Raw genomic sequence first — 72089 nt, 5'->3', positions numbered from 1 at the left:
TCCAATAATTTTGGGTTTAGTTCCTTTATTTTGGACCTTGTTAGCTATCCAAGATCCGAACATCTCCTCTCAGTTACACCTTGCTGAAACTTCATGGTTTTCCTCTGCAGGGCAGACAAACAACATGAATTGTCTGACTACAAAGAAAAAAAAATTAAAAAAGAAAATAAATCCCTCCAAACAAAACGACAATATACTTGAATTCTAAGACAGCAGTGTTTCCAAAGTGGAAACTCATAATGAGCCAGTGTATTTATCATGGTTAATGTTACTGAAGATGGAAAACAATTTGTCATAATCATGTTAACACAGAGGTTTGTGCCTAGTATTTTTTACTTTTTGTTATTTGATCCTTATGCTTATATTAGAAGATAACATAAATATCTTTTGTTTAGCCTAGAATTCTTAAGGTGTTTGTTGCAAGGAGCAGTGGATTGGGATCTTTTTCTAAACTCTGGAACATTGCAAACACACTTGGAGCAAAGGGCTAAAAGTCTGCTGTAAAAATGTCTGGTTTAATTTTCAAAGTTCAAATATGAAAAAGGCAGGCAAACAGGATGAACAGTGAAAAATGCAGCTAACTAAATTGTTTCTTTGGTATTACTCTTAAAGAGTTATGAATGATTCAGACAAGCTAACCTTCTCTTCAACAATATAAATGTCTTATATACTGTCAGTTGCACAGAATGTGGAATTGCCCTGGATTTTTTGACATGACCTCTTTTAACGTCTCTGAATCCTTACTTGCCTTTCATATTTCTCGTGCTTAACCAACATAAAATAGGCAATTATGTGATGATGATACAGTTAATTCAGACCAGAATTCAAACACAGGATAGAAAATTCTCTTCATTTTTCCTGTAGTGTGTCTAAAGACAGTGCACTTCTCTAATATCTTCACTCATTTAAAGCACCAGATTACATAGTAGCTTTAATTCCACCTTGGAGTAATGTTGAATAGAGGATTTAAGTGGAGTTATAGTCAGTTTTATCTGATGCTTCTGTCTAACCTTGGTGTAATCCCCTTCTTCCCTAATCATTGCAAAAAGAGATAATTTATTGTAATCATAGGGAGGGGGAGACAGAAATAAAAATAAACAGCAACATCTGTTCCTAACTTCATTTTCTCAAAATTTCTTTATTACTCCACTTCCTTATGTGTTTCTCTTTCATCCTAAAGGAAATACGTGTCCTCTATCCATCTCTTTCTATATAATCTTATATTTTTGGGACCAAGAAAGAGAAATATATGTTGGCACAGTTTTTTAAAGGGAAAAAACCCAATAAGGCTGTGGGGTGCTATGACAGATTGACTGAAATATCACTTGTCATTTTTTGACTACATCACTGCAACCATCACAAGGGTAACACTGCTTTTTCTCATGTTTATCTAACATTTACCTAGAACACTGCAAAATCTCAATTTTGTGTCACTTCTTTGAATATCATGTCTCTTTAAGCTTCCTAGAAAAAATATATTCAATTTATCTTGCCAAACTCTGTGCTCACAGATACTTTGTGAGATCATTAGGATTATTCAGATTCAAATAGGGTACTTGAGTCAAAAACTAATATAGTCTACCTTTAAAACAACACTTGTTTCAAGTCAAGGGGTTTGTTTTGGTCATCTCAGGGGTTTTTTGTGTATCCCAATGGGACCACACTTAGTGATGCAAACTAAAATCTGAATATCCTCTGCTTCCATGTTCTTTGGCATTAGCTGATGGGACAACTTCTTTGTATGCAAAACCTGTACTTTGGAGACATATGGGGTCTCCCACCTGCCACTACACTTTGTCATTCTCTTGATCTAGACTATGACCCCATCAAAAAATGTCTTTTTGTCCTCTATAGATCAATAAGGGAAAATAATAGTGTTGGGAGTCAGACAAACTCCATGCTTTAGCCGAGTGGTCTCTGCCCTCAGTAGAGGGCAGCAGCAGCTGCCAGTAGAGTAGAGATTAACCATAAAGGACCTCTCTATAGATCTGCCAAATGTGCCAACCTGCCCTTGAGAAATCAGACACAATGCCCAGTTCTGCCTAGATAAGGACTTCTGGATGCATTCACACAGGGCACACCATATTGCAGAGACAGAATAAGAGCCCAGGTTCCACCTGAGAGCTGCTTTTGAGTGCTGGGCTTGTAGGCTCCCAGAGTGTTGGAGTTAGTAAAATAGGGTAACAAGATTTTAAAACTATATTTACGTTAAATAATGTCCTAGTCAAGGTGTTTGTAGTGCTGTGGTTGAACAATTCTGCGCAATGTCCAGTCAGCATTATCACACTGGGACAATAATTCCTACCAACGCTCTCAGGAACAGCAGGAGTCTTTCAGTATTGTCCTTCTTATGGCTTTACATGGGTAAATTTCTTGAGAAAGTTTGGTTTGCTTCAGAGTTTCCATCTTCTTTTATAATACTGATTAAACTCCACTGCAACCCCATATGTTTCAACACCACAGCTGTGAAATTAGAGAAGGATTTCCAGATGCAGGTTTAAATGGCTAGGAAACAAAAATGGGCTAAGTCAATTATACTTTCCCATCAGGCCATCTTGGAGGCCTGCTACTGTTATCCACACCAGTAACATTCAGCAAACTACCCACTTAAATGGCTATAATTTTAAAGTCTCCTTCCCTGTGAGACTAGCTGTAAAGTCAACATGTGCCAAAGCACTGGGATTGAGTTCCAAAAGTAAATGAGAACTTCTGTGGGAATACTACCTCTATGCTTGATTTTGAATATGAAGATCAAATATCTCTGCTTCATCATTATCGCAATGCCTTGGTGACAACTGATTTGGCAGTGCTTGCACAGTCTGGAGGCATGGCCCATCCAGTTACCACAGCCAGCAGCTGGAGACCAGGACTCCCCAGCTGGTACCTGCTCTGGGCATCCCTCCATGCCAGGCACTTGTAGCTATGGGAAATAGCTTTCCATTGCTCTCTTTTTTCCCTTGATATATTTTAAAGAAGAAACACTGCTTTAAGAAAGCAAAGTTGCCATTTTTCTGGACAATACTGGGTTCCTAATTGTTTAAACACATGCTGTCCTGCAGGTCTATGACCAATATAACTGACAGGCAAACTTACACATATATCCAGGTTTTAGGTTAAAGTAAAGTGAGAAAAACTAATTGGCTGAAGGGTAGGCATAATAAATTCAGAGGAAAAAGTGTAGCTGATCCCATCATAAAACAATCAGAATGAAAATGTACTACATAATAAACTAAGTGTTACTGTTTTCTACAATCACTCAGGCCCTGCATTTTGATTGATTGCAGATTCTGAATTACTGAGAAAATGCCAGTTAATTACCCCTAACACCTTTGCAGGAACAGCTTGGAGGGGTCTATGAAATTAGCACTCTGAAGTCTGACTTAAATATATCATTTTAGCTTAATGGAATTTAATAATATTGTAATTCAAATGTATGTCATGCAAAATTAATGGCTTTTAATACTGAAATACCTTTATTTGATCTGCCCCATATTTTATGCACACTGACATTTACTGATTTCTTCTGAAATAACCATCACTTCCAGAAACTGGAGGAGAAGCTTGGGAGTGTGTATTTCAGGTGAGGTATTCTTCCAGAACCAGTAGTGAGAACAGAGGTTTATCCTGATGGTTTGGCTGCCTTTCTCCATCCTGTCTTTAACCCTCTCAGGCTGGTTGGGTCTAGTTATGAGCCCAAAGGACTGAGCTGTGGTTTTCCATCAGAGCCCTTGGAGGAGGGAAAGTGGGGGGAGTCCAGCAGGAACCTCAGGCCTGCAGGTCACTCTGCCAGAGCCCCTGCAGCTCCCAGAGGCTCGGCTGGAAGAGCAGCCAGTGCAACCCTGCCATCTCACAGTTCTACTGAGCTGCTTTGTGATGAAACAGGGTGAGCTAGTCAGACTGTGAGCAGAAATCCCCTGGAGATTAAGAGAAGGATGCAGTGGTAAATCCCATTCATTCCACAGCTGTATCTGTGATGGGCTTGCAGTTACAGCTGGCTGTGGAAAGTTTTATGGAGATTTTTGGAAATGGAAGATATGCTGAAATGTCATCCTTTTGACAATCCTCCTGGGTGGCACTGGGCCTTGCTCATTGCAGCTGTAACACCCCATTCTTAGTTCTTCTTGGTCCAGTTAAAACCTGCAAATTACCAATTGAATTATAATATGTTTGGATATAGAGGATTAAAAAAATACATCTAATGTCTACTTACAATTTGATATATTCTATGAAAATTAGAAATTAATAACTAGACATACAGAACAGATACGTCCAAGAATTATAAAATATTTATGTTTAAATTAGAAAAAACTCAAGGCAGTCAAGTCAAACTTGACTAGTTCAATCATTGAACTTGATTTTACAGTTAGGAAATTCCATTTACACACTGAGGACAAAAATAAAAGTATGTTACAGTACATCCTCCAATCCAAATCAGAATTGCACTCACATGGTGCCAGATGCTTTTCAAATTCAGAACATAATGCTTGGACTTGACAATCTTTGAGGCTTTCTCAGCCTTCATGATGCTGTGATTCTATGCCTCCTGCTTACATTATTGCAGCAGAAGCTTCTCAGAGTCATCTCAAACCCAGATTCACGTTATTTTTGAGCCCTGTGTTGTCCTTACAATTCTAAATTCAAGAATGATTTGTGAATCTTTAAAGTGAAATCTATTCCATGTCTGAAACATATGACCATATAAAATATTGGCTGCAGCCTTGATTTAGATCACAAATAATATTTTTTGTATGTGATGCATTCAACGGAAGGATTATTAATTAATATAGAAATAAATAATGTGTTTATCCTGCAAAATCTGTATACAACTCCCAGTAGAGACAATGGGACAGTATATGCAAGCATGCAAGCATAAGGATTATTGCCAGATATATACCACAAAACCAGAAGTAGTAAAAAAAATCACTGAAGACTTTAGGAGCATTTAGGGATGTTTTATAAATGCAAACAAGCACACAGAAAAGTGACAAAGTTGAAGATTACTTGCCTGAAGTGAAAGTGTCTCAGAAAGGTGTTTTAAAAGGTATTTGCACAAAGGATATCAGATACAGAGGCTGTATTTTATAGGTGTTGGCGTTTGCAAAATATTGTGGGAAAAAACCATGGCGATGACCAAATATTAAATATAAATATATTTGATTTCATTGCAAGACTTATTTCTTCTTATGCAGCATTTTGTTAGTGGAAGAAAATTTAGCATCTGTGTGTCTAAACTCACAGAATCACATCAAATCCCTTGATTTCATAATCTCCTTAAGTTTTGCCAGCTCTAATAGTCATGTCTGTAAATAAGTAAATACTATTCAAGAGAAAACACTCCTTGAATAGAAGACTTAATACTTTCACCTTGCATTGACTCCTAGTTATACTATTGGGTTTTCTTCATATTTAACAGAATCGAATACACAGTATTATATGAAAGGCAGAAAAAATGTAAGACAGCAAAATTACTTAAATAGTGATACAAAATATAAAGGGTTGCTAGCTGGGAAATTGAAATATCTACTGTGGATGAAAATTGTGTTTCACTGGCATTTTCAATGTTGATTTAGAAATTGCATTGTTACAAAATTTGCACAGCTGGGAGCTGATCCTTCCCAGACACTCAGCACAAGAAATGGTATTGATTTGAATATAGAATGCATCACAACCCAAACCTGTCTGAAATGTTAGAGATCCACCTAACACTGCTCTACCTCTAATTCCCTGTGGGAACCACCCCAGCCCAGAGCAGAGGAGCTGTCCTAGCCAGGTCAGTGATGGACATCTGTCCTGAGGACGGATCCTCCCCTGAGCCCGTCTCCTCTCCCTTCTCCTGCTTTTCCCTTGCCATTGCCCGTTCAAGCCAATAACATTTTGTTCCACTCTTCATCCATCGCTTTGTTTTGCTGGGCTGCTCTCTCCACAGAAATTGTTCTTGAAGATCTTGTCCAAGTTTTTACTTTCCTCTCAAACAATATGTTTATACTGCTCCCTGTAAGAATGGGAATTGTGCCCAGATGGAATGGAAACCTTAAAAGCAAAACACCAAAGAATTACATGGTTTTCTACTACTTATGTTGTCTTTGCTGTATGCTTTCCTGGGCAAGTACTTTCCCTGAATTGTTTTTTGTTTCTTAAATTTAAGCATATTATATTCAAGTTAAAGGCTGCCTTGCATGTCAGGTGAGGATACAAATGAAAACCTTGGAGCAGGAAATGAAGTATTCCTTAGCAAGTAATGAAAACAACATCAATGAGCAGTTGATAAAGCTATCAGGGTCCCAAACTGAAACATACAGCAAACACAGAGACCTTAGACTTTCTCTTTTGATTTACAGCAGTGTTGGAAAGTAACTTAACTAGGTGCCATGGGCCTCCAAAAGCAGCTGAGTTAACCTATTGTTTAAATTGTCCTGGATGTTAATGAGATTAGCAAAATGATGTTGATACCTGCAGACAGAAGTGGGTGTGCTCTTTGAAACTCATTCTTCTGACCTTAAAATTCACTAGAGATTAAATCCTACACTAGAGAAATAGGTGAGATCCTCCTGAGTCCCAAAATCCTCATCAGAACATCTTGTGAAATAGCAAAGGATTTATCTTATCTGGTTTTGGCAGAAATTCTCCTGACTGACGAGTCCATGAACAGGCACAGAAAGCAGGGAATGAACGTCATTCATACTGGTATATTGCAATATCAGGCCTCTTATCAGGTGCTAATAATTTTTTATTGATGCAGTAGTGTCAAATCAGAAATGTCCATTAGAAAAATAGAGTTGCTCTTACCCTTTTAACCTACCTACTGCTCATTACCAAAATATCTGAGCATCTTTCATGTAAATTATGATAATTAGTAACATCTGTAGACAAGGAGTCCTTGCCACTCTGCCATCTGTCTAGGATGAAAAGCAAGATATATTTCAAATATATCTATAATCTTTGTCATTCAGTACCCACAGTTAGTTTGAAGTGCTCATATATACATTTATTTTGCAGAACTAAGGCTACAGAACGGACAGAGGTTTGCTGAATCTACACTTCTTATTGCCACGTGGGTCTGTCTACAGACCTGGCAGGCCTGAACTTATTTAATCTCTCAGAGGCTAAAAAAAGTTCTCCTACATGTCACTACTGCAATTATAAAGCAGTCTGTCAAATAAAGTAAAATCTTTCAACCAATCCAGCAGCTGGAACTTAGAACTTGATTTTTTTTTTTTTTTTGTGGATAAAAGGTGAAGGACCTTACAGAAACCTCCCAAGTGGTGCTGAGTTCACAGCAGACACAAGCAATGCAAACTCCCTGATGTCACTGCACCAGTGTCTTTTCATTCGAGCCAAGCACTGGCAGAAAATGTGTTGATACTAAAACATCCAAAGTTTGCAGAAAAGGAGATGATATGATAAATTGCCCCAGCTCCTAGAGAGAGGCTGTGGTTCCAGAAAATTGTCTATTTCTTGCCAAGGCAAGAGCCTTGATAATAAGCTGTTCCGGCACTGGCATTTCTTATGTATCCCAGGTGATCTCTTTCCCTGTCAGACTCATGGATATTTTGGAGGGAAAAGGTGCTTTGGGTTGTTTTTTTTACTTGGGGTGGGAACCAAAAAAACCCCACAACTGTTAAAAGCTTCTGTTCTTCAAATGCAATATGACAAGAAACATTTTTGCTGCATTTTTTGCTGCCATGTCCTCACAATGCACTATGGAGTCCCTGTGTTCTCATGGGCATTACAAAAGTTTGTAATTTTATCCCTGTGACATTCATCAAACAGATTAAAATGGTACAGTGAATCTCATTCCCACTTCTCATCCACAGGCTCTTTCATGCTTGTCTCTGACTCTCATTACTATCCTGAATTCCCTGACACATCTATATCTATAGAAGGCTCATTGATATTTTTTAACATGGGCCTGGTTTAAGAACCTGCAAAAAAAAAAAATCAGCAGCCCTATGCTGTCTTCTGAGAAGATTATCAAGTAAAAAATACTGAAATGAGAAACAGTCACATCAATGCCATCAGGATCAGTTCCAGCAGCAAGAAAATAATGTTACTGCACCTGTGCCAGGTTTAATTGCTATGAAGACTGGAGATGACTTAGCTTTGGCATTTTCTCATCAAACCAGAAGAGAGCAGACTATATCCTTGCTGTCTCAGTCTGTTTCTATATCGGTGGAAAGATATCACTGCCATGAAAAATGAACACATTTCAGGGAACTCATTTTAGTGGACTGAAAACACAAAGATCATTTACAGTTAGTGCTGCCAAAAGGTGTGGTGACCTATTGTAATTAAACCACTGTTTCTGCACAGCCTTCAGTGCAGTGGATATTATGCCAAATGTACACACATAGGGGAAAGGCAATTTTTGCTACTGCTTTGATACATTTTGGGACAAATTCTACCCTTTCTGCACCAAAATCCTATTGAAGTCCTTGCAGTTTTGGGCTATATCAGAGAAAAAGATTTCTAGAGATTATTCACACAAAATTTAAAATTTAGAAGATGCTCCATTTAGAAATATAACCTATAACATGAAGAATCAATGGGAAGCCAAGCAGGAATTCAGGAGCTGCAAATGCCACAGTGGCTTGTCCAGAGAATGGCAACAAGGCTGGTGAAAGGTCTGGAACACAAGTCCTATGAGGAGCAGCTGAGTGAGCTGAAGGTGTTCTGCCTGGAGAAGAGGAGGCTCAGGGGAGACCTTATTGTTCTGTACAAGTGCCTGAAAGGAAGTTGGAGCCAGGTGAGGGTTGGCCTCTTCAGGCAACCAGCAACAGGACTAGAGAACATGGTCTTAAGCTGCACCAGACAAGGGTTTGGTTGAACATTTGGGAGAATTTCGTCACAGAAAGGGTGACAAAACATTGGAATGGACTGCCCAGGGAGATAGTGGAGTCACTGTCCCTGGAGGTGTTTAAGGAAAGACTGGATGTGGCACTCACTGCTATAGTCCAGTTGACAAGGTGGTATTAGGTCATAGGTTGGACTTGATGACCTCAGAGGCCTTTTCCAAACTAGCTAATTCTATGATTCTCTGACTTACATACTCTTTTAACATTATTTCCTTTGAAACAATGGTTGGCTTCTTCCCCCACCTTCCCAACAGGCTTCTAGCCAATGGTTGCATCCCAAAATAATTGCCTCACACACATGCAGATGTATATCATCATCAATATCTCTAAGAGCTGCTACACCTGGTACAGCTAGAAATCGCTACAATTTTTTTTTACTCTTGCCATCTTTAAGGTAATTTAAAATTAGTTAACTGCTTGAACTCTGAATAAAGTTTGAAAAATCCTTATATCATATTGTACCATTACAGGCATCAGAAGAAAAATCATGGTTTATGAATGACATAAGGCACATCCAGGACCTTAATGTGGAGAGAAGTCATCTCCTGAGGTCTGTGGAGCATGACCCTGGCAGGAAGCTAAGGGTGAAACCTACTGCATGAAGCAGAAGTGGATTGAGAGTGTGGTGGATGGTTCCTGCCCCAGGGCTTTGGCTGGAGGAGATTAGGAGGGTGCATTGGCACCAATCAGCTGAGGACTTTTCCTTTTGTTTGCCTGGGTTCAGATTTAAAAATAATCTTTGGTTAGGATTTTCTCCTCACTTTCTGTGACTGCCCAGTGGAAGTAAAAGTGATTTAGTGAGAGGGAAAAGCACTCATTTCCTACCACAGGGCTTAAACCTCCTGCACATTATGCTGTGCATAAGGGACAGGCACAAGACTGTAATCCTGAAAGAGTGCCAAGTGTTAGGCATGTGGAAGACTGCTTGCCACAAAGAAAGTTGAAGCCTTAGCCAAGTGGGCAAAGAAGGTAAGTGTGGGTAGGGAGTTAAACATCTTTCACAGAGTTGTTTAACGTTTCAGAATACACTACTGGATTTGCAATCAGTTTGGCAATGGAATCTTAAAATCAGACATCTCTTTTAAGAAACCTTTTTATGTCTGAACAGAAGGAGGTTTGTCCTCAAGCAGGAAGCCTAATGCAGAACTTACACAGTGAGATATTTTCATCCATGTGACCAAGACAATAAACATGCATCTTTTGATCTGTGTGGCAACAATGCATATGTCACAGCTAATGCCAGTATAGAATGAGATGCAAATCTGCCAGGAGTGAGTCAGTACTCTGGGATGTTTCTGCACATCCTGAATTTCATCAGTTTAAGACATGGGGACCTGAAGTAAAACATTTCAAGAACCCATAAAACTATTCCAGCAAGCATGATGGCTTAAGCCCTTATGTCAAAACGCAGGAACAAGCAGTCTATTTTGTACAAAATATTTTTTGGTCATCTAACAATAAATTAAAATTCTTTAAAACGTGTGCTTCTTCAGGCATATGCTTCCCAGCAGCCCTTTCCTCTCTATGTGATTCAAAGAGGGGCAGTAATACCTCTCCCGGGACTAGAGAAAGCATGGGTAGAATTTTAAAATACCATTAAAAATTATCTCTTATTAATCGCTGTCACATTCAAATTTGAGCAATATCCTCTGGCCATTTAATACCAGTGCTGCCATTCTCCCTTGTTGTCTCACGACATTATCCAGCTAACCACACTGCTGCGCTATTTCCGAGACCGCCTCTGTTTACAAATCAAAGTGCCTCGCTTAAGCGCAGCCTGCTGAAATGCTGTGCTGTTATTAGGAAATGTGAGTGGGCTGAAGTGGGGATCCCTGTAGAGTTAACTTGGCAGCCTTCAAGGTCCTGGCTCAACCTGATATTAAAAGTGAGTCATCAGTTTACCCACACAGCAGGCCCTCACTTTGTACTTTTCACTGCGAGGAGCTCAGCAGAGGGCCAGGAGATTCAGCGTTTGCTTCTCTAATTAATATCCAGCTGAAAGGAGCTCCTTGTTCAGGAAGACTTGGTGGGGGTTTTGTTGCTAGTTACTTAGTTTAGGTTTGTGGTTGGTTTTGTCTTTAACTTTGGTTTCGTTTTTTTGTTCTTCAGTTTTCAAGTTTGGTAAAGAACAAAAGCACGAGCCAAGCCTTACCACCTGGAAGGGCAGAGTGCAATGTGTGTTAGGTGCCCAATACAGTCTGCTTCATTTCCACTCCAGGTCTGTGGCTCTGCAACTGCCACAGTTCCATCAATGTTATTTTTGTATCTCCTCAAATCTTTATTTCATGCTCATTTGAGGCTAGGCTTTTATCTCAAGAAGACCCATAAATAGCCCCTGAGGGCCTCTGGCAGAAGGTGTTGGCAGTGCTGGAACCTCTGTGAGGAGCTGAGAAGCCACAATGCAATAAATGCTGCAGGATAAACGTGCTTTCCAGGTTAATCAATCAAGGCCAAGTTTTCCTTCTGGCATACGTGTTAAATATCTATCTAATTGGTCTTTCATGGAGCACAGCAGCTTTGCAGCAGCACTGGGGGTGGCATGTAAACATGGTGACTGATGGACAGACTGTTTCCTGTACCCTGAAGCTGTCCTGATTCTGCTTTTCTCTTGCTTTTATTCCAGCCCATCAATCACATTTATATGCATCTCTGTAATTGAGATAATTTTTCTGTCCTTTTTACAGCCTAAAAAAAATTTCATTTTCTACATCCCTACTTCCCTATTTTAGAGGTACATTTTATTGAAAAGTATCTCCTTCACATCAAACTTTTTGATCTTTTTTTGTCCCTAACATGAGGTAGCAGCTGAATGAGCTAAAGCATGTGAATTTCAGTGGAACATGGCAGCTAAGTATAGATGCTTTCCTGAAGCAGAGCCTGCTTTATTGTTAATATGTTCTGGATATGAAGAGGACTCAAGTCAGTAGCAGTCCTAATATAGTTGCATATCCAGGTTGGTAAAAAAAGGATTCTGTGAGTACAAAAACAAGAGTCAATAGCACAGTAATTTTGACTGCAGAATTTGCATTTACAAAATTCCATGTTCATTTTTTCAAGTGCCTCCCTATTTTCTTCTGATTTGTTTGAAGATATGATAGTTTTATGCACCTTTCTCAGAATGTTGTCTTTCTATTTATGCCTGTAACAGTCAGAAGCATTGCTATTTATTTCACTATATGAAATTCATGACAGTGCTACAGTTGGTTTCATACAGCTGCAGAACCACTAAATGCAAAAGCATACTTTATTTTTGCTGCTATTCAGTTTTGCTGGAACTCACATCACAACAGTTTGGGGAGGATTTTTGTTTGTTTAGATCCTCCCAAAGGCAAGGAATAGGAGAAAAATAAAATTTACGTTACATATGAACTAGTAGAAAAAGGGAGGGAAAGAGGCATAGGAAAATATAAATCTTCTTAAACAACCAAATGATTTGAATTATGGAAACAAGAGTGTTTTATGTCAAGTGCCTCTTCACCCTCTAAGTGTGCTATGAAATATGATCACTTGTCTTGAATACACTCCGTCCTAACAGCAACATTCCTGAACTTATAAACACTATTAATTGTGTCAAACTTGGAATCTGAATCCTGCAAACCCTTCCTATGTTAAACTGAATGGGTCTCATTCATAGCTGGGCTAGGTTTGAATGAGCTCAGCACGGTTATGTTAGGCAGGACAAACTTTTCATTAATAATTCTGCATTCTTCTATCAACAAATCTTTGAGTAACCTATTTTGAAGTAGTCTGTATGGCAACAGGACCCCTTTTCTATACACCACAGAAAGGCTGAGAGAGTCATGTATCACAGACCACCAATGAAACTGGATTTTCGAAAAGGAAGAACAACAGGCATGTGAAGATAAAGTCCTTTTCAGACACCCTTCTCCATTTTTGCCACAGGAAGAGCCTCTGTTGGTAGGTGGGATACAGCTTTCTTTCCTGCCAATGAGATTGGTATCTCTTCTACCCCTTAAGTGTATTTAAAGTATTGTTGCTTTACATGAAATTATAATTATAGCAACAGAGAGGAATAAAATGAAAATGACCTTCCTCTAAGTTTGCTTTCAATGAACAAGTTAACAAACAAACAACAGACAAAATGCAGCAACAGATCTGTTCCACACTAGTACTGCTTCCCAAATTGGTCCCTCAGCTTTGCTGGTTCAGGTGTGGTACATGGCAGCTCTCCACAGCAGCACACTGACAGTGTGAGCTTGGTTTCTGCCTGAGACAGAGAGGGACAACCTGGGGAAAGATCAGTGTGAGCAGCTAGGAATGAAGCTAAAATTTTAGACAAAGTTTGAGGTTCCATTTTGTGCTTCTATTTTTGTTCCTGGTGTTGTAATAAATTATTTAACCATTTGATGCCAGTGTCTCCAAATTTGTCTGATTCTAGCAGCTAGTTTTAAGGTGTTTTGCTAAATTATGGATAGACTGTTCCAAAAGGCAGAAAATTGCTCCGTACAGGCACAAACTGGCATTCCTCAGAGATGCCACTATTTAGGACCTCTTTTGGGGTTTGGCTGGGTAACTCAGCTTAAAAGTTTGGTAAAACTCCATGTTATACAAGAAAAAGACATTTCCTTTATCTGGTGACCACCCAGGCTGAGTCATGCAGTACGTGATGCCAAAAAATCCTACTTAAGTAGTGATCTGAGTCTCTGTGTGATGTATGTGTGAGCGCAGTGAGGCTTGTAAGGAGGAGATGCCAAACCTGCTTTGCTGCTGCACTCGGGAGGAGAGAAAACGTGATGGCAAAGCATTTGCTGAGTTCCTGGATTGCCAAGCTCAGTCAGGGTGGGCTGAAGGTGTACCAGTGTCTCCCTAAGGAGTGTGGGAGGAGGGAAGGGCTGTCCTCTGCAGTAACACACTGCTTTCTTCATCCTCTGATCCTCTGAGTGACAAGGGCCACAGAGAATGCTGAGGTCTCTGTCCAAGAAGCAAAAGGTTTGTGCCATCATTACTCAGCTCTCCTCTGTTTCCTCTGGGCTATGAAGTCCCTGCCCATGGATTTGCCAAGAGCACAGTACATTCAGTACAATCTCCAGAAAGCTCTGCAACAAACCTCAACAGGATGATCAGTAACAGCACATTTCAGAAAAACAATAAATCAGCATTTATGTACTGCTTAACCATTCTAAAGCATTTCTCAAGCATGAATTAATGAATACACAGAAAGAGTTCTATCAGAGTAGATGGGTCACAGGCTGTAATGATGATGAACAGGCACCTTTAATCCCAACCACAGTCAGCACTAAACCAGCACGTGATGCAAGATTACTTGTAAAACTCAAAGGTAAATAGCTGATCAGTCAAAAGCAGATAGATAATGCTAAATGGTGAGTTAATGTGAATTTCTCAGACTCTGGGTGGCAAAGAGAAGGCTGCCACTGTAAGAAAACACACAGGTGAAGTCTGGCTCCCCAGTCTCTTTTAACAGTAACTTAATCCAGACATCTTTCTCAAAGTAGCATGGCTGACAGAGCAAGGTGTTACTTAGCAAATGTAGAACAATTTCCCCCTTTTGGTCTTAGTACATGGTATAGAAGATCCCATATATATAAGATAACAGGAGCCAAAAGTTCTCACAAGAAAGCAAAATGGAGAAAAACTCTTAAAAAGTAGGAAGAATGGGAACACGTGTGAACTGAACAAGAAAATGAACACTTCAGGCAACTGACTAACACGAGAAATGAGAAAAGGAAAATATGAAACTGTCAATGAAACTGTGTCACAGCCCCAGAGCAGTCAGAGGAAAAGTGATCCCTGGATTCATGGACTGGAGAGGCTTTGTCTAATTTTGGACCTGACTGTTTCCAAATTCAGTAAGTGCATTTTCTGCTGGACAGGACCATTAAAGCTTATTCCTAAAGTTTAAGTTTAATGCTAAGTGGATTGTTGAACTACAGATATCTAAGGAAATGGCAAGGAGTGTGAGTCAGGACTGCTGTATTCAAAACCTGGCTAAAGAATAGCAGATTTGAAGTAGGTGAAATAAAGTGCTGAAGTAGTTTAATAGACTAACCTGAACACCAGGCTGTGACAGAACAAAAACCAGATCACTCTGATATTTCTGAATTAGCAATTCTGTTTCACATAAGAAGGAATATTCAATCATAATTTTTCTTGAAAAGTATAACCAGATGGGCAGCCACCCTAACAGCCAAGAAACATGTCTTTTGAGAGTCATTCTGGGGCATTTCATAGAATAAAACACCCTCTTTTTTTTTTCTTTTCTTTTTTTTTAGCAGCTCTAGTTTCAGGTTCTGACAAAGGCAGACAGAACTGTTACACAAGGAAAATGGTGCAATGGGAACACTATCACAGTGAACCAGCTCCTGTGAACAGCTGAGTTACTCCATTCTTATTCAGGCAGACTCTGTTAACAAAGTCTCAACCCAAGCAAGAATTTTAGAAACAGGGAATTAATATCATTAGGAAGAACTGATACTTTCTGTACTATTTTCTTGGCTTTTTTCCTTGTGGTATAGTATGGGCAAGGAACAATTTTCCTTCAGCTGCAAAGTGAACATCCCTGGAAGGAAACAGAGAATTTAATTCTTTCTCTCTTCACTCACTCTTCCCCTCAGGCTAACCTCAACCTGTTTTTTAGGAGATATTGCTGTTTAAATGTCCAAGACTTGTTTTAGTGAGATGGAATAGATTCCTCTTCCCTCCCTACCCTCAGTCTTTGAGTCCTGTTCTGCTCATTGCCAGTGCATCTCTTGTGTTTCAAGTTCTCCAGGACTGGGGGACTGGCATGCAAATGTGCTTTGATATTTTGAAGAAACAAAGTGCTAATCTCTCGTAATGCACAATATTGTCAAGGCAGGTGCAAGCTTGAAGTTTAAGAACCAAGTCATTATTCCAGACATATATAGAGTTACTGGAGGGGTAAATCACTTCTAAAGAGAGCATTTCAAGGTTATAGAACATTGAAAAAAAACACAACAGAAAGTTTTTATAAAATTAAAGTCAATTCTCACATAAACCCATAGAAGGGCAGGACCTTGGGTAGCAGAAGTTTCTTTGAGAAGTTTGGAAGTCTGTATAGTTGGGGAAACAATAAAACTACTACTGTGTTCTGTCCTTTACTCCTGTACCATAATAGTGAAAAGAACCATAAGACTTATTCCTGTGACTGTGGCAATCGTGATAGGGAAACCTCTGCCAAAGGAAACTAACCACTAGTTGAAATATTTGCTAGTAAACTGTACATGGAATAAATTGTTCTAATCATGGTGAAATCTGGGAGATCTGCAACTGCAAACATTGTGCTAAAACTAGCAGTATGACATTCACCAGTGGAGAATTTTATGTTTTGTGTTTAGAATATATGTTTATTCACACTCAGTCATAAATACATGTTGCACACCAACTACACCTGCATATAAGTGTGTGACAATTAATGAGAAATATTGTGCTGGCACAGGGCTTACACATTATTTTGGGTTGCATTTGATCAAGACAATGATTGAAGGAACACCAATATCCTGCAGAAATCTCTTCTGAGAATTGCCCAGCTGCATGTTAAGAGGATAGGTTTGCCTAGGACATTTATTTAAGACACAATATTTTGTATAGCTTAACTGTCCATTCACTGTGGAAGAGCACCACTAACTCTAGATAGCAGATGCAATCCACAGGCTAAGAAAATAGGGAATTGCTTCTAAATAATCTGAAATGCATAAAACAAAAACAAAAACAAATGCATAAAACAAAATATCTCAGGAGAGCGAAAAATATCTCATGTGTGTGTTCACACTCCTGTGTGTGTTTTGGGAAATAGAGAGGTAGACGGCTATATAAAATAATGAATCCTCCCTTTCTATACAGTATAGCTCTGCAGAGGCCAAACCATGACAGATAAGCTTCCATCTACTCCTGCTTCAGCAGGAATCTGTACAACATGAGTTGGAGGATTTCTACCTGAAAATCTGTGTGTAGGGGACAATGCTGCATTATTTTCCTTCCACTTTCCAGGCTCAGCACATAGTAAAATCCTTGTCTGCAGATTTCAGGTTTCGTTTTGAACGGTGAAGTTATCAGCTTTCTGTCAGGGTTGCATTATATTTTTTGAAGGAGGTGGAAGAGATGGGGGAGAAGGTTTATTTTACAAGCTGACAGTTAAGACGTGCTCTAATGAATTGAATCTGGCCAACTCTCCATTCTCTATTGAGCTTTCCAGACTTGCAAAGCTTTGAACCTTGCACATGAAAGGGGAAGTATTTTTTGGAATCTGCTATGACTGAAAGTTTGCTGCTCATCTGAAGGTATCGTTTGTATTTCACTTCATAAAATAATGAACACTGGAGCTGTCTCTTGTGAACTAGTCCAGCAGTCTTGTCCAATTTTGGTAGTAAAGGTCATAAAAGTTAGGTGTTCCTGCAGTGAGACCAACTCTATGGCAATCTTCAAAGGACATGCTTATGTCCTGGCTAGAACCTAGCATGTAAGAATATCAAAGAACTAATATCTAAGATTTTTCTCTAACAGATATCAACTGAAACTTTATCCAGCATTTATGAGGCTTGAGTAACATTATTGCGCTAGGGATAGCAGGAATGAAAATAGTTTCCCAAAGAGATTTAGAGGTTTTATAAATTTAAACAATTTAACTTCCTGCATTATTGGTTTTTGCCGTTTTCTCTTTCTTGTAATGAAACATTAGTCTGACTTCATTTGCAACTTATACAATCTGTTTTAAATACATTTTATGAAAACATTAAAAACAAATGTCATAGAAATGTTCTATATGCAAATCAAACAGCATTTTTAGATCGATTGTTGGTTCAAACAGAAGCCAGGTATTTTTTCCCGTGAACTACTCTCTTCTCATTTATTTTTGCTGTCAGTCTTTCAGACTTCTGCCCTGATCTTGCCAAGTCTCACAAAATGAATGATCTGCTATGTATTTCAAAGAAGGAAAGTCCTCCAAAATGAAATCCACATCCATGGAGGAACTGGAGCTGGTCCTTCATTTTTAGCAAGCCTGCGTCACATGAAGATTTAGTGAACGTTTAGTTTACATCTACCAAATGGATTTTTTTAAAAGACACTAGTATTAACTCCACAGCTTGTTACCCATTTTAGTAAGAATCCACGCTATATAAATAGTTTGCATTAAATAGTTTGCATTAAATGAATGGCTTATTTTCATGAACATTTTTTCTTCCTCAATATGCAAATCTTTATCAGCTTTTTTAAATCACATTTTTATAAATAGATAAAAATTTAACACCCGGCCATAGGCCATAGGAAATATATATTCAAGTAAAAACAGTTACCAGTGAATTGTTATCCGGCTGTTTCTGAAAGACATGCATGACCAAGACATAAAAATCCATCTTAAGGCAAGTTGTTTGCTTGTTTGATACCCAGTGGAAAATACTTGTGCTGGTTGAACAAATATCTTCAAACGGATTAAGAGTAAAAAAAAACTTGCCTTATTAGGTCAGACTGAAGAGTGAGTTAGCCCCATAGGTTGAAAGAATCAAATACAACATGAGGTAGGTATATCATCCTAGTACCCAGTATCCACCAGTTTAGGGTTTCCTTCAGGAAGGAAACAGTTTTTGTGAGCACTGACAAAGGTACTTTTAAGGAGAATTTCAAGCCATAGTTGCTGCACTTATCATTCTTGGCCTCTTTGTCAGTAGATACAGTAATGTGTGGTGGATGTAGGACCTGTTCTGCACTGTTTAACACACATAGTTGTGTCACACCCCAAAATGGAAAATTGGCTGCATCTCATCCTTAGGAGAAGGAATTTCTGCCCTATATTTCCTGAGGGACCTGGCAGTGGAGTAACCACTGGGGACAGTGTGCTCAGCACTGATGGTGTCAGTTCCCCCTTTGACTAACAAAATCACTGTTATGTATAACCCAAATGTCTGAAAAAAAATTAAGCTAATGAAAAAAAATCAACTCTGTGCTCGTTATTAGAGTTGCCAGGGCCTTGTAGGCTGGGCAGCAAAGGCATCATCTTTGAGCAGCATAAAGTTTCTAGCAGAGAATAAAATCTCATGTGGAACTTTTGTTATTCTTTAATGACAATCTAGTTACTATGGAAAATGAGTATGACCAATATGACGACAAATATTGATGCACATTTTCCACTGTCCTGAGAACTAATTCTCCTTTCTCACATTCTCTTCTTTGGTTTATTCACATGATATAATAAAAGAGTAGTTAACTTTCAAAAACTTCATGTAAATACTGAAAGCAGTATGCAACCCACAGCACAGTATATCTTTCCATAGTTACAATAAGCCCTGTGCAATCCTACAATTAATGTCAGATTTGATTTCTCTTGTGCTTTTCTGTCCTTATTATAGCAATCATTTCTGGTTTTCCTCTCTCTAGTCTTTTCTCAGATTCGCAAAGTGATAGCTTTTGTGATCATTTACTTTGTATAGTATTCCAGTTTTCACTTTGCTTTGTAATGATTGTTTCAATATTATATTAAATTGATTTTTTCTTCTCTGTTCTACCTCTACACTCCCCTATTGATATAACTTCTTCCACCCTAATTTCCTCAATATTCTTGGATTGCTTATGGATAGAGTCTTCAGCTGAGTGGTGTTTGAACATGGTCATTGGTTTGTTTGTGAGATGTCTGCACCATGTCTGCTTCAACCACTTGACAGAGATTTTTTATAGTCATATTGGTTTGGCAGAACCCGTACATATTTCAGCATCATTTTTAGGTGGAATGTGGATCTGCTCTTTCTAGCTTGTTCCTAGTACTCAGTGTGTGTTAAAGAGTGCATTGATCACCAAATAAGTCTGAGAAGGTTGATTTTAAGAAAGATTTAATACCAGAAGTAAGTACATTTGGATTCATATAAAATAAGTAGAAATGAAATGAAAATATTTTCAGTTCCTGACTCTGTTTGAACAACCAAAATGAGGATTCTTTGAATTCTATTACAAGCTAATTATTTCTTGTTCTAATCTCGGGATATTTTTTCCCAGACCTATTTGACTATGCTGGCTTTTCTCCAAAAAATGGAAAACATCTTTGAATGAGCATTTTATTCTAAATTATTCCAAACATTTTCAGTTTATTATTATGGCCAATATTTTTTGTCTCATTTTGGCATTTTGTCTGCCCCTGGATAAATTTGTTTTTCCTTCCCTCTGAAAAAACAGTATAATAATTTAGGAGCTAAATAACTTTTCAGTAGACTTGTCAGTGATGTTCAGATTACAGTTTTACTGCTAGGCAAACAGAAACCCACATTTAAAGTGTGGATGGAGGCAGCTGGATGTTGTTACAGAAGCTGGTGGCTAGAGGGAACTCTTTTTCCTTGTTGGAGATGGTGGATCTAACAGTAAAGGAACTTCTAGTGCAGCAAAGCAGTCCATTAAAGAAAAAGAAGAAGGAAAAATCCTTGAAACAAAAACATTAGCTTGAATTCTGAAGTGCTCCCAGTTGGGCGTAGGAATGAGGAGAAGTGTCAATGAAATTTATCATTTCTCCAGCTAAGAAAAGGAGAGCCTGTCAATGTCCAGGGACAGTTGTAAGGTCACGCACGGCTAAATGCACTCCCTGCAGCCAGCTCCTTCGAAGCTGTTGGAAGAGTTATGGCAGCCTGGGTTACCCTGGCTGCAGGGGTAGATGTTTTGGTTTTGTGCATGTGGGAAGAGAGGACCCAGACCACAAAAAAGAGCAGGGAGTTCACAGAGCAGCAGTAGGTGAGGCATTTAGGTAACAGCTACTGCACTTTTAGTCTCCAAGCCAGCAAATTAATTAAGCATGTGCTTGAGTTTAAACTGAGTAACTCATAGCTCTAGTGGAGCTATTCAAATGTTAAAAGTTTAACAAGTTTAACAGCTTTATAGCCTGCAGGCATCAGGTTGCTTAAGCTTTGGTGTTTTGGCTCCATCTACACCCCTGGGTACTGCCCGGGTGGTGGGCACAGGGTGGGTGGGGAGAGCTTTTGTTTGGAGAATGTGTTGGGGTGGTACTTGGCAAAAGCTGAGGTGTAGGGAAGCCTGACATGTGCACAGTCTCACCCTCATCTGAAACTGGGCCGGGGCCAGCTTGTGTACCTTACACAGAAATTTGGAAGCACTCCTGGTACTATAGTGTAGTCCTAGAGACCTATTTTTCTCTTGCCCATTATTCTTGTTGGATAATGCCCTGAACGATAATGTAGTAGAGCAAATCAGGTGAGGGGGAGCAAAGCAAGGATGAAAGAGTTGGAGAAAAGATTACAATGCTGACAATTAGCATAACTTTAATGTCTGGTTTAATGCTATCTTACTCCAGTAGTGCTTTACTCCACTGAGAATGTCAAGAAAGCAATATAAATCTTACCATACTCCTCCCTGTTAACTAAGTAACTCTGAAGCCATGAATACCTCACAAGCCTCAACTGTCCTTCATGGACTAGCTACTAGAAGCTAAGCCCCACAGCCCTTTTATGGGGTCACTATTACAAACACAGTAGGACCCAGGTGTGTTTCAGCAAATGTTCCTGCAGATGCACTCCAAATGTTCTCAGCTGTGCTCCAGCAGCAAAATTTGCCAAGAGCTGTTGAATATATCTTGCATTCGGCAGCTGTGGCTATATTGCTAAAAAGCACTGAGCTGACAGCTCTGCCTGCCCTCTGTCTACACTGCCAGCTGGCCTGGGCAAGCTTGGCCTTGAGACAGTGGAGTGTAGTCAGGCAGGTGTGGCCCGAGACGTCTGTCCTGTGTGACCGTGCCAGAAGTGTGTTTGCTCCCTGCACGGCACATGGGGCTGATCCCAAACGTGTTCTCTCTTCTGCCCATGGCATGCTGTTTAAGTACTGAGCAGCTCTGAACTGTGCAGTTGTGTTAAATCAGGCCAAAACTCTATCTAACCCTGGCATCTTGCCATTGGCAGAGGCAAATAGATGTTGATAGTGGAGAGCATCATACTTCTTCCCAGAAATACTTTTACATCCTGCAGCAATTCATGCTTCAGCAACTTAGCCAGATGTGATATCTTTTCATTGAAAGGACTTATCCTGTCATACCCACATCAGCCTGCAGAAGGGAGTTCCACACCAGCCTCCTTCTTTTCAAAACTGCCACTGGATGCTGCCTTTTGATGCGCCCCAGTTGCACTCACAGAGACCACACATTGCCTCTGCAACGACCCTGCCCTGTGCCTGATTTTGTAGATCTCTGTAAAGTGTCTGTCCTCAGACAAGTCTCTAGAGGCTAAAGAGTCATAGTGCAGTTACTTATTCTTCACCTGAAAGCTGTTCCATACCTTTGATCAGCTCTGTCACTCGCCTCTCTCCTATTTTTCAGTTCTTCTATGTCTTTTTTAAGACGTGTGTGCTGGGGGAGGGAACCATAACTGCTGAACTAGGTCACATAAAATCTTGGACAAATTCCTGGGTTTCTATTTTAATGTCTCCAAAGCCTTGGCAAAGGTTCAGAACAGTTCAGTTTTCTTCCTCTCTCTCCCTTCAGTAGAGTTACTTCTATGATTAAGGCAAACCTCCCAACCTCCCAGCTCGCCAATGTGAAGCTGGAACAGAGAAGTGCATCTAGAAACACCCTGATGGAAAGATCACTACATTTGGTCCCCTTCAAACTCAGGCATTCTTAGAGTATAATCTCACTCACAAACTGATCAAGTCCCATTTGAAAATAAGCAAGTGGTTTTGCCCCCACTACTCCTACCAAAAGGCTGTTACAGGATATCACAGCCATAGGAAATCTCCTTTCCACTCTACCTTTCTTCATGGATGCCTTATAAAAGTTTGTTTTAGTTCATCTTCTCTTTTTCATTAATATTTATTTTCCTCATACAATTATGGGCCACAAACACGCTCAGGATAATCATGTGAGGTAATTCAAACTATGTACCTCTGCTATCTTGCATGACAGAGTCTCTACTTCTTTCTTCTAGCTTTCACCTACATCTGCCCCAGCTGGACATCAGCTTTTCTGAATACTCACAGCCAAAGCTGTAGACAGTCTCCTGGATGAGGACTCATCAGTGCCTTGGCAGCTGCACACTTCTGGAAAAACAGCACCTTGTTAATCCTAACACGACATCTGCCTTTCTCATGTCGGTAATTGCCATGGTCCTGATGCAATCAGTTAATTTATCCAAATACATCGCCTTGTGTTTAATTATTGTGTCCCTTAAACTTTGTTCTGCAGTTCCCCAGTCCTCTGGAGCTCCAGGTGATAGTGCTAGCCAGATTTTCCTGTGTTCCTCTGTCCTGGCCAAAGAGGAGAATGCGAGCACCTAACTGCCAGTGCCAAATGTCCTATTGCTTGTTAACTTCACTTGGATGTCATCATTTCTATTTATATCCCCACAATTCTCTTCAGCTTTTCTGCCTTCCATTCTCAATCCCAAATAATTAATTGATATTTGAAGACATCTCTAGAATATTTTTAATATTCCCCTTTCTTGACTGCATCCCTCTTTCTTATTGCAGCTAAGTATTTATTGTGCAAGTTCTTTTGCAAGCCCTAGTTCAAGTTGTCTTTTACCAAAATGTAAGTCAAATGATGGAAATGTTAAACTTAAGTATTTTGTAGGTCTTTTTGCCACTGTGGACATGTTACTTTGGCTTTTTGATCCCAAAACATATTTTAGGGACGTTACCTCTCAGTTAAGCACTCTAACTTTTTGCTCTGTTTTTATTTTCTCTCTTGATTTGAACTTGCTGATGAATGAAAAGAAATCTCAGTGCTTCTTGTAGTGTTTTATAGAGCCATAGCTGTAAGACAGCGAAAAGTGACACATGTATTTCCATTGATACCTCAAGAACATCTTGGAGCAGGGAAACAGGGTGGTGGCAATACCTTTGCTTTCTCACACTAGGAAGAAGGGTAGAGTAGCACTGGAGTCGCCCTTGGAGCTAAGGAAGGATTTGGTGCCAAATATCAGCATGAATGTTCTGAGGAGCAAGGCATCTTACTTCTGTCCATCTTACCTTTGTCATTGGACTGGCAGAATCTCTTCATCAAGATGTTTTTAAACTGTGGGTATGCAGAAGTGCCCCCCTGGCTTCAGCAAAGAGGCTGTTCTTGCTGAGGGCTTTGAAGCTCCCAGATTTATAAACAGAAGACTTGAAGACAGATTTAATAATAACCCGAATCCTAGAGCACACAGGCACGAGTCTCTGTTTAGTCCATAAGTAGAGCAATGGTAATTTGGAGCGTTCAGTGGAACAGAACTGGTCATCACACAGCAGAGGCCAAGGCTGTAAAATCTGACACGCTTGAGACCTCTGGCTAACAAAGCTTTGGGTTAAGCACATGTGTCACTATTTGCATGCTCTGCACCTAAACCCCATTGCTGCTGATAGAGCCCATGGATTACAAAAGCTGAGTTACCAAAGGGCTGAGTTGCTGGGACAAGTTCTAGCAGCAGTTTTAATAGCCTTTAGCTCCATTACCAGTGTTTATTCCCATGTTTATTGGTTTAAAACAACCCATCACAAGATAAATAGCAAAACAGATCTTTCCTTCTTAATGCTAAACAGCCATTTCCATTCACTATGCACTATTTTTTTATTCTACAGTGTGACTACCTGAAGATGCACAGCCATTTGCTTAAAATACGTTCTCAGACAATAAGAAAGCAATCAAGTATAGCTGCGTGCATGGAGCAGTGCCTATCTCCAGGAACCAAGTGACATTTACTACTTCTTTCATTCCAAAGAGTGATTTTTGGGTATTGTCATACTCCAGAAACTTCTCTTAAATATTTTTAGTTTCAGGATTTTGGGAGGGGATTGAAATATTTCCTGCCAAGTTTTTCAGAAGGTGTACTGCCAAAAATGTCTGTACAAAGAGGAGAAAGATATTAACTTCTTTTAACCCAAATTTCAACTGTTACACTCATGCTCTATTTCATTCACAGAACAAAATGCCATGCACAAACACACACCACTTTGTAATTTTCCTGATCCAGATGCTTTTGGTAAACATATGGCTGCTCACAGTAAAAATTCAGAAAGAACTCTTACTGAATCTGCTTTTTCTCTACTTGCTTTTCCTTTATACTCACTTTTTTCCCGTTCCAAACTATGGCAGGCATTCAGTGTACCTCAGAAAACAAGAATTTCCCACTCTTTCTCACCTCTTAGTGTTCTCATCACCTGCAATTATTCAAAACAGTAAAACCCTGGCATTTTTTTCTGAAGAAAAAGCTACATTAAGTAAGAGATTTGTGGCTGTGATTGATTACAGACTACAGAAGAACAAGATTATTCTGAAGGAAAAGTCTTACAGATAAAAGGATTATAGTTACTTACACTTGCTGACATGGGATTGAAATATTCCATTTCTGCTTTTGTGACCACTGGGCTCACTTGTGAAAGCTGGGTGAGACTGAGTAGAAACAGAGTAGAAACAAAAATCAAGTCCATTTTCCACAGTCCAGAGAGTACAAGAGCAACACTAAAGAAAAAAAATAAATGAGATATTAAAATATCTTTTTGTTTTTGAGCTTGACGCTTCATTCCCATATCCCATTACACTGCAGTTAATGGCCCTGCTCTACTCCCACAAGGACAATTGAAGCTATTTTTAGTAAGGAAGAAGTTCTCTTCCTTACAGGCTGTCCATCTGAGGAGTGCAGAAGAAGCTCCTGCAGCCCATGTGGCATGGCGTGGTGCAGTGGCAGCCCCAGGACCATCCCAGAGCCCCTCACCATGGCCTGGGCAGAACACAGCAGGTCTCTGCCACCCCAGATGCCTCTCCCCAGGGAAGGGGCAGCCAGAGCCACACACAGCTCTGTGGGAAGGAGGATATGAGACCAAAATTCCCAGCAGAATTGTGCCTTGAGTTCATGGAAGGCACCCAGGGAAGGGTTCAGATCGGACCCAAGTCTCTTTCCTGAAGAACAGCCACTCTTCATTTTCCAGAGTGAGCACAACATTTCAACATTTCTTTGCTAGAAATCAGCAGCTGTAGTGTGGTTTTTTGTCTAGTTTCAGAGCTCTTCTTATTTTTCCAAGCTTTTCCCCTTTCCCTCTGCAATAAAGTGCTCATTGTGTCTACTCATGCTGTGCTGGAATGTTTCTTTATTTACAATGAAGTAGAAATGATGCCAAACCTTTCAGTGTTAGTTTAGTACCATTTTTCCCACCACTCTTTGTTTGTTTGCTTTAGTTCACCTAATTTTTATTTTCATTCTGTTCTAATTTGTTTGCAGTCATTTCACAGAAAAACATCTGATGTAGGTTGGACCACAAGTGGCTCAGATCACAGTCTGAGTAACAAAAATTTATTGATGTCCATACCCTTTTTGTAGACATTAATTTCCTTTGAATTTCTCTTAAGAGTTACACTGGACATCTGCACATCTTGAATAAAAATTCAAGACAAAAGAGCCTCTAGTTTGATTTATGTTTGCATTTGGTCTCACACATGAAAAAGAGAAAAAAAATCATGAAAATAATAATCCTACCTAATTAATATAGGGGGAGTTAAATTTCATCATTTGATTAAAGATGTAAAAAAATTAAATCTTGGGAAACTGATAAATCTGAAAATCAGGGAGCTGCCAGGGATATTGACATAAGATTAGGCAGGAAAATAGTAGTAAAGAACTTCAGGGTAAAACCATTGAGGAAATCAAACAGGGTGCACAGAACAAACCACTATGAGCACACAATAAAGAACACCTTAAAATTACAACAGAAAAACAATCTACCCCAGAAAACCTCTTTTAGTTCATATAGGTGGGTAGTGTGTATGCTGTGTACATGGTGTGTGTCAGCTGATGTATGTGTGAACTGGTCTGGGATGTAGACAAAGAGCTAAAACCCACAGATTCCTTAAAAAACTTAAAAACTTGAGAAATTAGGACTCAACTCACAAACATACATTCCTAATGACTATGGTTGAAAAAAATAATTATTTAGAAAATAAGCCTCATTGCAGAAAGATTTATATTGCATGAATGCCTTCTTTTTAAATTAAATGGCAGGTATCCTTAAACTGCAATTTTCTGGCCCAGCTGAGTTCACTGAGGTAACAAAACAAACTCCAGGGAGGCATCAAGGAATGCTCAAGAACTGGCTACCACCTGGCAGGAACAAACCTAGAGTGTCTGGGACATGGGCGAGTACTGGAACATAGCCCCGAGGCAAACTTCTCACCAGAGCACCTGATGGAGAGATAAGAGAACTCCCTCTTCTTCTCAGGATAATGATGAGCAGAAGGTTTCTTCTGAAATACACTTGGTTTACATGATGTTTTTTTTCATCATGGTGTTGATAGACTGAAAAAATAACATCATAATTTTCAGCCCAGGAAGATTTGTGCAGGGAAGACCATGAACTCCTTGGCCTCTGTTTGGCCTCTGCAATAAATTTTATTGCACTGAAGGGCAGGTGCTCCCACGGCTTTCCTTTCCATTTCTGATGCAGGAACTTTTACTTTTCTGCAGAAATGTTTGCTTTTATTAACACCCTGGTTTTCTGAGGTACTTAGATTTTTCTGAAGTACCTTCAATTTTAAAATGTACAAACCTCTTATATTCTTCACATTATAACTGTCTCTTTCAGTAGATATGAAATGTTTCTACCACATTTGTTGAAACTTGGCTGTTTGTATAATGCCACTTTCTATCTGAGTCTCATTAACTGTTTCCTTCTTGTCCTTATCTCGAGTTTAAACCTTTCTTGTCTTCAGGGCTCTCTAGTGCTCCTGATAGCACTTTGCTCTCAGCTCTTCATTGTTACTGCTAATAATCTGTGGGCAAAATCACCAGGGTTTTTCAGCAGGCTCTCACACTGGAGTAAAGGTACCCAGTTTGGGAGCTTTTAGACTTATGAGATTTGGTGATGGGAGTTCCCACCCTCTTGTCCTTCCATTGTCCTGATTACTGTCATTACTTCTCTAGGAATTTAATTAATCTAATTTGATAAGACTGCCTCCTAAGCCATATATTGATTTTTCTTCTCCTTTGGCTGACCTGGGATTTTTATGTGCTATGAACTAACCAATGTAATTATAAACTGCATTTCTTTCAGCACTTAAATTACTCTTCTCTGTGAGATCCAGAGTTCGCTATTGCATGTATTTATGGGAAAACAGAATTAAACTGGAACACATGCACAAATTAAGTTTAAAAGTCTCAACATTTTTTTTCTCACTATTCATTCTATCCTAAAAAATGATGAGATTACCCAAGGGTGGTGAGAAAGTCTGAGGGCTACTGAGTTTATGTATAGAGGGTGATAAAAAAATAAAGGGTTATTTATCATTTGGACAAGATGTGATGCTCATTTTCATTCTTAGGAAGCTCATTATACCCACTCAAATTCTGTCTGCACTGCCAAATGATTATTAAGAGTAGAAGTGCAGACAAGAAGTGATCCCAATTTATGTCAAGACCTGCAAGTAGTTCTGCAGCTTTGTGCTGTACTTTATTTCAAGCATCTCCAGATAAAATGTTCAGGGAGAGGTTGCTGGCATAAAGCATTCACAATGCAAACCTCAGAACCACAAATAAGTTATTATTTAATAATAGGATTTCTTCAAGTGCTGCTAGCCCCAAAAGGCCAGCTCTTTACTGCTCAACTTTCTCCATTGACTCTAATTAAGGTTTTCCTTGGCTCATGATTGTGGTGAACTTGGAGAACTTTAAATCTTGGGTTTTTAAAAATCTGTTTTTCTCACCAGGTGGAGTGTTCCTGAAAACCCTGAAACTTATGAACTTTCCAGTACATTTTACAAGATACTTCTGTCTACACATATGACTAAAGATGGAGGCATTCCACAAATCCCCAAGTAGAAATCATTTTATTAGCCAGTTTGTGCACTGTATACAGGAGAATATGGGATTATTTTTTAAGAAATTTACTGCCAAAAAATTTATGGCAGCAATATAAACTCACAAGTGTCCCTTTCTGCAGAGGGGGAGTTGACTTCGGTAGCTGTATGACTGATGATGTGACAAAGTGTGATAGGGAATGCAGCTGCTGGAGCAGAAATAAAGAGGTCCCAAAAACCAGAGATAGAACACAGAAATGTATTTAAAAGGAAATAATGATTTTATTATTGTTATTATTATTATTATTATTTTACTTATTAAAATCACTTCAAAAAGCCTGATGATGACCTTTTTCTTGTGTATATTGCTTTAGAAAAAAAAATAAAAATAGGAAAGTGTTCTTAACTATTGTATTAATTATGTCTATCTCTTTGAAACATATATTTTCCAAATATTTTTATGCTGTAGCTACACTGAATTCATTTATTTTATCTTTAATTAAACATCATTGCCTTCTATGCAGTTTTTAAGGCCCTGCATGATGCTTTTGTGTTTGAATTTCTGTGTTTGACAATGTAAGTTTTATCAGTGGTTTCTACTATAAACATAAGGTAATGCTAAGGAAATTCTGTGCTGACATGTTTCTCCTTTAAATCAGTCTGGTTATTTTTGGCTTTTACTTTTTGTCATTTTTAACATTTTCTTTTTCCAACACCCCCTCTCGCCTTTGCTTCGTCCTGTTTCCTCTCCTCCTCCTCCCCAAAGTATGGAGAATTTCTAGTTTGGATTTGAACTTTGTAGCTCGTTACTCTCTCAAAAGCCAGCTGAACCAGAACTCCAGACTAAGGCTGAATGAATAGTTAATAGATATTTCTTTTCTTTTTGATCTGAAAAACCAAGCCCCTCTCTCAGAACTTTATCTGAAGTCAAATGAACCTTTCCATTCAGTCTCCAAAAATGCTTCAGTTTGGAGTCTGTTAATTTAATTTTGTTTTTATTTCTTTTTATTCAGTTTAGGCAACTTTGATCTCAAATAACTGTTTTGAAACAAAACATTCTGTTTTGAAATAAACTGAAATGAAGTATTGTAACATAAAAAGGAAAAGCCTGCACCTTTTTTGGCCAAAGCTATTCATAACACTTGGCAAAAAAAAAAAAAAAGTGAATTGTTTTGATCAACCTAGAACCAATTTTCTTTGTCAAATAAATAGTTTCCTTAAAAAAAAAAAAAAAAAAAAGGCTAGCACAGCCTCTCCTCAACACCATGGAGGGGAAACAAGTCCCACTATGGAGTCAGCTGTAGGAACAATGTCAAAAGGTTTTTGGGGGAGATGACCTCCTCCTTCCACAGACTGTCAAGGAGTGGACTGGGCTTTGAGTGGTATAAAACTACCTACTTCTCATCTGTGAAAAGAGGAGCCACAGAACTACCATTCACCTTTTCTCCTTTAATAGCTGTGCTAAAATAATCTCTCCCAAGTTATGGCTGATAGCACAGAAATGCTTCAGTTTGAGCTGGTCAGTGCTCTGAGGATTTGGGGCCATGGCTCAATTTGGGATACAGCAACAGCCCCTTCATCACCCAGCACACTCTAAAGCAGCCCTCCCAACATCGGTACAAAAAAAATATCCCTTATCATACATTTCAGAAATTACATTTCTTTTCAAAGGGAAATTAAGATGTTGCTTTTAGAGCTAGATCTGTTTAATATTATTCAGATTTTTTTTTCAGCTATTTCACACCTTTCAAATTCATAAACACACGAACATTTTGAAGGATGTTGTTTGGATTCCTTTTGGCTTTGTGGTATCTGGCTCTCTTTTTGTTTATGCCTTGGTTTCCATGTTTTTTGACTTTGACTCCTGATTTCTTTTATAATATTTGCTTTTTTTTGTTTTACTCTTCATATTCTCTGGCTGAAAATCTGGTGCATTAGAAATCCTTTGAAATGGATACATGCCATTCTGTACCTGTGGTTGGGAGTTATGCCAGCTTGAAGCTAAAAATATAAAACACAGAGTACGTGACAAAAGCATGAGTACATACAAAAAGCAGAAACATCTTTTGATTTAATTCTATATTGTGGAGAACAAAAAGATTTTCTGCCAACTTCAGTGGAGAAAATTACCCCATAAGTAACAATGATTTGCGATACCAGTCACTGAAGTTGGAATCGAATAAAGCAGGTACTTGGACTTTGCATCCAAGTGTTATTCTCACAAGACACTGGCATGAGAGGAACCACACTACCTTTTTGTGGGAAATTTAATTTTTGAGCCTAAATATTTTTGTGAATATAAGGATCTCATCCCAGCTTCCTGGTGCGGTCCCATTGTGATTAGTTTGAATGCCAGCCCCTATTTTTTATTTTGACAAGAGGAAATTTAGACCACGATCTCTAGACCAGTTTTGCTTGTGAGTCACCAAGGAAATACCATAAACAGTTAATATTTGGTATTCACAGATGGAGAAGATGAAAGTACAGAAAAATTAAATGGCTTGTGAAAAGGCAGAGATTGAGTCAATGGCAAAGCCAAGAAAGGCACCTTAAACCCTTGTTTTAGTTTATAATTCTGGCCAAGACAATTCAAGCTTCAAAAGGGAAAACTGTATTTTGTGAAACCAATTATTGTTTTGAGTATTGTGGCTAAAGTATGTCTCTGTCAAATTTTGGAATAGCTTGTGGTTCCTTACCAAGAGAGCCCTGGTTTGAATCACCTCTGGGGACTGATACATTTCAATCCCAGGGATAAAAATGTTACAGACTTTGGAAGTACATGCCAGACATAAGATCACAAAAATGTGAAAGCAGGGTCCTGTTTCTAGTCAGAAAGGCTAGATATGGGAAGTCTTTGCTTGTCTGCTCTTGAAAAAGAGAAGTATGTTTTTATTGGAATCCAGTGGCCCCTTTACATTTGGTTTAAACTCTTGCCACTATCTACATGTCAAATGTAAAATATAGAGCTTAGATTTCAAGGATTCAATACTCATGAAAGTAGAAGGACAGAGGGCTGAGGCTCCCAATCTTTCTTGATATAGGTCTGCACTCAGCAATATTCCAGTAGAGGTGCAGATACCGGTTCAGAGGCTTCAAGCTTACTGACAAAAGTCTTTTATTTTCTTTCTTTTCTTCACCTCCTCAGATGTAGCTCTCTGACCACTGGCTATCTGCAAACCACAAGCACAGGGCTAAGGTAGGTAATGTTTACACCCTGGTAGAAATTTAATATCCAGGACAAGATTTTTTTTCCTTACCATAGCGAAATTAGGTCCAAAAGAAGGTCTAGACTGAGATGGAGATTTTTTTAGTGACACTAAAGCTAACTAACCATTGCCTAAGTTAATCCATTACTAAGTGGCAGTTCTAATTCACATAGGGTCCTCTCATTTTGAAACAACCTTTGGACAATTTTTCATTAAAAAATACCAGACATTTAGTTAGAAGCTTCATTCTGTCTGTGATGGACTCACAGAATGCTTCTGACCTGCACAGGACATCCTTCCATGGCTTAAGCTAAGATACCATTTCCCAGTTTCCACTTCAGTTTCCTGAGATGCCCCTGAGAAAATTTTTTCAGGTTTGCATGTATACCAAACACAAAAAAATTATTGTCCATGGCTTTGGTTGATTCTTTTTTCAAGTGAAATACTTTATCAAGTGCTTGCTGATAAGGAGCTACAGCTGTTCCACAAACTGTGCTGTCTCAGGGGTTCTGTGTGACTTCACTGTCAGCACAAATGGATATTCACAGCAACCTCTACACAGGCCACTGGAGCAGCCCTAGACTGGGATGGCTGCCAAAAAAGGGGAGAACAAGGATGCAAAGAGAAATTTAATGTAATGCAACAACAGAAATAGGCACAAGGCTCAGGAAATAGAACAAAGCAGAAGATAGCTGATGAGTTGATTTAATTTGTTTTAAGAAAATGTTTCTGTATTGAAATCCTTAAACAATTTTTCTCCAAGTGAATACAATTTTAAAAAAATTTATTTTAAAAATAAACGAAATTGTCCAAGTTATCATAGATTCACAGGCCTTGGTAGTTCTTGAGAATATTGTGATAGTCAGTGGGGAAGAGGGAGTCATCCAGGGAGAGATTGAAGTCACTTAGATTCACCCCTGGGACCTTCCAAGAATATCTTTTTCTTTATAGACCACTCTAAATGTGTGGTACTCTTTTTTTCTGTGGCACCCCTCTTCACTCTTGCATAGATAGTTATGGTCAGACATGTCCACACACACTTGATCTTTGCTCTTAGCATTGAATATATTTAATTACTCTGTCTTTTCTCGGAATTCTCCTTCCTAACACAGCAGTAACATGGCAGGTTGAGCTGTGTGTTCAGTAGTTGTACAGAAGAAATGAGATAATTAATTTGCTACTGCAAATTAATTAAGCTAGATTTCATCAAATCTAGCCTCATTGATTTTATTTAGCATTCTAAAGAAGGAATGACCATGTGATAGGATCTGCTCCAGGCTTTCTCTGATTAGACAGTATCTGGGGACTTCTTGTAAGGACTGAGCAAATTTTTCTTTGGAATCTCTGATTTAAAATACAAGAATTCCATTAAGTGAATGAGTCCCAGTTTTGCTAATTTGGTGTGTAAAAAAGCATGGTTGAATATTTTACTGCACAACACTTTCATGTCAGCTTTGTTCTGAGCAGAATAATTAACAGAAAGGGTTTTTGTAAATGAGTACTGATGCTTAATTCTGTGTTTAGAGAATAAAACTACATTAATATCTATTTTCTGATATGACGTAAAAACTTGCTCCATATCTTTTCTCAAAATTAATGGGTAACCTAGAATTCATTTTGTTCTATGCTCAGAGTCAGGCAACTATTAAGATTTTTAATATCAGTTGAGTTTTACAGTCATTTATGTAGCCCCATGTCCCCTCATCTGTCTTGAAGTAAACACTTCAAATCCTAATTCTTCAAAAGCCTATGTTTCTGAATAATCCCTGAATAATTACTGAGGTTAACAGGAGCTGATTTGTATGAAGTTAGTAGAGTACAGGATTCTTTATACACTCATTGCTTTAGTTTGTGGTGCAAGGGGAATGTAATTCCTAAGTAGATGGGGGTCCAAAGCAAAGATTTATGTAATCTAGACACTTGCATTAAAATTCTTCTAGGCCATTTGAATGAAGGCATAATATTCCTGTCTGTATTTTCATGATCTTTTCACAACAGACCATTGCACAGCCAGCCCATTCAGAACACCTGAGTGTTGTAGCTGATCATCTTGGCTGTATCTTGAAGAAAGAGAGAAATGGGAGAATTGATCAGCCCTGCAGTGTGAGGAAGCACAGAGGGGTGGAGTAGTAGTTGAAGAAGCAGTAGATGTAAAAAAAAAAAAAAAAAAAAAACAAAAAAAGAGAGAATGAAAATGTCTAGAAATACTGGGAATGGTGTGAACTCTTTTTCTGTACATGTCTGAACATAATATTACAGCACATTTCAAAGCCAGCCAGTGAATGCATGCATGAGTTGTAGTCTCTAGGCAGGAATTACTCATTTAATACACCATTTAGAATTAATTGTAGCGATTCTGCAAAGTCAGTACATACCCTGGATGCAAGATTAGGAGAAACTGTTTTTGTTTCAAAGTCTTTTGATGTTTCTGTTTTGAAGTATTTCGTTTTTCCTTAGATAGCACCCAGAACAGTCAATGGCAGCCAATACACTCTCTTCTCTTTTGGAAAATAAAATGTAGTCAAATGAAATTGAATCTTTGACAGTCTCATGACAATACACACACATTCCTACCCACTTCATACTGGAAGGCTAAAGAAGTTCAAGTTTTATCGGCTTCATTAAATCAGACTTATCAAGGCAAACATATAGATTTGAACCATGAATATTTAGAATTCTCAGAAATGCAACAGCCATTCATCTTTGGAGAAGATTTTATGTGTATGCATTTTTCCTCACAGAGAAGTTCTCTTGATCTCCTAGATAATGAGAAGCACTTTGTGTTCCCTGAGTAGAAAGCAGTACCTGAAAGAGTGCCATGTGTCCTTTCCATGTGGGTATCCCATGTGCCACATAAGGCACCACCACAGCTGCAAGGTCTGCTATCCTGGGGACCCTGGATAAAACTAAATCTTGCCGTTTGAAGAACATTTGCAAGATTTTGGGTGAGGCTAAGACAAATGCTTACAGCATGGGTTTGACAATTGTAGAGAAATTGCATTGGACAAAGGCCAACCTTTACTAACTTCTTATGATTTTTCCGAATATGAGCAATCAAATGTTGTTTTCAATAAAAATATCAGTATTATGGCTCAGAATAATTGTTTAATATTTCATAATTACATGTCCATAATCATGGTATTTCAGTTAAGAGGAAAAGTCTTTAAAATGTCTCATCAGTGCTTAATTGAGCTAAAATAATCCTGTGCTTTCCATTTGCCTCTCAACACTTTTCAGACTTTAGGTAATTTCATATCACATTAAACTGCTCATTACAAAATCTAACATAATTTTGAAGGTTATTATTACAATAATTTTCCAATTGTTTCTGGCATGATTTTGTATCATAATTAGTCATGTTAACATATGGATTCTCCCCAAAATATAATTTCTGCTTGATAGTTCTTAATTTATTAAGTGTGCCAATCAGAATATTTGGGTAACATTCATTATGTCAATGCTAATGCAACACAGCAGTAGAAAACTTTAAAATTTAGACAAATCATTGCTTAAATTACACAGTTTTCTGTTTGAGTGTAGAGTTTGTTTGTGTATTTGTTGTGCATTTAAGCAGTCCATCAATTAAAACTCTTGTTACTTAAAGACACATAATTCCATCCTTTTTGGCAAGACTTAGGTCCTTAAAACAAAATATGAGGATGTGGCTTTCAGAGCATCTTCTTCTCTTTTGGCTATGTGTAAGGAACCTTTGAAGTAACATATGACAACTGACTCTCCTCATGTTAGCAATGTGAAATCTGAGTCAACGAGAAATTAAAATACTTTTTTAGAGACACTAATCAGGCTGTGGGCAGAACTAGAACTGGACATTAGGTATCCCTTTTTTCTTTCTATCAGTGTCATGGCACCAGAAAAGCTTTGTCTTTCCATAAGCATTCCTGTGCAGCACAAGGCTAAAGGGAGACCCAAACACAAGCAGGATTTTGTCAGCAAATCCTCCCTCCCATTTGTCAGATAAAGCTCCTTGTTTTTCCCCGGGCTTGAGGACTCAGGCCATATGTGCCCAAAGACAGGGAACAAAGTGAGTCCTGCACCAGAGTTAAGGGAATCAGTTTGCCCACACACTGCTCTAGTTACATCAAAGCTACTCTACCTTCACCAACACAGGTATCAATGGTGCTGGCACTGAGAAAGAGAGGAATATCAGCACCTTAATTCTTTACCCTTTGGTCTCTCCTTCTCTGCACCTTCAGAGATGTGACAGGAAGTTATCTCCCAAAGCAAAAGCATACCCTTTTCTTAGCCATCATGCTTTTTGAGCTTCAGAAGATGAGCAATATTCAGGAAAGAAGCCCTGGGTTAATGATTAGTACAGATATGTGCAAGAACTTCCTTTCATATATTTTAAGTGGGAAGTGAAGCTGATTGAAGGTGAGTACAGAACTACAGCAGTTCAATGTGCCCTTTAGAAGCTGTAAGGGTATTTTGGAGGGAAGGAATGATCCTTCTTTTTCTGCTTCTGAAGTGAAGGGATGATATATGTGGGTTGTTGATGGAAGATTTTGAGAAGACTGCTGGGCATGCAGGTAATGTTGAGCTATCTGAGCATAGCCCAAAGACACTGGAGATTTCCAGTGCTCATAGCATCTTGTGCCAATTTGAACAAAAGGCAAAAGGCAGGCCCAAGCCCCTCAGACTCAGCTACCAAGTTTCAGAGACCAGTTGTAAGTTACTGAAACATGGGATTAATTAAAAAATTGACCATATCCTTCCTATGTCCATTTACTCCTGATCCAGCTATGACTTTCCTGCTTTTAAAGTAATCTTATTGTGTAGTCTGAGGTACTGACTTATGAACATCAGTTAGTTCACTTGTTTCCACTATCCCTGCCTATGCTGTAGAAGATGCAGAACTACTTTATTTGGTGTGGCTTCCATATTTCTGTAGGGTTTCTTTACATTTACTTCTCTTAGGCTTTCATACTTCAACATTTTTTCTATTAATGTGGGGGAAAAGAGATATAAAAGGTGGCTGTTTCTGTGTGAGAGTATATTTGGGCACGGAGGATGAGTTAAGGTTTGCAGTTAGTTAACAAGGAAAAGGGTTAATGGAACAATTTGTACTAAGTTGTGGCTCTGCACTGCACTTAAGCTTAACACTGCATTTATCCCTCTCAAGCTTTACACTTTCACATGTGATAACTGCTGGATGGTCTGGACAAAAATGCTAATTTTTAGGATTCCTAAAGTTGTTGTTACCCACCTATACCTGAGCCCCAAGCTGTTAGAAACTGTGAGCAGATCCTGGTGCATATGCCTTGTCTCTCTTACATGCTTTGCTAATTACTTTTGGCTGCAGTTAAACTAAACTGAACTAAACCGAACTAAACTAATCTAAATGGACTTGGAACCTGGTCAAATATGGTTGGTCTTATATTTGCATGTTAAAAGAGCTTGAAGTGGCTGTTTAAAGGGTTTGAAAAAGTCCAAGAATTTAATAAATTGCTCAATAGAAAGCTCCCTACAGCCCCATTAGGATATCTATGATCTGCTCACAAGGACAAGTTGTGGAAATTAAAATAAAGTGTTCAACGTAGAAGTGATTCATTAGAAATTATGCTGAGTATGTATAATATATACCTTGAGAGCAGTACAGCAAGTTGCTGAGCTCCTTCAAAACAAAGGATATGCTAAAAAATAGAATTATTTCTCTTTTGTTGTAGTGTGTTTCCTGCAGGCAATGAAATCCACCTTGCTTGTTAATAATTCTAATAATTGTACAATGAATAGCAAAAATAAATTAAGGAAAGTGGAAAACTATTAGTTATAATCTGCTAAATTGCATATATTATCTATTAGAAGACCACTGGAATACTAAAGAATGGAGAGATAATATTGATTTCATTTTATCAAGACAAAACTCTCTTCCAAGACCACACAACAAGTTAATGGCAGATCTAAGACAGAATCTGTGATTGTTGGCTCCTATCTGTGTTGGGAATAAGGTGTTTGACTTTCCTTTACCCTGACAGTGGCAGGACTTCACTGTCCCAGACACAAAGAGCTATTGCATCTTCTCTACAGGATTCCAGTATATTTTTCTCACCTTTGGCACTACAGTAACAAACAGATTTGTTAAACTGAACACAGCAAAGTTCAAGAGTGACCAGAGTTGCTGGCAGGAGATCATAATGTAAGCATCTGATTTATAAATAGCTGAGAAAGTTTATCTCTTTGGATTTACAAAAACATGCTGTCATGAAAACAGATTGCTGCTATTGTAAATACCATGGAACACGACATACGTGAAAAAAAAAGCTGAATTTGTCTTGTGGTTATGTATCTCCTTGCAGTCTCCCTTCTCCAAATCCTCTGCATCTGAACAGCACCCAGGGTTTATAAAAGAAAATAGCTAAAGGTCCTGAGAACAATTGTGCAGTGATATATTGCAGGCTTTCACTAGACCCAGGGGAGTAGCAAATGTCTCTGTAGCATGCTCTGCTGGCATGAATCCTTTGGTATCTATTTTCCTTCTCCTCTGGCTGTTGGGTGCAATTAGTTCATCCAAGATGGCATGCCAAAAAGACCCTATTTAATAGCTTGCCATATATAATCTTATATTGTTCTGGCTTTGAAATTTCTCCTTCACACATGGAGCATAGAGTAATGGAGATCATATTATTCTTTGTCATCTGATAAGCCTCAAAATCTGTATATAAGGATTTTTAAGTCATAAACTTAATTCTATCTAAAGAACTGCAAGCTCAAGGCTGTCTTTTATTTTTCCTGTGCATGAAAGGTACATTGTGTTTTAGCAGCAATTTGCTACAACATAACAGGGAGGCTGCTTTCCCAATAGCCAACTCTTCACTTTTGTCTAACAGATAAAATAGAACTTAGAACTTTAACTTCCAGTAACATTTCCATTTCTGTAATGATGGGGCCAGGATTTGCCAAATAAAAACTATGAAAAAATTAATATTAAATTTAACATTCTGAATGTTTTTTCACTCCAGACACAAAAGAAAATCCAGACAAACTGAGGATGTGAAAAAGTCAAAACATTGAATGTCACAGGAGAAGACAACAGTGGTCCTTTACCATGCTCTTCTTGTTCTGCTTCATGTAATTTCCTTTCCTGAAAATTTGCGGTCCTAAATTATGATCAACTATGCCTGGTAGGTAAGAACTTCATGCCATGTTTTGAAAATCAGGCTTCTTTATTCTTTCAGAAGGACTTGGGAAAATGACTAATATATACTTTCTTTTATCACAACCGTGCCCAGGAAATAGACAAGACCAGAAGGCTTGTTCTTTCTCTTGAGCCCAAGGCAAGGGCAAATAATTCTGCTCCACTAGTAACATATATTGGAGAGTCATTTCAGGGCGTTATATATTTTTTTGCTAGTTTATCCACTGATTAAAGAGTTTTTGAATGTGGTTTTAGTCTCTTTTGTTATCTAACAGGTGCTGGCTAGAATTCAATTTTTAAAAAAAAGGGCAAAAATTACTGAAAGCCTTTGACCAAAATCAGAGCTTAATCAGAACCAGAATTCCTTCTGAGTCCTCCACTGCTGATTCATACAGTAGTAAAAGATACTGCCTTCAATTAACTTCAGTCATCATTTATATCATGCAATTTACAATTGACTTAACTCACTAAAAGAAATGAATTACACCATGAACTTCACAACAGGAGAAATAACTCATGTAGAAATGCAGAGGTGAAGTCAAAGCATTTGCTTCGGTGATGCTGATGCCAAAGAGCCAAGTGTGTGTGGAGGAGACGTGCACGGCACAGACCTGCTCATGGTCACTGTGGAATACGTTTCTCTATGAGCAGAACATGGCAATGTTGTAGGGGATCTCTTTTCACAACCACAGCACCTTGTGTGGTTCTGCTTGATATTTCCCAACATCATCTTAGGAAAGGAAATTGCCTGAACTTTTTTGAGTCTGTTGATTGAGCTGTTTATTTCCTAAATGTTATCAGATTTTGAAAGATTTGTTTTGGCAAATAATGACTTTTCCTGTTTTCCTGCTGAGTAAAGTTACACTGGCTCAAATTACTTGTCAAAGTTTTATTTTTCTGTAGATGTTAACTATCAATTCCTTTTTTCTTTTCCCTTTCACTGTGCATTCAGCAGAATCAGCTGACACTGGAATTTAACACCAGTTCTGCATACTGCCATATCATGTTTCTAATTTATTTTCAAAACTCCTTTGAGCAGGTCTTTTTTAAAGAATAAAGGCAGTCTTCTTTGGAATCAGTTCCCTGCTGCAAGCATCCTGGCACACAGCACTAATTCCCCTTTCCTGGAGTAAGCCCACCCAAAATCTTGATTCAGTTTTCATCCGCTCCTTTCTCTGCCTCTTTCCATCCCTTTCCTGCAGCATACACCTTCCAGGAACAAGGTCTACAAGAGAGTGTCTCATGTGGGTTAGATGGGATGCAATACCACCAGCTTCAATTATGTTCATTTTAGATGCTCAGTTGGCTTTAGATGAACATAGAGAACACCAGACTTTCAGGACATATGCAAAGCTAAGTGGTTTCTCACAAATTTGAGCTGTGGCCTCTTTACACTGCCTGGTAGAATGCAGAGAATCTCAGAACTGGTATAAAGACAGTGCCAGCTCTTGGAGGCTGCCCTGTCCCAGCAATGTTACTGTGAAGAAGCCTTGATGGAGAAAGGTACAACTCCCTTGTACCAGACAGGGCTTGGCATAAAGCTCTGGCTTTTCACTGGGGCAGAGGCACATAGCTAGCAGCCTCTGCTCTGTGTGTGGAGAAAGAAACACAGACTGTTTTCCTGAGCAGATCTGGGCAGAAGGAAGCCTGAAGTTGTACTTGCCCCAGTGTTGGCACCTCAGGAGTAGCTGGGATGGATGGAGACTTGAAGACTTCCACTCTGCAGGTGGACATGATCTCTAGAGCTGTTTTGAGGGTCTTTCAGCTTAGTCCAAACAACCCTGATGCACATCATCGGCTGCATGGATATAGATGGGCTTGGTGGTTGCATTTCAGAAATCCCTCCTAAACCTAGCCCTTGAAAAACAAAATGCTTTCTTTAATAGTGAATCTTTCTCCTCTAACAGTTTATAGTCCTTACTCTGCCTCAGTAAAAATTGTTCCCATCTTAACATCTGTTCATTTGGCATTTGTATTTTAGGGAATATTAACAGTAATAATGAAACTCTGATCACAAGATTCAAGAAGTTCAAAATACAAGTGTTTTGACAGGGTAAATGACCGTGTTTATCAGATCTAAACAGAGCTAGAACCCCTGAAGAGACTAGTAAGATTAACACATGCTTGTTTCCCACATGCTTATTTAGCTTACTAAGTGAATTACAACTAAGTTCCAGCTAACTGCAATTAGATGGACTCTGTCATGCAGCCTTAGGTGGTGAGTGAGCAAATCACAAAGTTAGGTGCAGGATGCCTCACTATATGTTAGTACCTACAGGAAACACCTTGGAACATCACTGTAGATGATGGGCAAGCACAGATAGTGTGGGAACTGCTGGATGCAATGATGGACTGAACTGAGGAGGCCAGCAGGACAGACCCAGTGGATTATTTAATTGAGTCACCTCAGCAGTTAAAATATAATCAGAGAAATAACTCTGCCAACCATAACACCTCTTTGTCATGGCCAAGTGGATCTGCAGTTGTCTCCCATCATGCTATCAAGAGAGCAACAACCATGATGAATCATTATTGCAATAATTCAAATGTTTCACCTCAGTAAGAGCAAATGTTAGGGTGAAGAAGAAACTTGTTTGTCTTTGCTTATCTTGCTTCATGGTTTCATCATGTACTATCATCCTGTTTGAACTGCATATACTCCCCAAGGGAAACATTGCATCAAGCTTCATTATCCTGGTGTGTTGCTCGTTAGAAGTTTTTTTCACACCTTTTTTTATACTAAGAACTACTGAGTTTGCTATCCTTTCCATGAAGATTTGGAAGCACACACTTATTATTATTCTACCTAAGACTGTGGGACAACAGGAACTCAGAAACAACATTGTCAACAGCTATAAGCTGATCTAACTCACCAAGAGATCCTTTGCCTTTGATCCCAATTTCCTGCCTCCATTTTTTAATTAAATGATCAAAATCTCCATTCTCATTTGTTTCTAAACCATTAATACTAGATAAGAAATTATTAAACTATTAGTGCTAGATAAGAGGACATGAAAACTTGAGTTTTCTTATCTCATAATTATTAGCCACTTTTAATTTGTGTAACTGAATAAACATCCAGGGAGTGTATTCTATAACTTCATCTTATGTCCAGTGATGAGACTAGAGCAAGAAACACTCTTCATAAGTCCAGGCAGTTGTATTCAAAAAACTAGACCAGATGGGAAATGAAAAACAGAATAACAGGCATCTTTTTCCCAGGAGAATGAGGCTAATTTCTCCAGTTGCAGGAAAAGAAACAACTGAGACTATATTTATATGAAGACATAACAAAAAAATTTTGATTAACCTTCATTTGTCTGTGTGCACATTTGAGTAAAGTATGAACATGTCTGTAACTGCACACCACCACAAATTTTACACCAACTCCTTGGGTTACACACCAACTCCTTATATTGTTGGGTTTGATGTACTGTGCTCTCTGTGGCCACTGCTATTGTACAGTGTTATCTGGACCACACGTTGAGTGTTCCACAGTTCATTAATCTGATGAGATTAGTCAGCATGTTCCATAGATATTGTCTATGGTTAGCATGTCAGTCATCTCTCTACAGTTCAGCCTACCTTTCTGGAAAGGCATTTCTTAATCCTTAAACTTTAATCTCATTAGCACAATTCTATCCAAATAAATTGAAGTAAAGACTGATTGCCTGGTCAAAGCATTGCACCACAACTCATGAGCTAAAAGTTTCAATTATTAATTTACCTCAGTGGAATTGTAATGATATACATGAACTAGAAGCAGGTCATGGAAGCTCTTTTAACTTAAAGTCTATGTTCCATTACACCAGAGCTGGCTCAAGCACTGGTAGCAGTGGAACATTGCATGGGCTGATTTTTTTCAGAAAAAGCCAACTAAGGGACAAGAAGTTCTGTTTTTGTACTCTAGCAATGTCATTGCAATTGAGCTTCCATTTTTTGGCACAATACAGTTAAGTATTCAGTCCAATTTTTCTCTGGTAAATGAGAGTATAGGCCTCTTGAAGTCATGAAGGTAATCTCACTGGCAGGAGAACCATGCAATGTCCAACCTCTCTACTTCTCCAGTCTGAATCTCAAGTACACTGAGGTACCTTTGTGCTTCTCCGTCCTTGCAGGCCTATGCTAATTTCTGCTTCACATTACCTGCTCACTGGAGCAGCAGGTAGAGGAAGTCTCACTTTTTTAATTTTTGCAGAAGAAGTTATTCCAAATGCTACAGTACTGCTGTTTTCATGATGTAGTGGAGTGGGTTTAAAGCTGTCTCTTTAAACTGAAGGAGAGATATGTCTTGGGTCTTCTCATGCACAACTTATCATGGGGCTCTGGCTTGTCTTCCTACAACTGTCAGTCCTATAGGTTATTTTAAATTATTCCAAGAGGTAAATCTGGAGGGTGGTCTTCTAAACACTAGTGAAGGGAGAGCACAAACTCTCTTTGCGCCCTTCAGCTGCAATGGAACTGAGCTGTAGAGTGATCTGGCCCTCAAATCAGTACTGATATATAATATGCCTAATAGTCTCAAAACCATACCTGAACATTGTTCTCAAGCTGTATATTGCCTTTTTGGTGAATCCCCCTTTATTTTTAGCCTTCCAGGATTGTGATGGGGCTACCAAACTCTATTGTATTTGTAGTCTGTTCAGGACTGGGGTTTGTGTCATCAAAGTAAAATAACTTTTATATATGCATGCTTCATGATTAAATTGTGGGCAAATAGCCGAAGAAAATAGGTGAAGATCAGGAAAATTAGCTAATTTCTTTTGTAATTAATACATATTGCAGTATATCGTGGACTGGATCTTCATTCATGGCTCATCCCTTTACACCAGTCTAGCAAGTTAAAACAATCATTATGGAGTTTAAATGCCAGTAGAGTTGTATTTGCTCTCTGTTGCAGCATTTTCGACTGAGTTGGAAAACAAAAAAAAAAATTTAGTGCATCACTTCTTTAATTTACTTATGTTCTTCCAAATTTGTGTTACCAGTTCCAATACAACATCCCACTGCAAAAAGAGGGAGACCAAGTCTTCCTTTTATTAAGAAGCTAAAATAAAAAGTCAAAATTATTTCCTTATACTTACTTTTGATATATGCATTCCCACTAGCATACAATGCTTTTGCAATAGTTACTTAAAATAGGAAGGAGTTCAATGAATAATCCAGTGTTTCCAGTTAACATTAAACCATTCAATTTATTAAATAGGCCGCGTTTGCTATATTTATTCACCATTACTACATGGAAGTTGTAGTTTTAACATTTACACATTTCAGAATATTACTTTTTAATGTTTAAATTTGTCAAGTGCTTTTGGCCAGACCAAAATATCAACTCCTCTAACAGGTACAGATTTGCATTTTCTGTATGTTGAAAATAAGTCTTGAATAGAGCAAGTACTCAGTGGTGCAGACTGCTGATGTTATAGTCTAACTATTTTATAGAATTATGTAATAAATCTCACAAAAAATGTGTATTTCCATTACTTAAATCTAATCTGAGACAAATCATGTCCTGTATTTAACGGGACAATGGAAAGGTTTAAAGGAAAGGCAAAAAATGCCTATTAGTCACCAGTGCATTCTGCATCTGACACTACATTTCTGCTAGGAGAATCTGAGTGTCTTCCATCCTCTAGTCCTGTTTCTAAGCAAAAATGATGGGATTTCTGAAAATATTTCGTAGTAATAACACAGTAGAAACTAATTGCCATACAGAGGGGTTGCACTGCCTTTCCTGCAGGTATAGCAGAAAAAAGCTGCGCTGCAGCTAGCAGGTGGCAAAGTCAGGGAAAATCATCACATCCTCAGGGTGCACCTTAGTCCCAAAGAACTGAAGATCTGAACATGAAAACAAAGATTCTTTCACTACACCAAGGATGTTCTACAGATTCCTTCCTTCCTTCCTTCCTTCCTTCCTTCCTTCCTTCCTTCCTTCCTTCCTTCCTTCCTTCCTTCCTTCCTTCCTTCCCTCCCTCCCTCCCTCCCTCACTCCTTCCTCTAATTATCTATTTTTAAAGTGCAATAATTTCTATATAGAAATGTTGACTCCCCTCACATTCCATTATTTTTTCTTTTTTAAACTTAGGAGCCATTTGATCTATCAATTAATAAGTCTTTAACCAAACACGGTAAAAAAGGAAACAATTGGACAAGCCTTTGCATTTGGCAGGACTCTTTAAGACTCACTTTGAACAGCTGGACTCTTTACAGTCCTTGTGATGCAGATTAAATGAAAATAATACATGGCAGAAAATGGCTAAATCATTTGAACTTCGCAAGTTATTGCCTAGAGCCATTTCACTACAGTTCATTAGGGAGTTTATGTTTATAATGCAATGCCTTTAAATAGATTTGATTTTTCTAAACAGGGTTTTGTAAATTAGAACTTTCCCAGGGGGACAACCCGGCGCAAGCTGTTCCAGTTGTGGAACATATCCTGACTGAAGAGGCAGGACTACAGAAGAACAAGTTTGCTTAAAAATGCAGAGCCCTGTGTAATGTAACTACTTAAAGGTTTAGGAGTATCACAGTCAGCTGATGTACAAATAATAATCACTGTTCCTGGGATGCATTCGTATGGTTGCCAACCTCCTGCATTTAGAATCAAGTATTATCCTCTCCCTGTTGCCCAGTATTCATATAGCTTTACAAATCATGAGATACTACAAATGAAAGTGGGTTTAAGTTGTTTTTCAGCTATTCATTCTCTGGTTATGTTTTCCAGTCTTCCAATTTTATTCCTGTAATAAGGAAAGATTATCATTCTTTTCCTTGTAAAACCCAATTATTTCCTTATATCCTCTTGATTCTAATTAGCATGGTCTAAAGGAACTCTGTGCTCATTTTAATGCAAACAAATTTTTCACAGTGCTAATTTTCAGAATTCCTTTCTTTCTTTCTCTTTCTCTCTTTCTCTCTTTCTCTCTTTCTTTCTTTCTTTCTTTCTTTCTTTCTTTCTTTCTTTCTTTCTTTCTTTCTTTCTTTCTTTCTTTCTCTCTCTCTCTCTCTCTCTCTCTCTCTCTCTCTCTCTCTCTCTCTCTCTCTCTCCTTCCTTCCTTCCTTCCTTCCTTCCTTCCTTCCTTGCTTCCCTCCTTTTTCTGCCTTTCTGCCTTTCTCTTCATGGTACTTGATATTCACATTGCAGCATTTACATTGTTTTTATTGATACTTGGCTTTCCTGGAATTCTTTTTATTTATGTTGTATCAGTTGGAACCAGATTAGTCTGCATTTTTCACTGTTGATAATTTCACACTATTTTAAATTTTAGCAAATGCAGAATACCATCTAAAACTAACTAGACATTATGCAAATAAAAACCAGAAGGACCACCACTATCAAAATACTATATATCCAGAAGATCTATGTCTAAGTTCCTGCTCCTTGCTCCTTTTTTATAGTTAAATACGTCCCTGGTGAGTACCTCTTGCTAATATTTTAAAAGGGAAGCCCATGTAGTCACAGACAAGGAGACTAATTCACTCAAAGATGGACAGTGACCATAGAGCAGCAACTCCTCTATCTCATGATCATAAAGGACTTTAGTTCCCCAGAGCCCTTTTCCAGGAAAGTCTTGCAACAGTGCAACAGCTGCAAGAGCTGCGAGAGATGAGTACAGAGCAAGATACTCATTCAGGTTTCCCTGTGCAAGGGAACTTATTTATTCTGTGAATCTGAAGATTTAGAAAGGACAACTCTTGAACTCAGGTTGCATGTGGTTCTTGAACACCTCCAAAACTGTCCCTCTTTTCTGAGACTTGTTCCACCCTAGGTGAGACTTGCAATATCCACATTCTGCAGAAAAGAGATGTGTGCTATGTGAAGGCCTTGCCAAATGTACCATATTTAGAGATTCAATTAAAAGGATGATCTCATCTGTGAAAATCTTCACCTGAAAATTGCTAAAAACTTGAAGAAATGCATTTATTGAAGAATTCTATGTCACTTCCTCTTTATTTTATTCTTTCTTTCTTTCTTTCTTGCTTTCTTTCTTGCTTTCTTTCTTGCTTTCTTTCTTTCTTTCTTGCTTTCTCTCTCGCTTTCTCTCTTTTTTCTTTTCCTTTTCCTTTTCCTTTTCCTTTTCCTTTTCCTTTTCCTTTTCCTTTTCCTTTTCCTTTTCCTTTTCCTTTTCTTTTTTCTTTTCCTTTTTTTCTTTTTTCTTCTTCGCCTTCTAGTCTGCCTAGAAGCAAAGTCAGTGGGGACTCTGCCAGAGCACAGAATATCAAATACATACGTGGCAACTCACTCCACATATCTCACCACTGCCTGAGATGCTGCTGACAAGCACTTGCACTAAGTTAAAGTTAGAAGTATTATACACTATCATTCAAATTGTTTAGACTTTTTCTTTTGATTCATGCCATTGCTGTATTTTGTACATCCTCCTGACCACTCTTAGCAGCTGTAACAACACTTGTGGTATTACCAGTAATTTGCAACTTATCAAACATGATTGAACCTTGTTCTTTTGTGTAAACGAAACACAACTCTCTGGTTAGCTTTCTTTATACTTTGGAAATAGTGCAAAGGAAACCAAGTCTATATTTGCATGCCAGACAATGAAACATAACACACAGTGTATACATGCCTTTGACACTGTAATTACGAGCTGTTGTTTAGATTCCATGTATGGTCACTGGCTTTGGCTGTGTTGGAATCAGCTGTATCAACATTTAATCAAAGTCTTATAGATTTTGGTTGTATATTTTTCTAATGTCAAAATGTAAATGCTGAGACTAAAAAATAAGTTCTTTGGTAAGAGAATGCTTGCCCACTGCACTGCAAAAATAATGAACCTTTGTGGCATAATGAACAAAGCCATTGGTGATTTTGCAAGTAACGAAGCACAACAGAACAGGCAATTTTAAATTTGGTTTACTTGTTCAGGATTTCAACAACTTCTGATGTATGTTTCTGTAATTTGAACTTGAAAGTGTGTTAATGTTTTCTTGTTTATCAGACAGTTGAGTTTAACTTGCATAAATTCTTTTAGAAATCAATCCTGCTAGAGACTTTTGAGCATCTCCCATACCCTGGTCTGAACCATATCTGGTCTCTGAGGAAATGTGCTGGTAAAGTAAACTCAGTGGTCCACTACTTCAGATCACCATACAGAGTCTCAATAAATGGCACAGTTAATGAATGTAAGTTAAAAGAAACTGTTGTTTGTGCAGTAGAGTGTCCTTGGACATCATAGCTGAGATCTGGGAGCACAGCACACAGGTGTGAAGCCCCAAAGAGTATTGCCTGCATGGTCCATGAAGCTTTGTATCTTTCTCAGTAGAGTGGAAGAACATGCTATGCACTTAGAACAGAATAGTTAGAGTGAAAATCACAAAAGACAGTTTGCATTTTAATAGTCTTATGGTCCAACTCATGTTGAAAAAAAGTTTGAATAAAAGAAAGAAGTCAGTGTTTTGCCCAACACCATCCAGTTAAATTCACTGCTCACTGAAATAGTCCTCCTGTTGTAAACAATCATCTTCAAGGTGTCAGTATTGTCTCTGTTTATGTATAAAACTGTTACTTTTCAAGTACCTTTGTTTTTTAATGTAGGTTATATCTGTAAGGCTGGGGAGACAGTGGGATTAGTGCATCTCAAGAACATGGTAAGAACAAGGATTTCTTTCTCAAGCAAATTCTTAATTTACATCCAAATGAGCAGAGATAACTTTTTTTAAATGTCTCAATACATCCCAGTCCACCATAGAAAAAATGGGAAATCTTGCAGCTCTTAGCCATTACACAAATCCTTTAGAATTCCCAAAGAAAAAGGGCACATGAGTAGTGAGAGAGCATAGATGAAAGAGTAAGCTGAAAATATCTAATGAAAAGGTAAGACTGAATGTAGAAATTAAATAATGAGTAAATGCAAGCTGTTCCAGACCTTCAGGCCATGTATATGAGTAAACTTTTTATTGCTCACAGGAGAAGTGGTAAAAATTTAACCTGCCTTTACCCTTGAATATATAACTAAAAAAAACTCTTAGTCATTCCATAGAAGGGAAGGGAAGGGAAGGGAAGGGAAGGGAAGGGAAGGGAAGGGAAGGGAAGGGAAGGGAAGGGAAGGGAAGGGAAGGGAAGGGAAGGGAAGGGAAGGGAAGGGAAGGGAAGGGAAGGGAAGGGAAGGGAAGGGAAGGGAAGGGAAGGGAAGGGAAGGGAAGGGAAGGGAAGGGAAGGGAAGGGAAGGGAAGGGAAGGGAAGGGAAGGGAAGGGAAGGGAAGGGAAGGGAAGGGAAGGGAAGGGAAGGGAAGGGAAGGGAAGGGAAGGGAAGGGAAGGGAAGGGAAGGGAACTACTTACCTGCTACTTACCTGTATTTCTCCAATTAGCCCTATATTAAATAAGATTCTTTCTACATTATAACAAACTATGAATGGAAGTTGGATACATACTGTTATTTCTGGGAAGTCTGATGAGATTAACTTTTCATTTTTATGTATTTTATTCACTTACATCCTAAAAAAAAATAAAAAGCTAAATCCTAAAAATTTAATTCATATGATAAAGAGAGCATTTTCCAGAGTAGTTAATAATTTTGCTGTAAAAAATATTAATATTCATGTTTATAGCATTAAGATACTAGCTGGTCAGAGACGTTGACATTGCAGGAGCGTTAGAGAGCTACTGAACAAATTAGAAGTTGACTGATTGATGTCAGTCTGGTAACACAAATGTCTTCTAATTTTATTAAGAATTTATTAAGTTAGTTAAATTTAAGAGTTTCTTTTAAATGTAATTTTTCTCAAGAATCATATCAAAATCCTTTAATAACTTAAATTCACTTTTCGTCTGCCTGAAGTTTTTAGATTTGTTCAAATGAACATACAAGTAGGACTGTTGCTTCTGTTGAATGAGATTAATTCCTGTGACAAAGTAGGATATATGAAAGTTATCCACCACAAGAACTTGAAAGGTCTTCAGGTAGCATACAGAAATTTATCCAGTATGAAAGCACTGCATTTTGGGTAAAGAAACTTCCGTATTGTCAGTGTAATAATGGTAGTAAATCTGTTCCCAAATAACTAAGCAATAACAAGAAATTCATGAAGAATGGTGTTAAATTCCAAACCAGGCTTCACCTAGTACTCTTAAAGAGATATGTCTAGTCTCTGGAACTGACCTGGATGAGGCTGATAACAGTACAGTAATTCTGGATTCAAACCTTCGTGACTGAGAGTAGCACTTGGCCTGATAGCATGTACAGGGAACACATGAAAAAGTAAAATAAACAGCAAAAACACTTCTAAGACATTTCCTTGTGGATAGATTTAATTATACAAAACCAGCTGGGAGTAAAAGGAATCTCAGTAAAACAAGACATTTTTTCTTGGCTGAAATATTTTAATGTTTGAACATGGTCAACTACTCCTACAGGATTTTATTATTAGGGGAGCAACATAAGTAACAGCTGCTGCTATTGTTACTTACAAAATTGTTTCCATTATAAACCCCAATTTTCCCATGAAAATCTGCTAGAAATTCTTTTTTTTTTTTGACTCAAAAAAAGTGTAGTGTTCAACTCCAGCTCTCTGAAAGTCTGGATGCAAATATTTGATCATTTCTGTACTAGAAAAGCACTTGTGCAGTGTTTTCCCCCTCCAGACTGACCAGACACTGAATGTCTGTAGATTCTCTTTCGAACTGGAATTACTTCTCACTGATTGTCATTGTATAGCTTTGCTCCAGATAAAGAGGATTCGAGGTTGAGCAAGCATTAAGTATTCAAGTATTTGAAATTTGAATAGATGGTATGAAAGAAAAGACATTTCCCCCTGGCCATTCAGTGACAAGTCAAAAACCGATTATAGAAAATGCAAAGTCTTTAGCTGGTTTTGGTGGACACTGGTTTAAAGCTTAAATGTTCCACTCAGAAATAATAAGTTATCTGTGAGTTTAACAAAAACCAACAAAATTCTTAAAGAAACTCCAACTTTTAGAGAATGTTGGGAAAAAAAGATCCTTCTTTTCTGGCCCAAATCTTTCTCTCTCCAAAGCTATGAATTCCTGAGTCAAAAACATAATGCAAGAAATTCTGAGTTCCTCATTTTTCATATTTTTTCCACTGACTGTCCTAAACTTCTTTCTCATCATAGTGCTTAAGCTCCTAAAATGATTGAAGCTGGAAAATTTTAATACAAGGTATTTGTAGTAGTCAAGCACATTCCCAAAAAGGGGTTTCTTACAGAAAAATTAATGGCCTGTTGAGTGAAAGAGAAGTTCAGGATTAAGAGAGGAGCTCAATATTGAGGAGTTCCTCCCATACTGGAAGGCAGGACATAATTAGGGCTGCATTTTTCTGGGAGGATCAGCCATTCACAGAACCCCCACATTTTGACTGAGAAAAAGATGGGCTAAAAATAGGTTGAAAGCTGCAACTGCCTGGAACAGCTATGCACCCAGACTCAGAAGATTTCACCTACACTGCTCCCATCTCAGTATGTCACCCCAATGCCCCACCCAGCTTCTCATTTTGGACAGTGCTTACATGAAATAGACTGCATTGCATATGGGCATGCAAGTGTTTATGGGCATGGCAACCTGCCCAGTGTCCCCAGCTGGCAGAAGTATTTGGAATAAATCTTGAAACATTTTTGAAATAGTTTGAGATCTTAAGGATACTGTAAAATGCTACTTCTGCTGTGAAAGCCTCAGGATTACAGCAGCCTGCACCAAGGAGCAGGATAAACAGATGGTGTCTGGGCAATTGGTTCCAGACTGCAGGACTTGCACGTTTGTATCTGGAAGAGGGTCAGGGGACTGTTTCAGTCCAAAAGAGCTTCAAAGATTGAGCTTCAAAATGAAATAAGACAATTACATGCAAAAATGTTCACAAAAAAGTGAGGGAATAACTAGATTACAGTTAACATAATTTAATATTCATATTCCTGATTTACAGCTAAATTGCAATAGTAACTTGCAGCTAGAAATTATATGCTCAGTCTTTTAGACACCTGTATCATATTTAGGGCCAAGAGAGACAGATTCCGTAAGGGTCACTGATATGAGTAAAGGCAACAAGCCCTCTGTTTGGGCAGCATGCTCTGAATCAGACAGAGGAAGGAGAAATAGTGAAAATGCATTGGTTTAGAGAAGGATTGAAACAGGTTTTATTGAATAATTGTTAATATAGCATTTAAGCTGTATTTGAAGCTTTATTTAAGCTTCAATTTTTGCTAAGAATATTCTTTACTAACTAATATATTTGAAATTGTCACTTGTACACTTGTATCAGCATATGGCAAGTACCCCTTTTCAACGAGTTCCTGTTGTGAAAAATAAGGTTATAGACAATATAGTATTAAATTACCTTATTACACAGCAGAAAACTTCTATAAACCTTTTAATGAAACAGAGCAAATAAAATGTATCTATCATCACCTAACCACCTCCAAAGTACATTATAATAGAAGTGAAAAATGAAAGACATAAGGTAAATCTTTTGTCCTGCCCAAAAGGCTTGCCTGTTCTGTGTTTTACATGTTTGGCAACTGTGTATTTAGGTACATAAAATAAGAATAAAAAGCTTGATTATTCAGGATGCTGGCAAATAAAAGATCCTGGAAAAAGTAATTAAGCACATACTTGAGTGACATGTTTGAAGTAAACCTGGAGACTTACTTTTAAACAGTTTTGGCTACATTTTTCAATAGCTGAAGCCAAATTATTCAACACTTCATTCGATCCAGGTTTTACTGAGCAAAAATACATCACACAGTTATTTTTTTGGATTTTATTCTGGATCGTTGCTTTTTTCCCCCCAGTATTTGCATTCAAACACCTCTCTGGAATGTGCACAATTTAATTCTCCCAGAAAAAACATATCTGTCGGTGGGAAGCCCTGTTCTCAAGGGAAGTGTTTAGTTGTCATCTAACTGCAGCCAATTTCATACTGGGCTTTGAGTATCAGAACAGTAACATTGATCTGGACATTGTATTCCTCATGGAAACAAGTGAATGGAGTGGGTAGTAAGTCACCCCTGTTACTAAGTTCTTGGCGTACTGAATTTTGAAATGTCTAAGCTTTTTCTGTGTGACTGAGTTTCTCAATGTATTGAGCAGATGTAGTAAAAAAGAAAGTGCTGAAGAGTGTATGAAGGTGCTCAGTTCAGACCCATGTCCACTAAAAAGGAACAGACTATTCTGATTCATCAGAGATAAAGATTTTTTTTCCCAAGTGTTGCTTAGGCTGAAGAGACACCAGAGTTACAGTTCCAATTAAAATGTCCCTCACAGCAGAAATATGTTGGGTGATGAGGATCACACCACAAAGTATTCCAATCCTTCTGCTGTCCACATTCATCTTTGCTCATTCATGCTTCTTCTACATGATAAGTTGATGACTCAGACAGAACACAAAGGAAGTCTAGACTAAGGTATGTGAGCACTACTGTCTCTTCAGCTTTTGTGTGTTCAACAGTTTGCCCTAAATAGGTACGGCTTCAAAGCTGGGCACAAATAGCTACTGGATTTTTTCCCCCCCTAAGCTCTGCAATACTTTTTTTACTCTAGATGGATTCTTGAAATCTAGGAGAGCAAGATATATATCCTGGTCGCCAGCAAACTAGCTGAATATCTATGGCATTTGTTAAAAAAGAATTTAGGAAGTAGCTTCTGTAAAACTAAAGAGAAGAGGGTGCAGCAAGTGTTTACCTTACAGACTTTCCATCTCTGCCTGTTTACTCCAGTGTGTTAAGAGGTGAAGGACAAATGTTCCTAGAAAATTAAATGTTAAATTTGTCCATTGTGATGGTTTTGGTTAAAACTGGAACTGGCTGAAATCTGGACAAAAATACTTTGCATCAATAAATACTGAAAAGAAATGGTTAAAAGGCTTTATTTCTTGCCCTCAAATAAATCAAGAATTACTCAAATAAAAACTTTTGAGCTGCAGTAGTCCCAGCTAGTATAAATACGAGAAGAACCAGTCCCTCAGAATGAAAAAGGAAAACGAATGTAGTGCATCTGGCTTAATCATTGAGTCTGGTATGGAAAATGATACTATCAGTGCCAAGGATCATAGAAAAGTGTATTTCTCTGAAAGATTTGTGAATGATCCATTGAAAAACCTGGCTCTGTAAGAGTTGTAAAATACCTGTACATCAGATATTCATAGATCTGTATGAAGGATTTGTTGGACTTCCATCTGTCTGAATGATAGGACAACTCATCTATGTAAATGCAATCAGTAAAACAACAAACTGAGTTTTCTCTGTTTTGTCTGGTTTTATTGCTTTGGGGGTTTTTCTTAATCTTCCTTTTCCTCTCTGCCCCCTTTTATCTATTGAATTCAGCTAAGATTCAGAAGCGTGCCAAACTTGGATAGGTTTTTGTTTTAATAAACAATTTTGCTGGTCTGGCAGCTCTTCCCAGACTTTCCCCCTTCCACTGTTTTTGGTTCTGTCTTCAGCAAATCAAACATTTGACATGAAAGGCCATCAATCACAGCTATTCCTTGAGAAGTATAAAATATGTACATTCCAAGCCTCTTGAACAGCACTAAGCAGCTGTGGTTAACATTCAAACTACAAATATGTTAAATATATTTTGAATTTTGCAACATTTGCCATTCCAGTTGTTAAATGAACTTTGCAGGTGTTCAAATACACTGTTAATCCTGGGGTTTTTACTAAGACTGTTAGCAATATTAAACTGAAACTCTGAAACCAAGATGAACTAAATAAGCTAAAAAAAATAAGTGTTGATAAGTGAGTTATGTTACAACTGGAATATTTACAGAAGAGGAAAAAATAAAATTGCTTTAAAAAAGCTCAGCAGCATAATTTTAAGTGTAGTACCAGATTCCACCACTTTATGGATTTTCTTGTTTCCCTTTCATGTAAACACATTTCCTAAAGGAACATAAATCTCTAAGCATGTTTTTCATCACTATGGTTTTTATTAAAGCCCTTTTTGTTAATTATAATATCTAACATTTTAATTGTCATAAGCCATATGCCAAGCAAAAATAAAAGGGAAAAATGCTGGTTTCTGGAAGAGAAAGGCCAAGGTTTCCTTCACTTCAGGAATGGGCCATGGAGTTATTCTCAGTTAAAATAGTTAAAACCACTCCTTAGCTTAGCCTTTTCTCTTATAATTTACCTTTGTGGACTCTCACCCTAAGAAAGGGAGATCCATAAACAGCAACAAAGAATCCCTAAACTGAATGATGTGTTTGTTTTAATAACATAATTAATTTTGTAAGCTGGGACTCCTAGAAAACCCAAAAACTTTAAGGGGATAGTTTAGCAACTCTGAAATGTAACCATTTCTGGTAGTAAGCTTACAGGACCAGCATCCTAATGAATATAGACAAAAAATTCCACCTTGTTAGGCATGGTTTTATGGTAGAGGGGATAAAGAGTGGAGGGTGCCTGCTGTTATTCCCCTGAGGTGCAGCAAACTCTGCAGTGCAAGCACAGAGTATAATAAGTAATAATAAGTAATCATAATAAGTATAAGTATAATTTTTCTTCTTCTTTGCTAGAGCTGTTCACCACTGCAGTACAGCTTGGCACTAGACCACAAGTGGGAGTGAAGGTTTTATGAAGAACAGTGCTTAGGGTCTCTTTAGGTACAAATTTACTCCTGAAAGAGAAGGCAGAGTATTGCTCAAGGAACAATCTTTACCATAGGATTTTGTTCCTTCCTTGCATCATTTGACATTGCTTAGGTTGTGAACATGTCATTTTGTTAAGTCATTTGAAGAAAATGTTAGAGGATTGCTAATGTACAGGGAACTGTATTTTTTTTTTAACCAATTCATCACTAAAGGCATGATTTAATGTTCAGAATGGCATTCCTAGTTTATTTTTTGTTGTTTTTAGCACAAATAATAGAATAGTACTACAATAAATCTAGGATTTATAGCTGCTGCTTTAAAGCCAACCTTTAAGTACCATTTTGTTTATGGTTTTAATAAGGTCATTTAGTTGAAAAAGGAGTTCAAATTTGTATGCAGTAGCCATGTGACTTGTTTAGTCAATCACAGCGCAGGATATTTTAAACCCATTTTACAATGGTGTGTAAAAGCTTGTCTCAATAACCATCTGGAGAATATTGAGTTTCATAACTGGTAGGAATTATTCAATATCCTCCTCCCCATAGGAATAACAATTTCAAAATCTTCAAAGGCTGATATCTAACTGGAGAAAAGGTATTTAATGTTGTTAAAACTGGAAATTGTGTAGAGTTAAACAACTCTTTTTGATCTACCTGAAAAACTACTTTGTAGGCCAGGGAAATAGTTTCCCCAACTGTCAAGTTTTATATATAACCAACATTTCTTTCTCTTTTCATCATTGAATTGCTTATTCCATAGCAGCCTAAAAATTTCTGACTGGGGTTTAGGATACCAAGTTGATTAAATTAATAAGAAAGCTTTTGTTTTTCTTTTCAAAACTAATAAAAAGAGCTTGCCTTTTTTTCTCCCATTTGAGACTAGCTTCCTGGCAGTCCTACACATTTTCACAGGGTCATGATAGTGAAAAAGAAACTTTCTCCCTAATGTTATGGCTCACTTCTGAGTAAGGTGACAGAATTCATGCTTTTCAAGGCGCGAAGTGCAGCTGAGGTCAGCAGAGACATCCCACAGGAGGACACTACAGGCAGCTGGAATCTGGAGTAGCAGTCACTGACAGCCTGTTGATGGAGGTGTCTGATGGGGGACAGTTGTAAATTTCAGACTACTGAATTCTCCAAGGAATACTGAAATCACTATATCTAAATATGAAAGATGCCTTTTCCAGCTACCAACTCATACCTGTACATCCCACATGCAAACCTCCCCATACTCTACTTCTTTGCAAGCACATTTGGAGCTCAACAGCTCCAAATGTCAGCAGTCCTTGGAGTCCTGTCCTGCTGAACTCAAACAGCAAAGCATCGACTAGCAATTACTATTTTTGAAGCAAAATAATCCCTCACAATAGACACTGAATTAGAGAGACAAACTGCATTCTCCCCATCCATGGAGGTGACTGGGGAGGAAGGATGAGTACACCACAAGAATTTTGAAGAGAACAACCTGAAGCATCATATCATGCAAAGATTACAATTGGGAAGGGGTTGAAAAAAATCAAATTACGTATTAATAACTGGGCCACACACAAAAAGTTCTTAAGATTTACACATCTCAGTGCCATCTCTTCTCTTTCCCAAACCAATTACCAATGCTCTCTTGGAGTCTAGAGCAAACACTGTCTCACTGAAAACACACTAGTGCATGAACTTTTTTTCTTTTTTAATTTGAGCGAAGACTTTTTATCAATATAAAAGGATGGTAACCCCCAGAGTAAACACTTATCTGTAAAATAGAGATTATGTGCTTAATAACATTTAATATTTTGGCATCTCAAACCTCCTGTGTAGATCAGTCTGGAAGAGTGGTGTTTATTTTCTTGCTACATGTGAAAGTTCATTCTCAGTATCAAGTTTGTTTGGTCCACTAACTTTGTTAACCTTTGCATTTACTTCTGTATTTGATGGCCTTTCATGAGCAGCCACTTTAGTAGCCAGGATAGAAACAGTTACATCAGGGTTAGAGGTCATAGCCATTATGGGATTTCAACTTAAAACGGTCGCTGCTTTAAGGGGATCACAGTGTGTTTATGGTTAATTATTTTCTTTGTGAGAGTTTCTATGAACAAGATTATTATAGTAATATATAAACCATCTGGGTAACCTTTAATATCTACCTACTTTCTTGATGAAATAATAATCAAGACTTTGTGAAAAATCACTCCCTACCTAACAGGATGCTACCAGAGCAACAGTACTTTTGTTTGCCTCTTCCAAGAAATTCCAAGAAAGAAAAAGTGGCTAAAAATCTAAGTGTGAGTACATTTTTAACAGAGCATGGTTTGATGCAAATTAAAGAACCATATAATTTTTTAATTACATACTTCTAGCTTTTAAATTTTTTTAAAAACACACATCCAAATGAAATTCTCTGCAAAAGTTGATTTTTATACACTATTCCAGAACATATTTTATTGAAGTCAAAACACCAAATAGCATTTTAAAAAACTAATAACAAAAAATTTACATCTTTATGAAATACATTCCAATTGCACGGTTCAGATTCACAACGCTCAAGAGACACTGAAATCATTGCTTAGAAACAGTATTTGCTGACTTCACCAGGGTAACAGTTTAATCCTTAAAGTAATCAACTTTCACCCTCTTCTTGGGTCTTTTGACTTTTAAGTTCTCACTAGTCTTTTTGAGAAAAACAGCCCTGGGAGACAGCTATTATTCTCCTCCATGGGATAGTCCACTTTATTCAGACAAGTAATATCATCTTCTGTTTACACTCATCTGAAACAAGTGCACAGGGTCACCCTCTGCACTCTGATGTTTTACCAAAGCAAAAGGAAAGGCTCTGCAGCAGGACACAACAGAGCCCCGAAACCCGAATAACCTGGGAAGCAGACTTTGCATGCCTATTTATTTCTTGCATTTGATCCTCTTGAAAAAAAAATCCCAATATCATGTCCTCAAAGCATTTCATTTAGGCTGAAACACTGTAATAGAGAAGTCAGCTTTGGACGGTATTTCCTTTTGTCTGTTTTTAAGTCGTGAGCCAGATCCTCATTTGGTGCAAACTCTACTGATCTCAGCTTGTCCTTTGACTTGAGGACCTGACTATAACATTTAGTAAGTACATATTAATAATTTCAGGAGGAAAAATTATTGAAGATGTTTAGAAGAAAAAAGACAAAAAATCCCCACAAACAATAAAACAAAGCAGAACAAAACAAACCCACAATGGTTTTCTTAGCACAGTCAAGGCAGGATGGCAACCAAGTAATATGAATAAACCACAATATGGATGCAAAGAAGAAGTTCTCCACAATTAAATCCCGAGCCCTAAAATCTACTGGCTAAATGGTAAGGAAGCCAAGAGAGCTAAACAAATTACCCTGACCATGAATCTGAAGACTCTTCCTGAAGCCAGTATCCCAGAAAAACCTACAATAACTCTGCATAATTCCCTGCTCCTTTGAAAAGCCTGGCTTTGGCTTCTGTGAAAAAGTATATATGCAAAGAACTTCTTGAGCTCTGAGATCTGAGCAACCACCATTTTGTTACAAATAAAACCCTCTGCCTTCCCAGAAGAAATGCACATTTTCTTTCCTTGTGACCCACTAGTTTACGGACTTCTCTGTTCAGCCTTTGCTGAGTGCTGTGGTCATCTGAAATAAGCAGGACGCAGGCTGTGGGTGCCAGCGGCCTGTAATGAGACCTCTGAAAGCATGAAAGAGAATCACAGCTTGGTTACAAACCCCTTGGCACATGGCTAGCCCTGAAAGATATATTGAAGAGAACGTACTTAACAAACAAAAGCCTCAGTAACTTAATCACTGGCCCTAAATCTGCTGCCTGCATGGCAGTTGACCAAAAAGTTTCCAAAATATGTGTCCAGAGGATCATCTTACAACTCACTCACCCCAGTAACATACAATGAGGCTGTTGAAAGAAAACATTTTAGCTGTACACTATCACATCATCTGACAACTTGCCTTGTACTGGCCCAGTACAGAAAACCTTGAAAATACAGAGTGTTTCTTTTCGATGACTCTACATGTCCGTGGAACACCAATGTAGCATTTTTGGGGAATATTTCCACCAGTGCAGCTATTCAGGTACTTTGTTTTGCTGAAGAGTGAGCATAACTTTTTCACCCAGCTAGGCAGGTGCCCTTTGCTGCCTGAATGAAATATCTGCTGTCCTTTACTGAAGAGTGAAGAGTGAAGAGTCACTTTATAAATGCTTCTTGACTCATGGCTGGGGTATGTCTGACAGCTCTAGGGATCATTTCTATGACCACACCCAGAGGGAAAACCTTTTCTTTATTTTTCTTTTTTTTTTTTTTTTGCTAGAGCCACGCTTGAATTAGGATTGCTGTTTAGCACCACCTCTCTTAATTGGTATTAGACATTTCAATTCATTCAAATGTTGGCAGCAGGTCCCCAGCAGCCTGTTTCCTCTATGAGACTTGACAGTATTTTCCTGAATCCCTTTGATATTACAGCCGTAGGAACTCTCTGCCTATGGATTTCAGTGCTATTGGTAACACACTGAAGTCCAGCTACTCAGTCAAAACTGTGGAGTCATTTGGTAGCTCTGCTTTTAATGGAAACACTTGGGTGTATGCTACATCACTGATTAGGCATTCTGGATCAGTCTTTTTCCTCTGAGATTGTCTTTTCACACATTTATAGTCAATCAAGTCCCAGGTAGGGCTTCAATCTTAGCAGCAAGCTTTCCACCCCGAGCCTGCACTTCAGAGTCCCAACCCAAACACTGACACAGTGCTATTGGTACGAAAAATGAATGCTGCACTTGCTTCTCTTTGAGCCTGCTCTGGTGGGATTAGCACCACCTCTGCTATCACTGCTGGCTCCTGATGCCAAAGCTGAGGGCAGAATAGTTCTCCTGCACAATAATTTCTGCCAAAAATTGGTGGTGGTCTTGAGATGTAGATGTATAAGGTAAGAGTGAGACTCTTCTCTTGGGGACATGAGCTACAACTCTATTTTTACCTATTACTTTTTTTTTTCTTTTCTTTTTTTTTTTCTGGCTAAATTACCAGAGCCTATCTGGAATCAGTGAGGGCTTGACTACTTGCACCAGCTTGTGAAGCAAGCTGCTCCCGCTGCTGCTCCAGCTCCTTTCCCTAACTGTTTCTAAATTAATGGACTAAACCAAGAAATTTTTTCTGTCAAGAAGTTTTGCTAGGGACAGGGGACAGAGTGTTTGTCCTTCCTGGGAGACATCCTGCCCCTTGTAGAAAGCTCTGGGACAGGGGCTGCACAGAGCTGCATGCAGGACTCATGTGCAGCACAATGTGTGGCGAGGAGTCATCCCAGCCTCTGAGCATGTCTTAAATCTGTGACACATCTTGCTGTTTGGCACAGAAACCAAATTTGCTTCTTCCCATTACTCAGGATCGGGCACATTACAGGGAATTAAAACATAATCCATTACTGTGATAATACATTAATACACATGCAGCAGCTGCCTCAGCATACCTCATAAACCACAAACATCCCGTGAAGTGGTGCTGTAAATGCTTTGCTACCAAGCACTCATGGCTTTTCTCTTCCTACTCCTCCTCAGGGCTTTCCATCATGCAGTCATGCCCCCTCAGATCATATCCACCCTCTTGCTCATATCCTGGTTGTGTTGTCTACCTTCTGCAAAGCTTATTTTAGAAATCCTGTCACATCCTGCCCACTCTATTTTTTATCCAGGAAGGGAAGACTTGACACTCCAGTCTCTAGTAAAGCAGCGGGGGAGACCATTTGTTTCTTACCACTATATTTATTATGTTCAGTCTGCTGAGGGAGGCAGGAGGAGTGAGCAAGAGCAACGTTTGCTCCTGTTCCCAAGTAATGTCAACTTCTTCTACTTGGCAGCTGCTAAGCTATCCTCTCTGCTGAATATTAAAAGATCCTGCCACTTTTCTGCTGTCTTAGAAACCCTGATGAGGACTTAAAAGGTGAACATGTGTTCCTACTCTGAAATCAGACAGAATTTCTTCTGGTTGTGGCATTAAAACAAACCTCAAAGAAACTTTCCCAGAAATAAAGAGGGCTGTACTCAGAGGTCTCTCTGGGGCTGAGCCAGTCACCTCCTAACACGAAGCAGGCCCAGCATTGCAGGGCTGTCACTGGAGAAAGATCTTCTCAGGCAGTGCAGGTCTGACAGCTCTCTGCTGGCTGGTGCAGCAAGGCTGACAACACACACCAGATGAGCACTGCCCTGGAGCCTCCAAAGGTATGTTCCAGGAACATATCCTGGAAAACCTCAGCTGTGTGATTGCCCTCCCCTTGCTGACTCTCAATGAGGTAACTGCCTTCCTACGCTGCCAACTGAAAGCAGATAAGCAAATCTGTGAGCCCACCTGCAGTAAAGCCCCATGAGCACACAGGAGGGCTGGGGGAAGCAGCCCCCTGTGCCCAGAGAGGAATGAAGGAAGCTGGAGAGCTGTGCTTCCAAGAGATGAGGACACAGCAGTCTGGCTCACACTGGGCACAGGATGCTCTGCAAAGTTGGGCACTGTTGCAGACATCTTTTTGTGAAAATCCTTTTCTTGGGATTTTTTCTCCCTGAGAAGCTGAGAGGCTTGAGGAACAAAATGTAAACAATGGTTATCTGCTGCTGTGGAATGCAACAGGTCCATCTGTGTTTGGTCTCATGCACTTGTTTGTAATTAATGGCCAACCACAGTGGAGGTAGCTTGGACAGAGAGTCTGAGGCAGCTGCCTTTGTTATCATTCTTTTCTATTCTATTCTTAGCTTAGGTAGCTTTCTGAGATGAAAGTTTTCTTTCTATTCTTTTTAGTATGGTTTTAATGTAATGTATATCATAAAATAATAAATCAAGCCTTCTGAACATGGAGTCAACATTCTCATCTCTTCCCTCACCTGAAAACCCCTGTGAACACCATCACAGGGCACCAGGTTCAGTGTCATCTCCCCATCTTCAGCCCTTCTGCAACTCAGAGAGGAACTGCTGCCTTTTTTGGCTCAGGTGACTGCAGACCGCTCAAGGTCTTGCTGTGCTTGTTTAGAGAACAAATCTATAAGGTGAGCCAAGTATTAATTTGGTGCCTCTCTTTTCTGCCATGGAAAATGGGCAATTTACTTATCTGCACTCCACAGAAACTAATAGGAGCAACCAGCTTTCTCGCCCAGAAATCTGCCTCTGAATTGACAATGAACACAGTAAAAGAAGTTATTTCTCTTGACTTTTTTCCAATGGAATGCTCACTGCCTCTTCCCTTGCTGGTGTCTTCCTCTCTGCACCTTGTAGCCATGCACATAACAGGTGCAGTTCACAGCCAGGCACAGGGCTGGGGTGTGCCCCAGCTTCTGGTTAGCCTGGCCTTGGGCCTTTGGGTGCTCTTTAGCCCTTATTGCTTTCTGCTGAAACTGGAGTAAATAGGAGAGGCTGCTTCTGCTTCTTTCTCTTCCTAGGAGCTTCGTGCAAATTAAACACAACCATCAAGAAAGAAAAAGAGTAGATGAGGAGAAGGAGATTTTCCAGATCTTCATTGACCATGAAGGGAGATTATTTTGAATGTTGAAGCTGATGTGATAACCTTTTCACAAGAGAGCTACAAGATATGCATTTTTCAGTTTTAATCTATATATTTTCTATGTACTAAAAAAAGCTGATTTTAATTTTGAAATCCATTAGTCATTATTCAATAACATCTGCTATAAAAAAGGGGATGGTTCCATATTTTCAAGGGGAAAGATCTAGCTTGCAGTGGTACCATTATGCTGATATTTTTATGAACATGAAGATCCCGAACTTCTGTTCAGTGCAATGAATCTTGCACGACTGATTTTTCCATCATATTAAGAGGGATCACATTGGTTCCATGGCTGTTTTCTTTTTTTAATTCTCTCTTTCCTTTTTTACTTCTGTATTTAAGTAATAATTAACACAGATCCATAGGAAGACATTTGATTTGAGTTCAGCAAAAGCATTTTGGTTAGTCATTGTGGGATCAAACAGTCTTACTGTTGATAATCTGAATTGTTTAAGGGCACTCTGTGGCCTGAGATGGTGCAGTAACTGTCTCAAGACAGGCAAGATATTTGTATCATAACAAGTTCCAGGTAAGAAATCCCAGAGATCACCATGGATTAAATAATAAAAATAATTATCTATTAGAAAAAAATAATCAATTAATTTTAAAATTTAGTTTTTCCAAAATAAAAGTTTTTAAAATTGTAAGTGCACATTGTTCTCTGAAAACTGCAAATAGAAAAGTAGGTTTGGTTCTTCTAAGGCTGTGGGTTAAGACATTTTCAAGATCTATTAATTAGCATTACATCCAGCTGTCTGATAACTTTACTCTACTTAGGCTCCTAACCACAGCAGCAACCAGCAGGGAATGGCAGTTCTCCAAGCACTGACTAGAGGCAGCTAAAGTACATAGAAGCAATGCTGGATTTATTTGCTCAGACATTGGAAAACTTCATAAAGGATGCATTCATTCTACTAAAGCAGGGTTTGCAGTCATATAGCTGTCAAAATCTGTTGCATCTTCCACTCAAAGAAATAAAAAAAGAAAATATGAGCAAAGACCAGAGAAAGAAATGGTGAGCAATACCCCTTCAGAGGATTACTGAGGCTTATTCCTTCAGTTTAGCTTTGTGCTGTGCTAGTAAATAAACATTAAAAAACTAAAATCAAAATAAATTCAAATGTAAAACCAGGAGAGCATGGGGAGGACAAGAGGACCTATCACTCAGCCAATATTGGATATTCACAGTAACAAAGCAGACTACTTGATTATTTTCTTGTATTCCTCTAGGCTTAAAGTCCCATTTAGAAAGCCACCTAAGGTTTCTCTCAGATGCCACTTATAACAGTGCATAAGTCTTAAATTCTTGGCCAGGACTCTGCCTCAGGTTGTTATTTTGAAAGTTTCAGCCAAAATGGGTTGGTGGTTTGTTTGAACAAGTTTATTGAAAATATAACTTAGTCAGGAGGCAGCGCAATGGTCCAACTCCTTCCTATTCCTGCTCTCAGAGGCTGCTAAGTGGGGAGCAGGAGCTGGTGGAAGGGCTCTGGCCACAGCTCAAGAGTACTGCAGCTTCCCCAGGATGGTGCAGTGCTCCACTGCTCTTCTCAACATGGGAAAAACAAAGTTAACATCATGATAATGCATCATAAAGTAAACAACTATGCATCCATTTATTAATTAATAACAAAGTACACTTGGAAACAAAATCAACTGCTGTGTTAATTTTAGAATAAGGTCTGTTCATGGACTTTATGAAAAGCATAATGTATCTCAGGCTTCTGCATTAGGAAAGCAGTAGCTTGTGGAAAGTGTGCAGATATGGGAACTGTGCAGGCAGCAAGGTTAGACCAAGAGACCAAAGTCTGTTAGCTTCAATTTCCAACAGATGAAGGACTGCACAAAATCTGTCAAGATAACAAAAATTGTGTAGACCTTAATATAGATTTCTAACTTTTTGTATTATGTTGTTCACATTCTGGTTTTGTGTGTTTGCTATGTAGATCTATGTAAGCACTAATTTTTTCTAATTTGGTGTTTGCAAGATTCAAAATCTGAAATGTACAAAATATGAAAAACACTAAAAGACTGCATTAAACTATTCCAAAATATAGGGCTTTTTTGATAATTGATATTAGTAGATCAGTAGAAGATCTGTTTGTTCAATGTAAAAGTAGGAAATGCCTATTGCACTTGAGACCATGCTATAGAATGTCAAATGAAAACACAAAGAGAAATAAATCTGCCAAATCTTTGGTGAAAGCACACACAGCAAAAAATCTTCTCTATAGCAGATGTCTAAAAGAAAACTGCCATTTATTATTAAATTTTAAAATGTAATTATAGGTTAGTATTAGGCAGATCAATTAAAATCACTGTGTTCTTATAACAAGTCATAACAACCTTCTTAATGAATTTGCTCTATGGCTAGCTATACCAGTCAAGCGTGACAATATAAACAATGAGTGGAAATGAATGGTCACCACTTATCAAACTGTAGCTGTTGTAGTACAGCAATTTTTCTTTCTTACTCAGATGGATGTGACAATAGAAAAGTATTAACTAAAAGACTTTTGTTTTGAAATTTTAAAATAATAAGCAGTATCACCCTAGTTAGGGTCTTTTTAAGGCAAAATAACAATGTGATTATTGTGGTATTGCCAAAATTTACAAAGTGAAATCATGACATTTCTCCGGACTTCCCTGTGAATCAGTTTGGGATTTTGTATTTACCCAGTATAACCTTTCAGCCCATTAGTTCAGCTGCAAAAGTCACATGAGAACTAATTGAATTCCAGCACAGCCTCTAACAGGTGCATTTTATAACATGTCAGATCCCACAGTCAGATGATTAAAGGACAACTCTCTACTGGGTTTCCAAGTAATAAACACCTATTTTCTATGCAAAAAGCATAGAGAGGCTCTACCAGCTGAAATAACCTACGAACCAGCTCTACTTGTGCTTATAAATCCCAGTGGAAAGCACACAAATCAACCTGTTCAACTCTTCCCTCTGGTAGAATTCAGTAAAAAAAAAAAAAAAAAAAAGACCAAAAGCCTCATTTCTAAGATGTTACACCCAAAACATGAAAGAATTGTCTGCTAATCAGATTAGCCTCTTGGCAAGACAAAAGCAGTTTTTGCACAGTCCTACTCACCTTTGAAACATTATCTGTCTCTGCCTTATGGCTAAACCACTGTGATCTGTTGTGGTCAACGCTCTGATCAAGATTTATTTGACCCTCTTATTTCCATGTCTGTTGAGTGCACTGTCTTGAAAGTAGAACAGGTGTAAGTACAAGCTCCTTCACAATGATCTCATCAGGTCTCACAATCACAGAACACTTGTTCAGGACTAAGTAGAAAAATTAAACCATCAAAACCAAATAGTGTGAAATTGCAATGATTTTTCATGGATTAAGAAAACTTTGTAAAAAAAAAAATCACTATTGAAAGATGTAAACAACCATATTTTACCTGTTTTTGCATTTGTCTGTTTCTCTGAAGCCTTGTTCATTTTATGATGACTATTTTTGAGCCAGGCTCCCTTCAGTAGCGATGCTGGTTCAGCATCCTCATTATAAGCTCGTGTCAGGGAGAGAGCTGCAAATTTCCCCAGAAACATATTTTAATTGTAAATTAAAATAAAAAAAATTAATGAATAAATAAATAAATAGTAAATAATTATATAATCAATTATAAATTAAATAATTAATAATAAATAAATAATTAATAATAAATTTATCATTGTTTATCATTGTTTACTTTTGCTATCTCATTTTGTTGTCATGCTGAGAAGGAATGATATAACAGTAACCTTACTTGTTCCATTTTTCTGTTGTCTTATCAGCTGGAAAGATGTAATTTTAGGAAAAGGTAAGTTACATTAGGCTTTCTATGATTTAGGGCTCTGGTTTAATTCTACCAGTTAAAGGTGCCACTTTTTCCCACTGTCCAACACAGCAGCAATCAATGCCTCCAAAGCACACACATATAACTGTGCTTTGGCTGCTCTCAGCTCCCTAATCTTAAATGCCAGTAAAAGTGCAGTTACTGCACCAAACCAGAGCAAGAGAAATCCATCTGTCCCACCCAGCAGCTGCCCTGTACTACCACAGCACGACCTCTCACGTAAGGACAAGGTACACAGATGGGAGAAGAAATATCTTGAGCAGAATAATAACGTTCATCAGACAGAGATGGCAAATTTTGTGAAGCTGGAAGGAGTGATTGTTCTCTCTTGGGCTCAGTATCACTGTAAAAAATTCTGTGCCATGATATAAAGGAAGTACTAAAAGAGAAGGTCTCTTAGAGAAGAGCACCTCTGCAAGTGTACAGAGGTGAAACAAAGCTAACAAACAGGTAATTACAAAGCACACAGGGATGATCTGACTGTTTTCAGGACACTCTGAGCATCCAGGTTCAACTGTGATCTCACATTTTGTGCTGATAGTACCATGTATTTTCTTCTAATGCATTTACTGTCTTCAGATCCATAACATGTACAGTACAGCCATAGTAAATTCACAGTTGCATTTTCTGTTTCACATTTCAGCTAGGTCCATGCATTTATATTCAGGTTTTACCTGCATTTCTTCTCTGAATTTAGTAGGTGATGCCTGTATTCTTTATTAGAACACCTACAGCTTGAAAGAAAGGGTATAATATTTCCTCTGTGTGGAGAAATATGCCCCAGGCTCTGCTACATCAATGCCATGGATGGATGACAGATTGTCTCAAAATATTCAACAATTCTGTGGCTGTACTTACCCACAAGTGGAACCCCCTAGCTGTGCTAAGGGAGTCCTGAACCTTCCTGTGCTAAGGAGGATTCTCCTGCACCCCTTGCAGAACAGCAGTTCAACTTTCACATCCTGCAACATTCAGGAGAATGGAGAAATGAAGGTAATGTCTAATTACATTTCTCAGTAAAACTGATTTCTTCTTCTTTCTACACTGAGTTAGTGTATAAAGCAATTTCCTGAGTTAGTGTATAAAGCAATTTCAAAGTCCTATTAGTCCTTCAGTAAGAACAATCTTTCTTCACTCTTCACCCTGCTCTGATGGTTCCTATTCATGTTTCTTTCATGCTCCTACCTTTGCACTTCATCTCTAGTCTGAAAAAAGAAAATGTAAGTAACCAAGCCAGTATTCCCACAGAGTTACAAACTACAAACAAATACTATGTTAATTAAAAAGTATATTCCAGTCATTCCTGGGCTGATCAGATTCTGTAAAACTGTTCTTTAACTGGGCTATGCTCTCTGCATTAATTTTTACAGCTCCTGACCTTGCAATATGTCATGAAGGCTCCTTGTGTAGTAGTCTTTTGGTGTAAAACATAGTCTGGACCTCCACAGTCTTTCTGTTTGCAATAAAAATCACACCTTTTAGAGGAAAGAAAATCACTCCTCTCTGTATTCATGGTGAAATATACAATGAGTTCCTTTGAAGAAAAAAACTCAAATTTTTCCTCATTGAATTTTTAAGGCTTTGATGATGTAGTTAGGATAGCAAATAATGGAGGTTATGTTAGGTGCTGCCAGAAATTTAAGCCCTTTTTTTTCTATACTGGAAAAATCAGCATTTTGCATGAGAGAATGGTGAAGCATATTTTTATTTGTCAAGGAAGGCAGCCTTTTTTCCCTGTCCCCCACCCCTCTGAGGTTCTTCCAGAGCGTTTGCTGTTATCCTTCACACAAAACAGCATCAAAAGTAGCATTTAAAGAAAGGAAGCTGCAGAAGATAAATTGCTGAAAATAAAGCCTGCTACTGGAAAATATTCTTTCAAAGTTTCTGCAAGACTTTAAAGTTCATTTCTCTAGTGATGCAAACATTTGAGAAAAACTGCATGGACAAACCTGTCTAGAGATTAAACTTTTTCAAAGCTGTTGCATGCAAACTTATTTTTATGTAAATGTCATTCAGGCTTAAAAAATTAATCCTTTTAGAACCACTGTGTATCTCAGAGTGGTGTTTTTACAATGAAGATTTCATTTCAATCTGTACTTATGCATATAAACACACAAATATTGTTTCAAATAATTTTCTCATTTGATTTTTTTTTATTTTCTCAAAAACAAACCCTAGAAATTTGTTTCACAAGATTGTCAATACTCCATTCACTTCTTTGTTTTTGATCTTTTGTATGGTTCTTGAATTTCATTCTGATTTTATTTCTTTATGAATACTGAAACTGCACTGCCATCCTAGCACTATTTGTATGCACCCTGTCACTACTAATAAGGTACATGGTACACTACATAAGGTCTATGAGCAGTGCTGTATTCTAGCAGAATTACACTCTCATTAGGTGGACAATTTGTGTCAAAAGTACAGTCTATGGATATAAAAGAATAATGCTCAACTTGGCATTTTCATAAGAAGAAACTGAATTTATGAAAGTCTTTAAAACTATCATAGTTCAGATTTTCTCTCAGACTGGGTATGTGGAAGGTTTAAAAAAGAATAGGCTGAAAAGGCTGAAAATAAATTTCCTTCTAATGTCTGTTAACATGTCTGTGCATTTTATCTTATGTTATATGGTTGAACTGAAGGAAAAACGACTGCTCCTCTCAGAGGTTTTCTGCTGTTGCTTTGTCTCGCTCAGTGCTGATTGCACTGTCTGTGTTTGCAGGGCTGGGCTCTCCAGATGCATCCGTGCTTACGTCTCTCCTGTGGACAGCCTGGGCTGGAGCCTTTTAGCCTCTTTCAAAACCAGCCCAAGTGGAGTTTAAGGAAACCCTATGTCACTGAGATCACTTACTCCCAGGAGTCGATCCTGCTCAATTTCTACCTTCCACTGACATTTTGACATAAATAGGCAGGCAGTCCTTCTGGTCTGGAGATAGGAGGGGTGAAAAAAGTGTGAATTCAAACAGCTGTTGATAAATTGCTCTACAAGGCCTTCACTATTAATTTCTGTCAGTAGACAGTAAAATGGCAATGGCTGCTCAAACTGTTCCAAAAACAACACTTCCTGTGACAGGACAGACCACACTACACTGACAGATTGGAATTGGTCTTGTGCAATTGGCTAGTGAGTGCTATCTAAAATCATACAGCTGGTGTTGAACAGGGGTATTGTTCTCACTCCACATTACAAATATAAGTCCCACATAAATAAGAAAGCAGGGATCATGCCCACATATGTGCTCACTGGAGCAGATGGGCTGTTGTAACTACCTCTGGCAACATTTGTCTTTTATGAAAGAATTTCCATGCACTTCCTTCTCTGAACCCTCCCACTGATTTCGTCTCTCCAAGAAGGTGACACAAGCTATAGGTGTGATTTTCTACTTGAGATCGACTTGGAAGCTGTCAAAGCCTGGAAGTGCTGCTAGGATACAAGTGTCAATTTTTGTTTAGTATTTTCTGAGGCTTTTGGATTGCCAAAAAGAAGATAGAGAGAGGTGGAGTCCAAGAACAGAAAATAGTTTTGTTTGGAAAGAAATGGACAAACAGGGCTGTTAACATAGCCAGCGACAAACGCAGACAAAGTTGTCATACTTTCCATCACTAACTTTAAGCAAAAAACAAGATAACAGAAAGGATTGCTCTGTCTTCCTGGCCAGGTTTTGTGTAGAGAGAAGACCCACCTTGCAAGCTAACAAGTGGGCATGACTGGCAGTGGTTTTAGCACACCTATTGAAATGTGTTCGTTTCTTCACAAGAAGAACCAATTCATTAAACTACTGAAGTAGTGCTTATGATCAAAGTGCTTATTAAAGAGAGAGAATTGCAGATGTTAAGGATCAAAGTAGAAGTAATAAATAGCTCACTTGATAAGTTCAAGGAAGATTATTAATGCTGTCCTCTGACTGGGGAAATCCACCCTGCTGAGGAGTTGCATGTTAGAAGAATATTTCATTGTTCCCTCAATTAGTTTGGGAGCAGCAGTGCTGCGTTACTTGTTTGGGTCTAGGCTGCAGTGTGTCTATAGGCAAACTAATTTTTGGGAAGCTCTCCCTCAGAGTGCAATAGAGTGTATAAACGTGCTCCTAATGCTCTTATTCTAAGGGTAGGTTAACATCCTGCTTCCCTTTCAAGCAAAAGATTATAAATAATATCATAATTTTGGATATGTGCCTATCCAGACCATGAAACAGGGTGTTTTATGGAGAATCTGTTCTCTCTAAAATTCCAGCAGTCAGTTGTAGGTTGCTAATTTAAGGGAAAAAGTGACCTTCCCCCATAGCATAAAAGTTTAATATTGCTTTGTGGGAGAGTAAGAGGAAAAAGGAACTTGTGCCAGAGATTGTGATAGCACGGTCAGCTATCACAGGCCCATTTTCAAGTCTTTCTGTGGAGCAGTTTGACTTACCCTTGAAGAAGTCCAGGTGATTCAAGTGAAGAAATAAAATGGCTGGAATTACTTGTTAGATTGAAGCAGTAGATTAATAGCTGCAAAATGGAACTGACATTTGCATGACAACTCTTTCATATCCATGATATTTTTACAGACTTTCCTGCTAGGGCTCTTTCATCCCAATCCCTGCAGCATTGCCATTTGGCAATTGCTGTTTTAAAACATTGCGATACCATGTGAAAATCTTCCAATAACATTCTTGAGAGACATAATTTTGTTTCAATTCCATATACCTCTCCCAGCTTGTTTCAGGGTCAGAAACATTTGTATGGAAGTGAGACTTACCCTTTAGGACTCTATTTTCTTAAATGTTTTGCCCCACAGTGTATTCCTTAATTTGAAAATGCCCATGCCACTATCGCACATGCAAATGTGGTGACTTCAAAGGCAAAGAGTTATGGCAATTACCAGCATGTACAATTACATAATTTGCACCTACAATCATAGTGATTCAACAGTTTATCTGGGCATGAAAATATTCACATATAATGAATATGCAATAGCATATTTGAGTGATATAGGATTCTCCCTTTGGAATTATTCTTTTCCTGTTGCATATTGTGCATATATATTAATATATGTATATGCCTGGTGAGAAAAAATGTGGTGACTTCTATATCCTAACAGTTACTTCCTATAAAAATTATGAAGTGGTTGAAAATCACATAATATGGGCCAGAATTATGATGTCCTGGATAAATTAAGCTCTGTGATTTCAGGTGAAAACCA

The sequence above is a fragment of the Zonotrichia leucophrys genome, chromosome 2 (genome assembly GCF_028769735.1).
Source record: "Zonotrichia leucophrys gambelii isolate GWCS_2022_RI chromosome 2, RI_Zleu_2.0, whole genome shotgun sequence".
Lineage (NCBI taxonomy): Eukaryota > Metazoa > Chordata > Aves > Passeriformes > Passerellidae > Zonotrichia > Zonotrichia leucophrys.
This window is presented reverse-complemented; position numbering follows the sequence as displayed.